This window comes from Mus caroli, unplaced genomic scaffold (assembly GCF_978045245.1).
Source record: "Mus caroli unplaced genomic scaffold, Mus_caroli_1 scaffold_6, whole genome shotgun sequence".
In the NCBI taxonomy this organism is placed as follows: Eukaryota; Metazoa; Chordata; class Mammalia; order Rodentia; family Muridae; genus Mus; species Mus caroli.
In genome coordinates, this window is record NW_028227261.1 from 129,559,024 (window position 1) to 129,631,112 (window position 72,089).

General features: G+C 40.3%; 1 protein-coding gene across 1 annotated transcript; it reads right to left on the reverse strand.

Moving 5' to 3' along the window:
* Positions 1-6,222: 6,222 nt before the first annotated feature.
* Positions 6,223-53,979, reverse strand: Gpr63 (G protein-coupled receptor 63). Its single transcript, XM_029476826.2, has 2 exons — positions 53,791-53,979; positions 6,223-12,039 (listed from the first exon to the last, which is right to left on the reverse strand). Exon 2 carries the CDS (start codon positions 11,889-11,891, stop codon positions 10,614-10,616), a length of 1,278 nt encoding a protein of 425 aa, XP_029332686.1. The 5' UTR covers positions 11,892-12,039; positions 53,791-53,979; the 3' UTR covers positions 6,223-10,613.
* Positions 53,980-72,089: the final 18,110 nt, after the last annotated feature.

The window sequence follows — 72,089 nt, forward strand, 5'->3', positions numbered from 1 at the left end:
AATAGAAGCACTCATTAATATTCTCCCAACCAAAAAAAAGCCCAGGACCAGATGGGTTTAGTGCAGAATTCTACCAGACCTTCAAAGAAGACCTAATTCCAATTCTCTTCAAACTATTCCACAAAATAGAAACAGAAGGTACTCTACCCAATCCATTCTATGAAGCCACAATTACTCTGATACCTAAACCACATAAAGACCCAAGAAAGAAAGAAAGAGAACTTCATACCAATTTCTCTTATAAATATCAATGCAAAAATACTCAATAAAATTCTCAATAACTGAATCCAAGAACACATCAAAACGAACATCCATCATGATCAAGTAGGCTTCATCGCAGGAATGCAGAGATGCTTTAATATACAGAAATCCATCAAAGTAATCCACTATATAAACAAAATCAAAGACAAAAAAACCCCACAGGATCATCTCATTAGATGCTGAGAAAGCATTTGACATAATCTGACACCCATTCATAGTAAAAGTCTTGGAAAGTACAGGATTCAAGGCCCATACCTAACCATGATAAATGCAATATACAGCAAACCACTAGCCAACATCAAACTAAATGGAGAGAAACTTGAAGCAATCCCACTAATACCAGGGACTAGACAAGGCTGCCCATTTTCTTCCTACGTATTCAATATAGTACTTGAAGTCCTAGCAAGAGCAATTCGACAACAAAAGGAGATCAAGGGGATACAAATTGGAAAGGAAGAAGTCAAAATATCACTATTTGCAGATGATATGATAGTATATATATATATATATATATATATATATATATATATATATAACCCTAAAAATTCTACCAGAGAACTCCTAAACCTGATAAACAGCTTCAGTGCAGTAGCTGGATGTAAAATCAACTCAAACAAATCAGTGGCCTTTTTCTACACAAAGGATAAACAGGCTGAGAAAGAAATTAGCAAAACAACACCCTTCACAATAGCCACAAATAATATAAAATACCTTGGTGTGACTCTAACTAAGGAAGTAAAAGATCTGTATGATAAGAATTTCAAGTCTCTGAAGAAAGAAATCGAAGAAGATCTCAGAAGATGGAAAGATCTCCCATGCTCGTGGATTGGCAGGATTAATATAGCAAACATGGCTATCTTGCCCAAAGCAATCTACAAGATTCAATGCAATCCCCATCAAATTCCAACTCAATTCTTCACTGAGTTAGAAAGGGCAATTTGCAAATTCATCTGGAATAACAAAAAACCTAGGATAGCAAAAACTATTCTCAACAATAAAAGAAGCTTTGGTGGAATCACCATGCCTGACCTAAAGCTGTATTACAGAGCAATTGTGATAAAAACTGCATGGTACTGGTACAGCCAGCAACAGACAGGTAGATCAATGGAATAGAATTGAAGACCCAGAAATGAACCCACATACCTATGGTACTTGATCTTTGACAAGGGAGCTAAAACCATCCAGTGGAAAAAAGACAGCATTTTCAACAAATGGTGCTGGCACAACTGGAGGTTATCATGTAGAAGAATGCGAATTGATCCATTCTTATCTCCTTGTACAAAACTCAAGTCTAAGTGGATCAAGGAACTCCATATGTAACCAGAGACACGGAAATGTATAGAGGAGAAAGTGGGGAAATGCCTCGAAGATATGGGCACAGGGGAAAAATTCCTGAACAAAACAGCAATGGCTTGTGCTGTGCTGTAACATCAAGAATTGTCAAGTGGGACCTTATAAAATCGCAAAGCTTCTGTAAGGCAGAGGACACTGTCGATAAGACAAAAAGGGCACGAACAGATTGGGAAAAATTCTTTACCATTCCTAAACCTGATAGGGGACTAATATCCAATATATACAAAGAACCAAGAAGCTATAATCCAGAAAACCAAATAACCCTATTAAAAATGGGGTAGAGAACTAAACAAAGAATTCTCAACAGAGGAATACCAAATGGCTGAGAAGCACCTGAAACAATGTTCAATATCCTTAATCATCAGGGAAATGCAAATCAAAACAACCCTGAGATTCTACCTCACACCAGTCAGAATGGCTAAGATCAAAAATTCAGGTGACAGAAGATGCTGGTGAGGATGTGGAGAAAAAGGAACACTCCTCCATTGCTGGTGGGATTACAAGCTCATACAACCACTCTGGAAATCAGTTTGGCGGTTCCTCAGACAAAGTACTTATGGAAGATCCAGCAATACCTCTCTGCACATATACCCAGAAGATGTTGCAACTTGTAATAAGGACACATGTTCCACTATGTTCATAGCAGTCTTATTTATAATAGCCAGAAGCAGGAACCTAGATGTCCCTCACCAGAAACATGGATACAGAATATGTAACTATTCAGCTATTAAAAACAATGAATTTATGAAATTCTTAGGCAAATGGATGAATCTGGAGAATATCATCCTGAGTGAGGTAACCCAATGCCAAAAGAATACCCATGATATGTACTTACTGATAAGTAGATATTAGTCCAGAAACTTAAACTACCCAAGATACAATTTGCAAAACACATAAAACTCAAAAAGAAGGAAGACCAAAATGTGGATACTTTGTTCCTTCTTAGAATGGGGAACAAAATACCTATGGAAGGAGTTACAGGGACAAAGTTTGGAGATGAGACAGAGGGAAGGACCATCCAGAGACTGTCCTACATGGGGATCCATCCCATAAACCACCACCAAACCCAGACACCAATGCAGATGCCAACAAGAATTTGCTGACAGGACCCTGATATAGCTATCTATTATGAGGCTATGCCAGCACCTGGCAAATACAGAAGTGGATGCTCAGAGTCATCTATTGGATGGAACACAGGGCCCCCAATGAAGGAGCTAGAGAAAGTACCCAAGGAGCTGAAGGGGTCTGCAACCCTATAGAAGGATCAACCAGTACTCCCAGAGCTTGTGTCTCTAGCTGCATATGTAGCAGAGGATGCCTAGTAGGCCATCAATGGGAGAAGAGCCCTTGGTCTTGGGAAGATCATATGCTCCAGTACAGGGTAATGCCAGGGCCAGGAATTGGGAGTGAGTGGGTTGGGGAGCAGGGCAGGGGGAGGATATAGGGAACTTTTGGAGAGGAAGCTAGGAAAGGGGATAGCATTTGAAATGCAAATGAAGAAAATATCTAATTAAAAACATGAAAGATTCATTTTTTTTAAAATGTAGTATAGTATCTGCCTCACCTATCAGACATCAAAATAATGATGGCTGCCTTGATGTGACTTGATGTGGATGTTTTATGTTTTTAAAGTGCAGTAACAGCCTTAGCCAGGAGTTGACAAATCTAACTACTACTTATAACCTTTACTTCGCTTTAGCCAGTACTACTTCTTTATTTAGTATTTAAATCCTTGAGTATTTGCTTATTCATGGAACAGAGACAGTAGTCACCTTGGCCAAACAGATTTTTGAGCTTATTTCAAAAAGTACAGCATGAGCCCTGTGTCCACCCCATGTGTTTTCTCCACTCTGCTCTTAAGGGACCAGCCACCTTTGTTTTACAGATTGGTTGGGGTGTGTAAGTTCTCTGGACATCTGCAAGACTCAGGTCTGATTTGGCTGTCTTCTTTTCTTTTTCTATACTTTTTTTTTTTAAAGAAAAAAACTAAGGCAGCCTATTGTTCTGATGGGATGCGAATGTACCTCTGTGTCTATTCATCCATGTGTCACATCTTGGATTGACTCTTTATTCCCAGTGTCTTCCTGGCAAAGACAATGAGCACAGTGAGCATATTAATAAATGTTACATAATAACAACTATTAAATGTTCCTTTGAAATCTCAAGCAGCTTTTTATCTTTAGCTCCTACTTTGAGATAATTATACACTTCCCTAAAGCTATTAATAGCTTCAATCAGGAAGAACAGCTGAAAAGAAATGTGTAGAGTCCTGCCAAATCTGGGGTGCCAGTGATTTCAAATCCACAGAGCTGTGGGAAGTGTTTTTAAAAAATGGTATTTGACATATAGATATCAAAAAACATCAATAGAAAGCTTTCCCAGGCACATTTTTAAGATACCATAGCTTCCTAGCTGTAGTACACAGTTGCCCATATCGCCAGCATCATTCTTTTGCAAAGACACTTAGATCACACAGAAGAGTTGCAGCACAGCTTTCAGGCTGGCACACAGTCCCTGGCACACGGTTCCTCAGAATGAGCATCACAAATCATGTACTCCCTCTGTCTTTTGAAAAGTAGAGGTCCTACACATTTAATCAAGACCACAAGACAAAGTCACAGACTAGCCTTAAAGGAATGTGGCAGATGGATTCCTCCATATTGTGCACTAGAAATCACAAACACTTATAGACCATTCTTCAGGTTTTTAAGTCCACAAAATAAAGTTACCAACCATCTCTCTTGGGCACACTCATTCCTCATCTTACTTGACACATCAGAGAGAAAAATCAAAATAAAACCAGTGACCAGGATTACTTCCTCCCATTAAGGAAATGATTAGTGGAGTAAGTATGTCATTGGACTGCAAGACTCAAGACCTGGGCCCTGACTCAGCTCTTGTGGCTTACAGTCTATGATTTTGCCAAGACTCTGTTATCAGGTTCATTTTCTGTACTTTTGGGAACACTACTCATGTGAGCAGGCATGATAAAAGGCAGAAACAGTGAACAAGCACAGCACTTCTGCCCCCAGGAATGGTAGCTTCCAGGAAGCTGTGAACCTGGGGGAAGGAATGGAGAGAAATGGCTGAGAGGCCACTCATTTGTTGCTATCACTATACCTCTGAGATGTTCTTCCGTATTTCATTTTTCTGCCTCCATTTGGTTTTATGGTGTTTTTTTGTTTTGTTTTGTTTTGTTTTTTTGTTTTTGTTTTTTTGTCTCTAGATTACCTAGAACTGTTTATGGCTCAGCAATAGTTGTCTTCACACAGAGTAACCTAAAATATTGTGGTTTCTTACAATCTAAAATAGTCACAGCTTTTGAGACTATAGGTAAAGTTGCACAAGAAAAGTCCACCTTTCTCTCTGTCATGGAAAAAAATGTTTTCTATATGATTCATAGATGCTATGGTAATAAGAACAGCCCAAGAGATATCAAAGCAGAAAGAAATGTCTGCCAACAACCAACTTCCCAAAGAGGTTTCAATCAAGGGAACAAAGGTAATAGCAATGAATTCCAGAACAGGTGGAGGGTAGTGTCAGCTCCAGGATCTCAGGACACCCAGGCTCAGATCATATTGCAAGTCCAACCACTGAAAGGTAGCAATTCTCTACCTCACCACATTGGCCTATTGGTTCTCTATAAAGTACATGCTTTTTCTTACTGGTTAGGCTTGTGTGATAAAAATATTAAAATCATAAGTAACTAAACATTCCACTACTCTCCACTATACTAACAAAAATGAATTTATTAGGGCTACAGAAATAGGTCAAGTTGGTAAAGCCTTGCAAGAATAAGGACCTGAGTTTGATTCCCAGAACTCACATGGAGGAGGAAGAGGAAGAGGAGGAGGAGGAGGAAAGGAAGGAAGGAAGGAAGGAAGGAAGGAAGGAAGGAAGGAAGGAAGGAAGGAAGGGGAGTATTAGGAGGAGGAGAAAGGAAGGAAGAAGAGAAAGGAGAAGGAGGAATGGGAGGAGGAAGTGGAGGACCCAAGCTTAATGGCACATATTCTTGTCATCCTAGCAATGGGGGTGAGGAGCAGGTAGATCACTTTGAGTTAAATAAAATCTTTAAACAACAGAGCTAAGTTTTCTCCAAAGAAGAAATTCCAGCCATGGGCACCTCCCATTTGAATCTGCCTGTCTGTCCATTCATCCATGTGGTTCTGCATAGCTAACTCTACAACTGCGCTAACTTTTTCAATAAATGTCATAATTTCCTACCACAGTTCTCTTTCTGGTTAGATATGATTCCACACAGCCATGGAAGTTGTTTTCATTCTACAGCAAAGCCAACTGCTTACATTTTTATGTTTTAAGTTAGATGCTGCTGTGCTCTGGCCCTAATATAGATGGATCCATTCTTTTCACAGGTATGAGTATCGTCAAATGCAGCATGGTATTCTATTTTGCTAAATTGCTCTTACCTTTTGTTTCAGAAGAAAACAATGACTATATATATTAAGTGTAACATTTCTTTATAAGTTTAATGAAGAAATACATTCAGCTGCACATGAAAGACAGGAAATCAGGTCCTCACATCTAATGGGCACAGAGCCACAACTCTTGTATTCAGATAAATACTCCCTGTATTTATCTAAAGGGGCTCTGGAATTGGAGTTGCAGCATGAATCCGATCATCTACCTAACAGCAGCCTCTGCCTCACAAATGCTAATAATTTTAAGTGACTCAGCAGTACATTTTCAAAACTCTCCTAGACAGAATTTCCTCACTGTTTCTTAACACCCATCATCTTCTGTCAAATTTCATTTCAGCCAGAGCTACTCCAAGAACTTCTAAAACTAGAACACGGTCACATGCAAACAGATTGGACAGCTAATTTAAAACCAAGAACCCAAAGCGAGCAGAACTTGAAATGAAACTCGGATTTCCATTATTTGTAACACAATTTTCTAGGATGAAATGAAGTCTTAAAAAAATACAAAACAATAACAACTCTACTTTAGAAATAGTAAACATTTATTCATTTTTTAATTGGTAGCTCTTTTCTTGGTTGTAATAAGAATATTAACAAATAAACATACTTTTGATATTTAAATGTTACAGCCCCAAATTAAAAGCTTTTCATTCATTTAAAGGCTCGGTGCCATCTTAAAATAAATTAATTTTAATTACAAATGACAAGTACCTATAGATAGCTAAGAAATGTACTAACATTTATTTGCAAGAACAAACATGTGCTTTTATATTTTTATTATTATAAAAGTTGTATCTTCAATGAAGTTGAAGTTCAGTTCATCAAAATTATGGTTATGGAAATAAATTTGAATCTAATAGTAATTAAAAGTCAAATAAAAATCATGACAGGAGAAACTAGCAAGCATGTGGAAATGTTTGTGGTCTATACCGACACATTCTCATGTAAACAAAGCAAAGATCAAAGAAACCAACTCTCTTTGTCACCAACAAGAGTATGAAGACTGAAAGGTTATTTTATTTTACTCCATGCTCTAGCTGAACACCCGGTCTGAGCAGAGAACTAGGAGTTAGATGAACCTTTACATTTTCCTCACTCTCTCCAGGAAATTACATATAATGAAGAGATGCCCTACAGAGACATCTGCAGGAAAAAAAAAATACTATACTAATTAGCCTTGTGGAAGTCATGACTTACAATTAGTGAGTCATTTGTTGACCCCTACTGTGAAACCACATGGTTCATCAGACTTCGCCAGTGCAAAGAAAGGAAAGCTGGTGCTGGCCAAATCTGTGCCAGCACATGTGGCAACCGGACAGGCACACACCATGTAGACTGCCTTTCACTGAGTATCCCCACTGGCTCCCAACACACAACTACTCTAAGATAAAAGAGACAGTATTTCAATGAAATTCTTATTTTCTACAGGAGCGTTTCTTGTAATTGTGCTCTGGGGACCATCTGAACCAGAATCAGGCAAAATATTCAACAGAAAGAAAATAAACATTCCTGCATCCAACCTTTGACCCAGAGGCCCAGGAATTTATATTGTTAGCCTTCCTATGGATATTCAAACCTGTATTAAATTTAAATATCACTACTGCAAACTATTTGAAATGTCTCTTTACTCTTTTTGTTCTTTAACAACAAATATTTTCTTATTTCTTTCATGCATATTAACTAGGAGGAAAAATAAGTAATTTCTGCTTATGTCAGTCAGCAGTGGTTTGTAGTGGTATTTTCCCCATCAAGAAAACATGGAATAATAGGCAACATGCAATTTTATACCTAAATTCCTTAACGGTACACCACAGTATTTTTTCCTAAAACTTTCAAAATGTATATATAATTAAAATATCTAAAGTGATCTGTAAACTGTAGTCTGACCAGATTATCCAGTGTAGGAAAGCTACTGTTGTATGTCTGCTTCCCCATGGTTGCTCCTGTTAGCTCTGCAGTCTCCCCAGAGCACTTACCTATAAAGCAGAAGAGAGTACCTTCAACTGCACATAAGCAAGAATATAGAATGAGAAACCCAGTTCAACTACGGTCACAAAAGAAGTCTCAGAAGCTACCGAGCTATCAATATTCACAGCGCTGTCTTTCCTGACAGTTGAACTTTTAACATCTGTATTAATATCTGCCTAAAATCTGGTTTAGATTGGCAATGGAAAACATATTGCTAATATCTACTACTGTCCTATGTGATGTCAATGGACAAAGACATATTTACCTTTGATAAATATAAATTAGAAATTAAAGAGGTAGGTGGCTATCATACGCAGTGACCTCAACATGATGTGGCAAATAGTGTCCCTAGAGCTATTTAGGCAGACGTGAATTACAACATCATTGCAATTGCCTCAAATCGCCTCAAGAGCAGAATTTCCCAGGTGGTTGGTGTTGTAAACAAATTTCCAACATCCCAATTTCTGATTATGATGCCAGAGATCTTCAGACGCCCATTTTAAGAAAGAGCTAGCAAAGCAGATGTAAAGTAACCCTGGAGACCAGACGATAGTTATACCATTGGCTGGGCTCTTATAACTACACTGCATATGGGGGCAGTGGAGGGGGCCAACAAAAAGCCCTCAGGGTTGGGTAAAATGTGAGCAACTCTTGCATCTAACTTGGGTTTTTGTAACTGAAGAAATGCAGCGCTGTTTTTCCCAATGGCTCAGAAAGCAGTAAAATTCTGAAAAGGTGCTCTACATTTGAGTTAGCCTAGGACACAGCCAGAAAGTCATGCATTTAGCCCTTTTGGCTTCAGTCTGCAGTTCCACTCCGGCTGGCTGTTCTATCTGTACCACTGGTAACAAAGAGAAGCTGACCAAGGTTCTGGGTGCACCAGAACAGGCAGACTACTAAAATAAATAAATAAATAAATAAAGAGAAACCCAAAGCCCGACCTATTAAAGTTGATCTAAGCTCTGACCAGGGTTTAGCTTCCCTTCTCTGTGGAAGACTTACCTGAGTTTGTTTACAACTTCAGCTCTGCTAAGGCAAGCACTGAGACAAAAGGCCCTACTATAGCTAGATTGCTGGAAACTTCCAAAGCTGCCAGGGTAAGACCTACACACAGGTGAGCTGAGCACTCGGTAACTGTCAGTCACTTGCTTTATAGATTTAAGTTTTTATTCATCATCAGATCTTTGAAAGGATCTGATTTCCTCTTCCGTTTGAAAGGCTGGGTCTGCTGTGTCTTTTAGAAAGTCTAAGTCTTTCCCAGACACATAGCAACTTCAAGGCGTACTTGAGCTTCCTGCAATGCTGTCTCAGAAAGGAGAAGACAGGAGAGGAGGGAGGGAAGGAGGGAGGGAGGGAGGGACGGAGGGACGGAGGGACGGAGGGGCAGAGAGAGAGAGAGAGACAGACAGAGAGAGACAGAGAGAGAGACAGAATGTGAAGTTCCCCTTGACTATGGCAGGTTTACCATGAGTGAGGAGCCTAGGTGGTACAATGGAAGAGCTGTGTCTGCATCTCAGATGTCTGTCTGGAGCCCAGCTCATCCAAAGTCCCTGGGCAGGATTGTTGTCCCTCTGAAATTTGGCTTTCTTCACCCTTAAAAAGGAAATAAAGGAAGCCTACCTCACAAAAAAAAAGCCACAAGGACACAATTGCACAACGCCTTGCATACTGCACCACTGCAGAGTGGGACACAGTTGCACAACGCCTTGCATACCGCACCACTGCAGAGCGGTGCTTCCTCAGCTCTAAACTGGTGACGATTTTTGAATCAGCAGGACGGCCTCAGGCTGGACCAGACACCCTCTCCTGCTCCTCCCTGAAGTTCACAACAGTGCTGCGTCGCCTCAGTGTTTCCCAGGTACTCTGAAAACTCACCATTGTGCTTAGAAACATCCCTACGTGTTTATGTTCCTTTTTGAAATTGTACATGCAGCTAAAACATTTTTTAGTAAAAGCCATCTATCTAGACATCATCAGCGCATATCTCCCATGACACAACATGTCATGTATTAAAAACGATTCTAAGAAATACAACTGAATGAATCTGTACATTGTCTCTTAAAGTGCTCCAAAGTAAACTGTAATAACCTTTACAACGCCACTAACTTCCCTGGGGTTTGTTTTTAAATAAAACTTAATATCTACCAACTGAGAGGCAGAGGGATTTGACTCTGATAAGATAGCAATGAGCAGCAGTGGCTTGTGGGAGAGGAAAAGGAACTGATCAACTCAACTAAGCTTACCTCACTCAGCAGCATAAAAACCACCTACAATTCAAGTTAGCTGCAGGTTCAATGAAGCGCAATCCCGATTCATGCTACAAAAATAAAACCAGTCAACTGAACTAACAAAATCCACTCCCGATACACACTTGAAAATTTTCTTAACCTAGAGGTAAACATATGTGACCACTTTCTTACAATATATCCTTGGTTTCAAAGTATTTACCATTCCTTTTACACACACACCCACACCCCCACACACGCACACACACTATAAAAACCAATAAAACTTTAGAAGCCATATGAAAAAAAAAAAAACTCAGTCAATCAAAAACCATAATCGCTCTATATGTTTCAAGAGTTCGGGTATTCACAACACCGTCCGATGTTCCCCACACACGTAGACGGCACTAGGGCGAATCCGTCGCCTTGTGTGACCAGGGAGCCGTGGCAAGAACTTGAAAGACTTGGGCATCATATCCAAGCAGGCATCGTGGAACTTCTTAATCCTCCAGTAGTATATCAGTGGGTTCAATGCAGACTTGAGGTAGCAGAGCCAGAGTAGCCAGGTGCTAATCTCAAAGAAGTTGTGCTGATAGTAGAAGTGCTTACTGAAGGTAGCCACAAGGCTGTAGGTGGTGAATGGGGCCCAGCAGACAATGAAAACGGCAAAGAGGATCAGAATGGTGGTAAAGGCACGTGTTTTAAAGCCCATGTCTATGCTCATTTGGAAGGGTCTCTGTAGACTCATGAGACCGAGTTTGCTGGCCTGGCTGAGGCATATCCCTTCAGGGTAGCTATGAATCCTCAAGGCATTGTGCCGAAGGGTATTGAGGATGCCCATAAATGAATATAATATCACCAGGAAAGGTATAAAGAAGGAAATGAGTGAAATCAAAATCACATAAGCCTGGTATCCAGAATTGGTTGTGTACCCAAACACGCACTGTGGGGCTCTGGAAGGTATCTGCAGATCAGGGTTTCCAACGGCCAAAGGAAAAGCTACAGAAAAAGCAGTTGCCCAGGAGACTGCAATGAGGACCTTAGCCCTGTAGGGATTTAGCTTATCTTGCCTCTGAACTATAATCAGAAACCTATCGATACTAATAATGAGCAGGATGGCTACTCCCTCTATCACAAACAGCCAGAAGAACATAGCAGACAACCGGCAGAAGAATTTCCCAAATATCCATCTGGTAGTAAGAATGGTAACCAGAGCAAAGGGCATGTTCAGTACTGCAAGCAGCATGTCTGCAAACGCCAGGCTGGCAAGGAGGATGTTAATTGCAGAACGCATGGCAGCTTTTTGGTACACCATGAGGCAAACAACCAAGTTCCCAAGGAAAGATACAAAGAGAATAAATATCATTATAGCTGAAAGGATAATCTGAACCGCTAAGTTTAGGCTCTTAGAAACTGCTGGTGCTGGGGTCACAGCTGTGCTGTTCACTGCCAAGGAGCTAAATCCAGGGCTAGTCATGGTTTCAAGGCTGTATCTAAGCAGCGGACCAGTGCTAGGATGCTGAAATGGTAGCGGAGCCGTAATATTCACATGGGAGTTTTCAAAGACTACAAACGTCGTGTTGGATGTCCCAGTATGGGGTGCAGTCAACACTGCCGGAGCAGTCAACACTCCTGAGACAACCATGTTTTTAGGAGGATGGCAGGTTGAGGCAGAAACGTGGCTCCTCTTCGGGCATTTCCATACAGCACTGTCAGGTCAGGTTCCACTGATGGGCTCGGATACACATTCTGGAAAATGGACACAGCTCCATCTTCCACAAGAATCCTTTTGCCTGAAAATAAGCCCAGACAAAGACCATGAGATCAGATTAGTAAATATCCTTTATTTTGTTGCATTGCTCATCCAAATACTAGCAAGGGCTATGCATCCCCATTTAGTTCCTGAGATAAGACAAGACTGTCTTCAGGATAGTGTGGCTGTAGATACATTTAACTTGATCTTTTATCATGTAGGATCATTCTTTTTCTTTCCAATCCTCTAAAACTCTGTTCCGTAACCTAGTCATCACTAAAATATCACTGCTATAATGTTTTAACTAAACATGACGGATCTTGAAATCCATTAATGAAGCAAGGATGGAAATCAAAACCTTAACGGTTGATGCTTTTCAAAAGATTGCAACAGCCCTCTCTAAGGCTCAGACCACTGAGGAAGAAAGAGCAGAAAGACTGTAAGGATTGGGGTTTGGCAAGGGCCTGAGGAAAACTTGTCCTTTTGGATTTGACAAGCCCATTGTACTCATGAACTCATAACAGCCAGGGCTGGCTGCACAAGAGAAAGCCCAGTCAGCGTTCTGATAGGGAAGAGGAGGGGGATCACGGGACCCCATTCCTAACTGAGGTGCCATAGATAACTGGTAGCTTTCACTGGAGGGAGAGGGTTTTCTTTAAAGGTCTAGTTCCTGGTAGGCTGATCATTTTAATACATGGCCCTACATCCAGAAGTGAATGGACAGCACAAATTGGACTCAATGGGTTATTGAATTAAATAAGAAGACACAAAGTTGGGGTATGGGGAAGGGTGGTAGATCGTAGAGGACTGAGGAGTAGAAATGAAGAGAATCAAAACAGATTGTATGAAAATCTCCAAGAATTAATAAAAACATTTTAAAAAACAAACTTCAAAAGTTTATAGTAACATTTCTTTCCAGCAGTCACTACTGATGCACATTTCATTAATTCTCTTAGGAGAACACATTTTAATAGTTCTTCTCAACGGGTTCTTATTCCTTCTTTACATTAGCATAAAGTTGGATGTCAAAAATAATCTAAGCTCAATTTCCAGCTTAACGTGGTGGTACTAATACACTTTAGGTCTGACAGCTCTTAAAGGTAGGAATGGGGATCTTTTCAATTCAGCTCTGAAATTTTCTTGGTCTTTCTTCCTTCTTTTCTCTATTCCTTCTGCCTCTTTCCTATCCCCTCTTCCTCCTACATCCACCTTTCCTCTCTATTTCTTCCTTTCCCCTCCTTAAGAAATTTCCTCATATCCACCCCCCTCCCAGAAGACCATTTAGGGAAAGGAGTCACTTTTTCTAAGCTCTTCCTCTTATTCTCTCTTTTCTTCTAAGCCTGTCCATCATTTTCATCATTTTCTCTGAGCTGCAACCTTCTATTTCTTCTCCCATAGACTGAACTGATACTATTAGCAATATGACAGGAAATGCTACTCAATTCATAAAGACAAGGGTACTTATGAAGATGGGTAGAAAAGTACCTGAATATCCAGCAAATATTCAGAAACTTACAAAGATATTTGACTATCTTTTCTCAAAGAGTTGCTTACCTTTTATTTAGTGTTACTCCCAAGCTCTCACCAATTTATAAAGCCTTCACTCTTACATAAGGGGATTCCTTCCTTAATCTATGATCCTATCAACCCACGTTCTGACATGGTTTCCTCTTTCTGTTGGCCTTATTGGGGTGTAATCTTTTTAGTTACAAAGCACTGGATTTCTGGATCAATTCCTTCAACAAATCCTTAAAAGATTAGAAATAGTAACACACAGATGATTATAACAAAACTACAATTAACACATTATACAGCCTTACACTTAGTCACTGATTTTTAAGGGTAACTGTCAACATTGTCATCCATTTCGGAATAGATGGGATTTTATTTGTGAGATCCAAGACCCAGCATCCATAGCTAGATCATGGTCTTTCTACCAACTTAGCATCTATAATCCACTATATGACATAGGACAGCTTTTATGAATAAGAAAAACACGGGTCTGTTTGCATAAAATACTGATTTTACTATTTCCTCTCATTTTGCAGCTTATTTTGTTATTCCTACTAGATTTTATCTGTCCTCACATATTCACTCTAAAATGCTAGCACATCTTAACAAAATGCTATATTAAATTAGTGACTATCAGAATCTATGATCACAATGAGGCAGTGGGAAAGGAACAAAGATTATTATAGCTTCTCATCATAATGTCAGTCTACTCAGAAAGACCTCACATACACAGTGTTAAGATAGTACATAAACCAGTGTCGCTACATACTACCTCCAGAGAAAACTCTGTGTAGACAAATTGGCATTTTAATCCTAAAGTAACAGCTTAAATCATTTTTGGCCAGCTGTGTTTTAATAAAGTGCTTAAAATTGTGGCAAAGTAGCTCAGGGAGTAAAGATGCTTGCCACCAAGGCTGACAGTGTGAATGTGATCTTTGGAACCCATGTGGTAGAAGGAGAAAATTGATTCCTATAAATTGTCCACTGACCTCCATAGGTCATACGGAATATACATTCTCCTGCGCGTGAGCACACACACAGACAAGAGTGTGTTTGTGTGTGTGTGTGTGTGTGTGTGTGTGTGTGTGTAATATATACATACAAGTAAATTAATAATCAAATGTAAAATAAATTTTAAACTGTATTTCAACAAACATCTATTGAACCTGCAGTAGTAAGTTTGAAATACCTAATGTCCTTGGGGCTAGAGGTATAGAGAGGTAGAGGCCTTGCCTAGCATTCGAAAGGCCCTGGATCTGGATTCAACTCCCTAAAGGGCAAAATTAAAATCAGCTGATTAAAAATAATTAAATTAGATCTAACTTTTTGGTTGTGAGGAGCAACAATTAAAAATGGAAAGAAACAAAAGGAAATTTTTAACCTAAAGTGTGTTTTTTTAACTTTTTATAGCTCCATAGACAACCAAAGTGTCTTTCTCTTTTGTCAAGCCTCTCATTACTACATACACAGACTTCTAACTCAATTTATTCACTTAGTACTCAGCCTTCAGATATTTACTGAAGGCATGCTATGTTCCAGTTACTAAAAGGAAAACTATTAACAAATGGTCCTGGATTTCGGGTTAAAGAGAGCCGAGTGGCCGAGGATACCGTATCTTGAAATTCACTTTGAATAGATTTACTATCAATATAAAAAGGACAGAATTTATAAATTTGAAGTCCATTAGTAAAGAATTTGTTGTTGTTGTTTTTAGGCAAACAAACAAATTAGATGGTGTTATAGTAACTTGCCAGACAAAACAGAAGAGACAGCAGTTCATCTCCAAACTTCCAGAAAATTTTGATTTGAAGACAATAAAATACATACAGACCTCCAGAGAAAGTCTGATTAGCAAGGACCACAGAAAGCTCAGGTGAGACTGAAAAAAATGTGATTGAAAACTAAGACCTTGGAAGGTCCCATCAGGCTGATGTTTCCTCCCAGTGTGCAATCAGAAGCAAGCATACACCTCTACTCAAGTAGCTCCAATCTGGTAAAGGGCAGTATCCAGGGTGCAGACGGGATCAAACAAATGCCAAGCCTGCCTAGGAATGGGAGTTCTTTTCACCTTCTTCCCTAACTGCTGGAATCTAGACCAGGCTACCCACACAGGCAAGTGGCCCCATCCCAGAGCAGCCAACTGTTGTGATTACCAGTTCAGCCGACAAAGTAAGAACTCACATCCACAAGGCAGCACCAATCCATTCCAGGGACAGATCCCCTGAATATGAAAGGCCTATTAAAAGTCCCACCACTTCCCAACAGTGCTATACTGGGGATCAACCCTTAGCGTGAATTTTGGTGGGAGCAATCCACAGTGAGATCATAACATCACCCAAAAACTTTTCATATGGGACAAAGGTAAAAAAAAAAAAAAAACAACTTTGTTTTAGCACAGCTAAGGAAGAATGAGCATCTTCTTATTGTGTTTGGTACTTCTCATCTCCTCTCTTTCATTCTCTCTCATTGTTATCTAAACACAGCTAAGTGTTTCTATGGCCCAAATCAAGTTTCTGAGTTCTAGCCTTATGCGTCTGTGTGTGTATCTATGCGGAGCATGCAGGCAGGAGTGCAGGGCCCACAGAGGGTCCTGATCTCTGCATAAGCCACACCCTTCTTTCATTCCATCACCATGCTGCTCTCTGTACTTCTGAGTGACAGGACTTGGTGAGCAGTCACTGTACTGTTTAGATTTTGTTAACTGGACATAAACCTAGGCTTATCCTGGAAAATGGAGCCTCAACTGAGAAACGGTCTCCATAGGACTGTCCTGTGGGCAGTGCCATTCTGGGCAGGTCACCCTGGATAGTTTAAGCTAGGAGACTGACCAAGCCATGTAAGCAGCATTTTTTCAGGGTTCTGCTTCAGTTCCCACCTCCAGATTCCTGCCTCGGGCACCTGTCCTGGCTTCCTTTCCTGAGAGATGGTAACAGTAAGTTAAAATGAACTCTTTGCTCCTCAGGGAGCTTTTCGGCTATGTTTTATCACAACAGAAAGCAAACTAGGGCAGTCAGGTTACACTTTCTCATGCCGTCCCTACCTTCATGTTCATGCAGGGCACTTAGGAAACTCACTCCTGATGATTCTCCAAGCATTCATAGGGAAATGATTTGGGGTTGGGGGTGAGGAGGAAGACGGGGCAGACACATTTCTCTTAACCCAGTTAAAAATCATTTAGTATTTACTTAGCAAAAATCCATGGAGATAGTAATTTCTGTCCTTACATTGAGTTTTTTTTTTAAACTTCCTATTAGGAAATCCTTAAAAGCAGAGTCGTTTTTATAGTATTGATTTTGGAGAATCTACTTTTCTGATTCCCTGTTGCTTTTCAATAGTTCCTTAATGAAATAGTAGGTGTGCATTAACTGTTTGGAAAGCAAGCTGCTGACAACAGTTCACTAATATTGACTGACTAGATGAAATAAAGTGGAATCTTTCTCCCTAAAAACTGAGCCAAAGAAGTAATTAAAAAAAATGCAATGATATTAAATGAATCTACAACTTATGTTAAATGGAAGAATAAGGTTCATATACACTAGAAACGTGGAGCTAATACAAAATCTGACCAGTAACAAAAAGTAAATAGTAGAATAAAAATCTGGGCATTATAAACTTATAGAAATGGGAAACTAGGAACGAGACTAAGGTTAAAGAAAGTGGGCTACTGCTTTGACACAAGTACCTGCTCCTGTGTTCACAATTCTCTATGTTCCTCTTGGACTCCAAAAATCCTCTGGGGCTGAGATCCTTGCCTGAATATTTCCTTTAGAACCCACAGTGTACCCTTCACTCACTTCTCAACTGTGACTGTCACACCCATTGTAGGGGGCAGGATCACTTTTCACCTCCTGCCCAGAGTGCAGAGTGTCTTCATAATCCAGTCCAGGACTTAAGGGTTAAGCAGCTCTCCACTGGAAAGACACAGGAGCCAAAAATCTTGTGATATCATCCCTTGACTGGCCACCAGGGCCAAGGAATGAATATATATATATATATGTATGTATGTATATATATGTATATATGTATGTATGTATATATGTGTATGTATGTATATATGTATATATATGTATGTATATATATGTATATATGTATGTATGTATATGTATATATATGTATGTATATATATGTATATATATATGTGTGTATATATATGTATGTATATATATATGTATATATTTGTATGTATATATACATACATACATACATACATGTGTGTGTATACATACATACATACATCTATACATACATCTGGAAGGAAACAAATCAGACAATGAACACTCTGGCCAGACAGGAACATGTGCCAGACTTGAACATGTGCCTTTCCCCTGAGCCTCACCTCCCTTTCTTCTCACTCCTGTTCCTCTGGGACTGCAAGCCCTAATATAGTTCTCTGCTTAACTGGTTTTTCCTAGAGAAGTAAGGTTCTGGGAAACTGGGAAAATAGACCCACTTGTCAACTGCACTGCTCACATTCACTTAGCCGACCTGTGACCTAAGAGTTAACGATCATTCATTTGAACAGTTCTTTTCACCCTTTCGACAGTACCCAAGATCAGTAACTGCCCTATCACTTCCCTCTCAGGGATGTCACCAGTCTTCCCCTCTTTACCACTGTGGCCATGTCACCTCCATGGCCTGACATCCTCACCCTTGCCCTCTTCTTTTAAATCCAGCAAACTACAACTACAGGAAAATTTATTTTATTTTATGAGACAGGCTATCGCTATATAGCTCTTGCTGTCCCAGAACTCACCATGTAGAGACCAAACTGTTCTTGAATCATAAGAGATCCCCCACCTCTGCTTCTTGAGTGCTGAGATTAAAGCTCTGCACCACCACACTCAGATGCTTAAAGAACTTTAAGTTATTTCTTTTTTTAAGATTATACAATTTCCCCTTCTATTTCCTCTCTCCAAACCTTCTCATATGGCCTGCTTGCTCTCTATTCATGACATATATATATATGTGTGTGTGTGTATGTACACATATATACACATATATACACATACATACATATACATACACACACACACACACACATATATATAACTTTTACAATCTTGTTACTTGTATCTATGTTTTCAGGAATGAACTTTTAAATTACAATCTTAATCTTTTAAACACTTTATAAATCCCAACCAAGTATAGCAATGTTAGTAAATATCACTTCAATCATAATCTTAAGCAATCCAATAAACTCACAGTTGATAAAGTGTTTTAAGGACTGGAGAACCCAGAAGGAGGGTCATCTACAAATCACTTGTCACAGTACATGAGGGACAAGCATTCAGCTGGGTCCTTCCTTCCTCTTTCTTCTCTCCCAGATTATAGTAAGTTCTGTTGCTTCCTAATATCACCCTTCTTCCAATGTCTGGTCCTTAATCATGTGACTAAGGTCACATGACTGAGAAGCACCCCATCTCCATGAAGCAACTTATCTGATGACAGGCCAATTGACTTTCTGGTCTCTTTCTCCAAAGATCTCCATTTTTCCTTAGATAAGTCCTATTATTTCACTTCCTGTAGAACATCACTCTCTCCAGACATCTTTCTCAAGGGTGCAACCTGGAGCTCCACACTTTCTGCTCCAAGACCACTACAGATGCAACTGCAGCTCTGTGCTGTGCTTCAGTGACAGAGATTCCCCAGAGACAATGTGCCAGCTAGGAATTTTCCTTAAGACTGCAGCTAAGACCATGAAATGACTGGGTTTGTTTTGCTTTTTTTTTTTTTTAAACTCAGCAATTTGGATTTCCTTAAATATATTCTGTAAATATAACTACCCATCACTAAAATACTATTTCAGTATGAAGCTCTTTAAATATCAGAAATCGTTCACACATTTTCAAGATTTAGATGTAACCATAAACTTAACAAGAAATACTTCCAAATAGAAAGAATATTTTCTTTTCCTGATCAACTACTTCTGCTTCCCACTTAGCTATATATATTGTAACTAAAGAACCATGTTTAGGTACCATATTAACTCAATAAGACACAGTTAAGTAGCTTGAAGCCACAGACCTGCAATATATAGAGGAATGCTTATATTGTAATGCTCTTTGAATAGGCAGTAACACCACATGTATACCACAAGTAGTTCAGTTGAGAGAGAGAGAAAGAGAGAGAGAGAGAGAGAGAGAGAGAAATAATTACCCAGATGTCAAACTTGAATGTTAATGGTGGGTATATATATTATGGGCTTTTCTGTTTCCTATTTCATGAATTATATTATGCTTTGATTACTCTTAAAAGAGAAATAATTGTGCTCAATCTCCATAAATATGTTCAATGCATTTAAAAGAAAGCATTAACACGAGGCCTCAAAACTATAATTTAGCAAAGCCTGAATCTAGGGATCAGGTGGAAAAGTGCCTGCTAAGCCTGAGGACCTGAGTTTGTGGCCCAAGCACTTACTCATACAAAAGTGGAGCTTGGTGGCACACACCTGTAAGCTCACAGTTAGGGAGATGAAGACAGGAGGATACCCAGGGCTTGCTGGCTAGTCAGTCTAGCTAAATTAGTGAGATCCAGGTTCAAAAAAGAGATCATTCTCAAATCTAAAGTTGAGGATGATAGAAAGACACCTGATATCAACTTACAGCCTCTTCATGCATTCACTTGTATGTGCACTTGGACACATACCCAAACAAACACATGCACATGTATACACACACACATATATATATGTTCACTGGGGAAAAAAAAAAGAGCCCTAAGTCTAAAACTGAAAGTGGAAACTCAGACTTAAAATCTTAGCACGCACCTTTGGAAGAACAACATAGGCTGGCCTGACAACCCAGTTCTCCCAGAGACTAGACCACCAAATAAATAGTGTACCTGGAATATCCATGGCTCTAGATACATATGTAGCAGAGGATGGCCTTGCCTGACAGGAATGGGAGGGAAGTCCCTTAGTCCTGGGGAGGTTTCATGCCCCAGCAGAGGAGGATGCTGGATTGGTGGGTGGGTGGGTGGGGGAGGGAGCACCTTCATACAGGCAAAGGGGAAGGGGAGGGCAGGTGTGGGATGGGGGTTGAGGAGTAACCAGAAAGTAGGATATCATTTGGGATGTAAGTGAATGCAATGATTAATTTAAAAAAAAATCCTAGCACTCTGGAGCATGAGGCAGAAGTATTGACTTGAGTATGAGGCCGACCTGGGATACCTAATAAGTTCCATGGCAACCTGGGCTACCCAGGAAGACTATCGCAATACAAACATGCAAAAGACCTAAGTCTATGAGAACCGCTCACATAGCGGAGTGATCCAGCTGACACTGAGGTTAGTACAGGAACATAGTCACCTCTCTAACAAACAAATTCTGTCGAGTATGGTTCTCTCCCATCATGCTGCTATGCCACTAAAGACAGAGATCAGATATGAGGTGGGGAAGAATGAGCTGGCTTCATGACACTTCTGCTGAACATCTTCAGAGACTACAGAAACAGGTTCTAAATGTTCTGCTTCGCTCAGTGGTGAAGGTGTGTCTGGGAAGAGGAGCATCATAGGAAGCCAAGGCAGAGCATGGACCCCCCAGGAGGTTCCTAATCCTGGTGCTTTCAGGGGGAGGCTGTTGGGAGGGCTGGGGTTTGGTGAAGGGAGTGTACCAGAAACAAGCTTTCAATGGCTCCTCTGGCTCTCAGTAACTTCAGCACATTCCCCACCCTCTATATCCTGCAATATAGGTTGCTGATTCTCATGGAAGGACTTCATGGCCATCAAGAGCTGTCTCCTCTCCTTGAATGTTTTTCTGTCTCTTATAATTGCACCCACCTCTTTTTTTAATGTTGAAATTTTTGTTTATTAAAATATGCTACAGCCGGGCATGGTGGCGCACGCCTTTAATCCCAGCACTCGGGAGGCAGAGGCAGGCGGATTTCTGAGTTCGAGGCTAGCCTGGTCTACAAAGTGAGCTCCAGGACAGCCAGAGCTATAAAGAGAAACCCTGTCTCGAAAAACCAAAAAAAAAAAAAAAAAAAAAAAAAAGTAAAATATGCTACTTATTGCTTAGGATATAATTTTTTATTTGTCTATTTTTTATTAATTATTTTACTTATTTAAATCCGAAATGTTGCCCCCCTCGGGGCATCAGAGGGCATAAAATTTTAAGAGATAATTACTTTTACTCTAGAATATGAATTATTCTTTTTGGACAATTGTTCTTCCTTGAGATACTAAACTCTTTATTCCAAAGGATAACTTATACCTGAGCTTCTTGATATATTATATAATAATATATCAAGAACACACACACACACATATATATATGTATATATGTATATGTATATGTATATATGTATATATTAAACAATCAGGAAGCTCAGATATGTTATCCTTTGGAATAAAGAGTTTAGTATCTCAAGGAGGAACAATTGTATATATTACATATGTGTGTGTATATATATATAGAAATATACATATACAAACATTTTAATGATTTTAGGCATATTTTGGCTACTAATGTCTCTTTAAAAGCAAACAAATAAGGTTTTCAAACTCTGTATCTTAGCCAGGCCTACATGAGAAAACACTCTAATTTTTTTTAACTGTCAATTTTAAAAGCTACTTTGAGGCTTATAGACATCTTAGAGTTTACATATCTTAATATACTAAACTGTAATGATAGATATTTTTAATTTTATTTTGTGATTATAATACAGTTACAACATTTCTGCCTTCCAAATTTCCCCATTTACCCCTCCATGTTCTCCTTCAAATCCATGACCTATTTTTCACTATTATTGTATATATAAGTATATGTATTGGGGAGAGTTCTTTAATGTGAAGCCAGAAGGTATCTTTGTTTCTTCTCCATATTACTTCTCCTTTACAAAAATACGCATAAGAAAGAGCAAGCCTGCAGAAATTTGCAATTAAAGGGCATTTCAACAGACAGACAGCAACCACCTGCATGGAGGCTCACCAGAAACAAATACCACGATCCATCACTACCGAACTGGAATTGCCTTTTTCAGGACACTGACGTGATGTCTATGCACACTAAACAGAACAGATCCAAGGGGTTTTTGGCTAAATTGTTTCAGTCACCAAGCCTTTTTAGCACCACTTATAAAACTAAAACTGTTCTTTCAGGAATGGCGACAGACTACCCATTCCACCTTCACTTTGCCAGTAGAGCAGGGAGGACATCCTTGTTGGTGTCTTGAGGTGGAAAAACAGCATCCATGAAAATGGGCAGCTGCCCATATCTATACTTCAAAACTGAGTTTAATCTTTATTTTTTTTAATATTTTTATTACATATTTTCCTCAATTACATTTCCAATGCTATCCCAAAAGTCCCCCATAGCGCCCCCCACTTCCCTACCCACCCATTCCCATTCTTTTGGCCCTGGCATTCCCCTATATTGGGGCATATAAAGTTTGCAAGTCCAATGGGCCTCTCTTTCCATTGATGGCCGACTAGGTCATCTTTCGATACATATGCAGCTAGAGACAAGAGCTCCAGGGTTCTGGTTAGTACATCATGGGGTTTAATCTTTAAAAACACTACTGCAAAAAAAAAAAAAAAAAGAGAGAGAGAGAGAGAGAGAGAGAAATTTACACAAAACACAGTTGGAGGAAGAGGACCCAAACCCCCTCTTTTTACTGTCTTTCACATTAGTTTTTAGCAAATACAAACACTAAAGAAATGCACACAAAACACAAATAACTCTAGCCCATGCTTTCATATGAATTGATTCCTGACAAATTCATAGATGAACACAGTAACTTAACTTTAAACCAATTGCTAAATCCTTTAGCTCCAACTTAACCATCTTCTCCAGGTTTTAAAATAGTATCTGGGTGTTGGAATCGCAACTACACACCAAGTGAAGAAATGAGCACTCTTTCCAGTGGAAATTTTGTTTTCAGATAAGCTCACATGCAGTTAAAAGAAATAAGGCAGAGATCCCACTTGCCCTGCTTCCCCAGGGCTTTGTGACACTAGGCAGTTTTACAACCCAGATTTTAACAGTGATACAGTCCAGATCACAACGGTTTTCTCACCAACACTGCCTTCCAAGCACACATCCCTATCAGTCTTACACTTCTACTACACCTGGATGGAGACAAACATTACTCTACCCTTAGTCTATATTGTTATTCTAAGAGTGCTATACTACTGAGGGACTTAAAGTTAGACAGATCATGACAGACAGGAAGGAAAGCCATAGACAGAGAGCAATAATGGCAAACTTCTGGCTTCTTCTCATCTTCCTTACTTGAACCAAATTCAGCTTAAAATACTGTTCTAGTAGACTTTTCTCCCACCGACAGGAAAGAGAGCAATGTACTGAAAGGCAAATGGGAGCTAGCTCATGTTACTTCTCTCTAGAAGCATTAAGGATCTGTTCTTCACAGAGATTAATCTGATTCGAAAGCTGTCTCAACCCATTTTCTAGTTTCTCATAATTCTTTAAACCAAAGAGCCATTATGGAAACCTCTCCAGCATAATAAAAGCTTCCATTATATATGTGACTTTTCTAGTTTCCTGTCTGTTGCTGTGATAAAACACAGGCTAAAAACCAGGTTTGGAAAAGAAAGGGTTTATTTGGCTTATAGGACACGACGGAAGCCAGGGCAGGAACTAAGACTCCAAAGAGGAAAGCTGCTTCCTGCTTGCTCTCCAGACGCACATCCAGCTCTTTCTTACATCTCCCCGGACCGCCTGCCCACGGGATAACAACACCCATAGTGCAGCAGACTCTCCCACCCCAATCGACGGTCAAGAAAACACTGCACAGCCCTGCTTACCAGCAGTCGGATGGAGGCAATTCCTCAGTGGAGGTTCCTTCCTCCATGAGGACTCTAGTTTGTATCGTTGACAAAAATTAAAAAAAAAAAAAAAACCTGCACAGTGACGTTCTGATTCTTTATCTTTTTATGTCTTTAATAGTTTCAAGTATTTCAATATCAGGCCAACTTGATTGAAGAGAAACTTGGCACTTTTTCTGATTTTCTTTTCCATTCTATGTTCTGAGGATTTCTCTCTCTCTTTTTTTCCCCCCTCCTCATTCCTCCCCCTTCAAATTGGACTTTTTTAATTCACTATTTAAAATGTGAATTATCACAAGATTTTTTTTTTAGATAGTGGTTCATAATCTGTCTTAGTTCCTGTTCTCTCGCTGTGTAGAGATACCACAAACAAGGCAACTTATAAAAGAAATCATTTAGTTGGGGTTGGCTTACAGTTTCAGAAGTTAGTCCACTATCATCGTGGCAGGCAGGTGTGCTGCTAGAGCAGTAGCTAAGAGCTCCTATTTGATCTACACGCAGGAGGCAGAGAAGAGTGGGACTTGGCCTGGCATGGGTTTCTGAAGCTTTAACACCCATCCTCAGAGACATACCACCTTCAACAAGGCTACCCCTCCTAGTTCTTCTTAACCAGTCCCACCAATTGGAAATCAAGCATTCAAAAACTCCAAAATGAAATGAAAAGAGCATGGTGAGGAAATACTGGACTAAAGTAAGACCAAAACCCAGCAGGGCAAACTCCAAATCCTATAACCCCATGCCCAATGTCAAAGGACGCTTCAGATCTTCTACTCCTTCCAGCTTTGTTACCTATAACAACATACTTCTCTCTCTCGGTCTGTTTCCATTCCTGTATGCAGGTCTCCAACATGCCAGGACTCTGGCATCTCCTACATCTTGATGTTTCCAATGCAACCCAGGCTTCACCCGGGCAGCATCATGCAATGGCTTCTCTGAGCTTCCATGCAAGGACTCTACCGCCAACTGCCTAGTCTCAGCTACTTTCCTCAATTGCAGAGGACAATTCCATAACCCTTTACACCTATACCCCTCTTGATAAAGTAGGAACCAGGTACTCAAAGCTGCCAAGTTCTGCTGTCTACTGTGGGTAGAACCTGGCCCATCTTGGAATTACATAAGCTTTGACTTCTTGTTGTATTTTAGGTGGAGGAAATCTCTTGGGCCTTTTCCTTTTACAGGTTGCAAAATTAGCTGGCTGGGGTGGGGGTGAGGTATCTCCCTAAGGCACCACTACACCTTATATTCCATTTAGCATCAGCCCTTCCTTAAACTTCTCATTTCCTTGAGCACAGGTCTTAGCTCCAACATTAAATTTCCTGGTGCTCTGTTTTTCCTCAGACTTTACATTTTCTATTTCTTTTTGCCCAATTTGTTCTTTTTATTGTGGATTTGCATAAGAGTGATTATTAACATCCACACAACAGTGAAAATTAAGTTGTCTTGAAATCTCTTCTACTAATGAGTCTCAAACTTCAATTTAGCCTCAGGCAGATTCAAAGAAAAAGCACTCAGGTTGTTTGTCAAAATATCCTAAGAATGCTCTCTAGCCCAGCTAACCTCTTGCTCTCAGCAGTACTGTCTCCCAGACTCCTTCTAGATTCACCCATTAAGACCTACTTAAAGCACACAACCACTTTCCTAATACAAAAACCACATTGTCAGGCCTGTCAGCCATAACCAGGGCTGGGTACCAACTTCTTTCTTGCTGATGTATTGCTGTGAAGAGACGTCACAAAGGCTAGTTATAGAAGAAATCATTTAATTGGGGCTTGCTTACAGCTTCAGAGGGTGAGACAATTATCACCATGTCTAGAGAATAATAGCAAGCAGGCAGGCATGGTGCTAAAGCAACGAGTAAGAGTTTATATTTGAACTATAAGCTGGAACAGAAAGAGTGATACTGAGCCTGCGAGGGACTTCAAAGCCCAGTGACACACTTCCTTCAACAATGCCACACCCCCTAATCCTTCCTAAACACTCCCAGGAACTGTTAACCAAATATTCAAATATACAAGCCTATAGGGAACCAGTCCCATTCAAATCACCAAAATATCCATTCACCGAAATATCAACTTATTCAACGTTAGCACTTTATTTCATCACCAGTAGCTCTTCCAGAACTATTGCCTGCACCACAGAGTTCTAAGAGCTCTTCCATTTCAAATATAAGTTTGCTTACCATTTTTATTATGCTAACACATTTTGAAGAAGATAAAAGAAATGGCAGGTTCTTTTTATGTCTTTCCCAATGCTGTCTGGAATCACCTTATCATCTACTCCTATCACATCCCCCCGGGGTATCCCCCCATCCCACCCTGGCTCATCAAGTCTCTGCAGGGAGTGCACCCTCTTCCACTGAGGCCAGGCAAGGTGGTCTGGTTAGGGGAACAGGCTCCACAGACAGGCAACAGATTTAGGGACAACCCCTACTCCAGTTGTTGGGGGGACCCACATCTGCTACATATGTATGGGGGAATAGGGGGCTAGATTCAGGCCATGTATGCTCTTTTATTGGTGTTTCAGTTTCTGAGAACCCCAAGGGTCCAGGTTAGTGGGTCTTTCTGTGGAGTTCCTATCCCCTCTCTGGGGTCCTTGATCTTTTCCCTAATTCTTCCATTAGAGTCCCTGAGCTCAGTCCACTGTTTGGCTGTGGGTCTCTGAATCTGTTTTAGTCAGCTGCTGGATGGAGCCTCTCAGAGGACAATTAGGCTAGGCTCCTGTCTGCAAGCAAAGCATAGTACCATTTATAGTGTCAGGGATTAGTCCTTGGGATGCCACATGACGCTTAAAGACATCAAATGCAATTTTGGCTTCTTGACTCCTTGTAACTCTTGTTTCTAATACTGAACATAGCTTATGCTTTCACATTGTACCAATCTTTCTTAGAAAATGGATCATCTGCTTTCTTCTTGGCTACTACCTTCTTGCCACTTTTTCTGAGGTGCTTGTTCCTGCTGACCACCAATGGTTGCTGCTCAGAGCCAGATAGGATTTGGATATTTCTACAGTCACTGTGATTTGAATGTAAAATACTCCTCACAGCCTCATGCATTGGAACAATTGATCCCCAGATCATAGTACTCTTAGGGAAGGTTGGGGAACCTTTAACAGGTGACGTTTTGTAGACCAGCTTCTCTTCCCGTCCCTCTCTCCTTTTAGGCTGCTGATGCAGTGTGAAAAGTCAGCTCATGCTTGGCCTTCCACATCTTCCTTGCTGGGATGCACTGTATCCCTTCTGAAGCCCTTTCTCCTCTGAATTACTTTTAACAGGATATAACAGAAACAGAAGTAAGCAAGTCATCTTTCTGGTTCCCAGAGAAGCTGTTTTGCTTTCATGGGGTGTCTTTCTCACCCTCTGATTGTTCCCATTTTATGAATGTCTCATCTTTCATATGCTACTTTATTGAAACTCCCCAGATTTCATTTATAGTCCTCCTGTCCTTGACTAGTCTCTCTTCCCTTCCAAGTACTAACCAGATTGAACCTACTTAGCTTCTGAAATCAGACATGAGTGTAAGCCTACTCATGGTGGTGCAGATGTAGACAACTTCTTCTTTTTCCAAGCATATTAATTTTGTTTACTTTTCCCATTTTTCACGGCACCTTTTTTTTTCTATTATAGCTGTGTCTATTTATGAACAGTAAATACAGATTTTTTTCTTTGCTTGAGGCTGTGGCTTTTCTCTGCCAACTGATACACAGCCGTGGCTTTCTGTGGGTTTCTTGTGAACAGCTGGCAGGAACAGTGTGTGCAGAGACATTAGAACTGCCAGAAGACAGGCTTCACTTTGGGGTGAGCGGAAATTCTTGGGGAGCACAGGCACATCTTTGCCTGCCCTAATATCCCCCATACACTTTTTGTGTCTTCTTGGGAAAGCAGAGCCTTAAATTTTTAACTTGGGAATAACATGCTGGGCTTCCCAATTCTATCCATTACATCACAGGAAGAAGGAACACAGTGCTTACAGGGCAAGCATATTCACCGGACACATCCACTACTGAAATTACTAATGAGAATCTTCCTCTAGACCTAAAATACTTCCTAGAACCACTAGAAGTCTGGCAGGGGTTGGGGTGCAGAGGAGGTTGTAGTAAACATTTTTAAAAAGATTATCAGTTTTAGAAGTATTCTCAAAATTAATGCTAAGAAATTGTTGGCAATTCTGCCAGGATCCACCCAGCAGCCACCTAGCAACGACTTGCATAGCCACCTGCCAGGTGTGAGTCAATCTGGCATGCAAGGACTGCTTGGCACCTCTCTCTCTCTCTCTCTCTCTCTCTCTCTCTCTCTCTCTCTCTCTCTCTCTCTCTCTCTCTCTCTCTGGCAAGTTTATTCTTCCACTGGCATTAGAATATCTTCTTTGGAATTTTGTCATATACTGAAGACCAGCTAAGACATTCAGCCTCACAGACTGAACAACTACTGAATTTTCTGACCTACTGTTGGTACACAGCTATTATCAGACTAGCTGGACTACAGCCTGTAAGCAACCCCTACATATATGTAGGATTACACACACACACACACACACACACGTCTATACACATGTGTGTATGTGTGTGTATGTGTGTATATATGTGTATATATGTATACATATATATGTATATATATATATATATATATGAAATTGTGAAAGTGAAGCCTAGATTGTACTGGATACCCCAAGATGTCTGAGATGCCAAAATTGTTAGGTGTGTGCCAAGGAGAGTTGCTCACAGAGAGTCGGATCAGCACAAGAGAAAGAACTGTCTGCAGTGAGCAAAGCTGAAAGGATGGAGCTATCTAAGCTCTTCAACACTAGATATAGAGCTACAAAATTTAGAGTTTGCTTTGCTGGGTTTTGGTCTTGGCTTTGCTCCAATATTTCCTCACTATGCCCCATTCCTCCCTTTTAGAATGGAAATATATTTTATGCTTTTCTTGTGTTAGAAGTGAATTTTGCTTTTACATGAGGTTACAATTAAGAGGTTGCTTTGAGTCTCAGAGGAGACTGTGAACTTTTTAAACAACTTGAGACTTTGAAAGACTTTGGAAACTTCTGAAGTTGGATTAAGTAAATTTTATATTATGACATGACCACAACTCTAAGGTGGACAGGGAGTAGCATGTGGTAGTTTCAATGAGAAGGGCTCCCATAGTCTTATATATTTGGATGCTTGATCTCCAGTCAGTGGAACTGTTTGAGAAGGATAAGGAGGTCTGGCCTTGTTGGAGGAGGTATGTCACTGGATGAAGGATTTGAGGTTTCTCTGTCTTTACTTGCAGAAGAAGATCCGAGTTCTCAACTACTGCTCTAGTGCCATGCCTGCATGCCTGCTGCCATTCCTCATGCCACAATGTTTATGTGAAAACTCTGCTAACTAAAGCTGAAGTCCACCATGACTGAATAGCCTTTGGGCTCAGGGCAATATGGGAGACTCCATTAGCAGAGCTTCTCCTTATCTGATCTTGTCTGGAGAAATCTCAGCACCCACATATGCCTCTACCTGAGGATTATCTTGCAGCCTCAATTTGATTACAGTATCAATTTCCTCTCTCCTAATAAAAACCTGTTCAGCCAGGCCTTAAGATTGCTCAAATGCTTCTGTTGAGGTTTGGTCTTTTGCTATATATTGTAATGTGAAATGATGGCCCCCATAGCCTGGTTACTCCCAGGAATGAGAGAATCTGCATGGACAGTGTGACCTTGTTCCTTAATTTAAAACTATTGGTTAAATATAGATGTCTATAGCCCAGAGCCACACTGAACTAAGATAGGCAGAGTTTGGTGTCCCCAAGCTTGCAGTAGGAGAAAAACCATGAAGAGATAAGGTAGAAAGAGGAGGAAGCCACAATGGGGTAGGTGAGTCATAAAAATATGGTCATTAGGGCTAGCCAATTAAACATGTGTGTTTCATTTAGGTAGTTCATTTAGTTCATATAGTTTGATTTGGGTAGAAAATTAGAAAATAGGGTTATCAATGGGGAAAATAGATTCTAATAGCATATGTAAATACCTAGTGCTGATCTAGTGCTGATTAAGGCCTAATGTAAACATAAAAATTGTGTATATTTTTATCTGGGAACTGAATGATCAAAGTCAGGATAAAAGGCAGCAGCTACTGTCCCATTTTGAAGATAAGTAGACAGTTTTGAAGATAAGTAGACAGAAACTCAGCAAGAGGTATGTCTGTAACCACAGCACTGGTGAGAGGGTTGGAAAGAAACTCAGGGTTGCCTGGCTCAACATTCCATTCCCTTTCAAAACTTGCTGCCTCTCTCATCGTCTAAGGAGCAAGTGGGTTCTATGTCATCACCATAGCAATCTGCAATGTCAAAAATGCTGTCCCTACACCTGCCCTACATCTCTGGTCCAGCACCTTGAGGTTTTATTTTTAGATAGGACTTCCCTAGAGACTTCGCTTTTCTTCAGAACATTATCCTCTGAGGGTTTAGGGCAGCATGAGAGCAGACAGTGTTTTGTGCAGTTAATGAAATGACCAGAAAGACAAAAAGTAGAACAATAGATAAGCAAGGACATCTCTGTGAATATGGATGCACTTCAAATTTAAAATACCTCCATCATACTCATGCCAAAACTGCACCCATGGAAATATCTTGCCAGGCATTTTTTTTTAAGCTCACAAGGTGCTCATTGCTAGGTAAGACAGTTGAAAAATTTCTTTCCCCTAGAAGCCTGCATAGCACCTTTCAACTATGAACGCTAACCAGAAGGTAGGCAGTTTCCTGGTCAGCACCAACTTGATTCCTCTGTGACCTAAGACCAAAGTGTGTAGTGTCTTCAGCAATAGGGTCATACCATCCAGTTATGATGAACAACTAAGAAAAGTGACCAGAACCTGTGTTTGATGGTGTCTGGACAACACCTGATCAACAACTCAAGAGGAAGTATGTGACACCTGACATTTTGGCTTTTTATTTGGTAACCTATGGCTTCTGAGAGAAACTAACATTATGTCCTGTATATAGGTTAACTCCCATTAAACTTGTGTGTGTGTGTGTGTGTGTGTTTCTGCATCTGCATAAAAACTAAGCTGTAAAACAACAGGTATGGAGGTCTGGGAAGATGACTTAGCAGTTAAGAACACAGACTGATCTTTCAGAGGACCCGGGTTCAGTCCCAGCACCCACATGAAAGCTTACTAACATATGTAATTCTAGTCCCAGGACATCTGACACCCTTTTCTAGCCTCCACAGATATCAGATATCTATGTTACACAAATATACATCCAGGCAAAATACTCACATATATAAACATTATTTTTTAAATGGGTTTTCATATGGCTTTTTTTCTTATGTACTAATATCCTTAGTATTAGTTATTCCTTCATGAACCCTTCCCCCACCCTACCCTTTCTCTTTCTGATCGAATGTAAGGCCTTCTCCACCAAAGGAAATACATGGCTAGCTAATATAAACCCAACCAAGAAAGAACTCATGGTCAGAAAGTTCCCAGGCCCCAGCAGTGAACTTACTACTAGTCTTTTGTTAAATGGACATGGTATCTATATTCATACCACAGATGAGTGCCGCTCTCAGAGCCCATCAGAGAAGTTTCTTTGTGCAGTAGAAGGTGGTTAGCACACAAACCTACAACTGGGAATGCCAGTAAAGAGCTCAGCCCCAGTATCTCTATTATACACTCCTGCCTGCTGAGGCTCAAGAGCCATCTCTCATACAAAGTTATGGGAAGACCATAGGAACCAGAAGTTAGGAACACTCAGAAAGAAACAGTATCTTCTGGTGACAGGACTAATAAACTCGTAGAAGCTGTGGCTGCCTGTGCAAGACTACAGAGATCAAAGCAGCCATGTTCCAGCTAGGCCAACGGAGGGACTCAGGAGCCCCAACCCACAGTTGAGGAGCTATTGACAGTAGATGGTTTTTGGGAGAATGAGTAATTTTCTCTTATGAATGTGGCCTCTGATAGGTTGATCATGTTCCAGTTGTGGTCCCAGACCCATGATTACAAGGGAAGCACAAACTGGACTTGCTGGGTCATTTTTAAAAGAAAAAGAAAGTGAAGTTGGGACAGGGTTGTGGGGTGGGGTTGTAGGGTGGATCTGGGAGTTTTTGGGGGGAAAATAGGGGATGAATATAATCAAAACATACTACATGCATATATGAAAAATCTCAGAGAGTTAATAAAATATATACTTTATAAAGTTAAATCAAAGTATGCCTAACCTTAGGAAAAATCATGTTATACTTCATCAAATACAGTATTTTCATAAAGTTAACTAAAACTAAATTGTCTAAATGAGTTCTTGAAATCCAAACACAAGGTTGGAGTTAGATAAACTTTGTGACTGAAGAATGTTTTAACCTCCTCAACATTTTATATATACCCTTTAGAATTGTGAACTCAGTCTAAAACTGTCTTATTTATAACCACCTTGAAACTTCAACTGGTAGGGTTACCACTCAATGTTAATATTATCCTTCTGGTAATGAGACAAGCTTCACTTCATATAAGGAAATAAAGCATAATAATTTGCTTTTCACATTGGAAATAAGGCACTCATCTTAGTGAACATAATATATGACAAAGAAGAATTTGACCTTAAATTAGTAACTTCTGTAGGTGTGAGAAATAAGGGATGCCGAAATTGGGAAGCCTCCGATCCAATCATAGTAGCACCTAAAATAGTTGCACTTGTAGAAAAGAGAACAGAATGTGGGTTTCTAGGGGTTGAGTGAGGCTCTGAAAATCAGCAATCATTTCTCTATGGATATAAAGTTTGATGTGCAAGTTAAAATATTCACAACTCTTGCCACCCATTCTTAAAATTGTATAAGGATGAATGGGAAAACCAATTATTTTGAAGTTCGTTCATTTGTTTATTTGATATTTTTTAGAGACAGGGTTTCTCTGTGTAGCCCTGCCTTGGAACTCACTTTGTAGACCAGGCTGGCCTTGAATTCAAAAATCCCCCAGATTGCTGAGATTAAAGGCATGTGTCAACATGCCTGGCTAGTTTGAAGTTATTACTGTAGTAACTCATCACTCTTAATAATTAAAACAAAGTTACACATTTAAAGTTCTTGAAAAATACTGTTATAAGTAAAAAAAATCATAAACAGAAAATGAAAAATAATAATTTCAAAGAGCATTCGGCCCCACTAGAATAAAAATTTTAACGAAAGCAAATGTGAATTTCTGTTCAGCAAATATTCAAAGTTTTTTTTTTTTTTTTTGCTTTAAGTCAAGATAACAGAAATTAAAATAGATAGTCCACCAATGGAATTTCACGTAAGCAGTAATTCAGAAAGCTGCATCAACTGCCTTGTCTGACAAAGACAAACCAACACTCCAGCAAACACAGGGCCATACACAATGGATAACTGCTGAGAACCTCCTTGAAGATATCTAAGAACTACCAGAGCAAGGGAACTTGAGGAATTCAGATCTCAGAGATTAAAATATGGGAGACAGCGAAGTGGTGATTCTGTAGTCAATCCCACTTCTTCACTATGCATAAGCCAATTCCAAAATGCCAGCTCAGACATATAAGACAGCTGAGAAGCTGAAATCTTGAGAGTGGCAGCTGAAAGGCTTACAAGCGGCTGTGAAACTGTGAAGTTGAGTAAAAGAGGCAGCTGGGTGGCTGGGAAGCAGCAGGGCAGGTCTGACTGGAAGAATTCAGGCTCCTGAGAGCACGTGGGAGAGGACCTGGGAAGACCATGCTATTCTAGGAGCACAGAGACACCAAAGCGTCCAAAGAATGGCCACACACTAGCCTCGGTTGAGTGCTTTCCCTTAATTACATTTCCTAATCAAAGCTATTTTTAAGACTCAAGCCAAATGTCAAAACACTCAGTATACTATGATGAGGTTGACCAGTAGTCCGAAGGCACAGAGCATGAGGCTACTGAAGGCGAGTCTACTACAGATTTGTTAGCATCTGGATCTTGATTGACTCCCAAGGGTCCAAGTGTTGAAGGTTGCATCTCCACAGTCTGTGGCTCAGTTGGGAAGCAGCAGAACTGTTAGAGGAGGCAGGGCCTGGTCAACAGAAGGTATGGTACTATGTATGCCCTTGAATAGGCTACTGGGATCCCAGCACCTTCTTTTCCTTTGTCTCATTTTCTGGCTACTGTGAAGTGAACAGTGTTGCTCTACCATGAGCTCTTGCCCTACATGTCATATCACAGACTCCAAAACAACAGAGCCTAAACCATGGACCAGAATAAAACTTTCCTACCATATAGACTGGATGGCATGCATCTTTTGTCATAGTGACAGAAAGCTAACATGTGACTCATAATTTGAAATATGTGTGTGTGTGTGTGTGTGTGTGTGTGTGTGTGTGTGTGTGTGTTAACAAGAAAAACACAGGAAACCAAGTTGAAAGATAAGCAAAAGAGCATACACTAAAACATCCAAATAAGGCAAAACAAAAATCCATTGCATCAATAATGATGTTGTCTCTCACCAATCAGCAGTGAAATACAAACACATATCACACAAACCTAAGATGTCTAAAGCTTAAAAAGAAACAGCAAAAGAAAATAGTTTTCAGGATAGCATTGAGATAGGACTTGGACGAATTGCTGTTGGGAGTAGAAATTGCTGTGTTTTGCTACCTACTCAAACATGCCATCCTCTCACCTCTGTCACACAGCAACTCCACAAAGTACTGACTGAACAGAAATGTTCTCATCCTTCTCTTCAGTGGCACACATGTTTTATTAGCAGTACTGTTTGAGATAACCAGGTATCAGAATAACAAGTATCCATAAGCAGCAGAATTAATAATAAAAAAAATCTATTCATATAATAAAGTGTACCACAAAAAAATGAGCAAACTACTCAAAACAACACCTAGATGAACAAGAATAAGACTGAGCATAAGGCACAGACACAAAAACATAGCATAGCATCCATGCAAATCAGGGTCAACATGATGCTAGTCATTGTTGGATGGTTCCTCTATGAGAGGGGTGACTCAAAGACAAAGAAGGGACTTTGGGGATATTGGGACCCCTGAAATGATGTAACATGTCCTTAATCTCTGGAATGGTTGTACTTATGGACTCCTCTTTCAGCTTTTAGTAAATTATCCTTTATGATTTTTATATCTTTCTGCCTATATGTGAAACTTATATTTAGAAAAGTCATTAAAGCACTGGAGTGTTAGGGCATAGCAGTAATCTAAGTCCTCAGGAGGCAGAGGCAGCAGGTGGGCTTGAGGTCAGTCTGAACTATATAATGAAACTGTCACGAAAACACCAGGGCTTGGGCATGCAGCTCAGTGGCAAAGTGATTGCCTTGAACATGCAAGGACCTGGGTGCCAGCCTCAGCAATGAAAATAAATGAATGTATTAAAAATTCAGATATTCAGCATCTCAGAAGTTACCTTAAAAGTTAATATAATTAAAATATCTATAAAACAGCTTGAGAACTTAAGTCGAAGAATTCATAACTGACACGAAAACAACTGTTCATTAAAGAAAAAATTGATCTCATTTAAATTCTTGTGTTTTTAGAAGACATTAAGATAATGAAAATTCAAGTAACAGACTGAACATATTTTCAAATCATGCATCTAACAGACTTGTGCCCAAATCTTACAAAGAACACTGTGTCTTACTTAAGGTTTCTACTGCTGTAACAAAATACCATGAGCTAAAAGTTGAGGAGAAAGGGTCTATTTGGCTTACATTTCCACAGAGTAGCTCATCACTGATGGAAGCCAGAACAGGAACTCAAAACAGGGCAGGAACCTGGAGCCAGGATGAAGAGGCTATGGAGGGGTACTGCTTAGTTGCTTGCTCTCATGGCTTGCTCAGTCTGCTTTCTTATACAACCCAGGATCACCAGGGATGACACCACCCACAGTAGGCTTCACCCTCCCCCACCAACCACTAATTAAGAAGATGCCTTACAAACAGACCTTTAGAAGGCATTTTCTTAAGATTCCTGGCTTTCAGAAACTCTAGCTTGTGTCAAGTTGGCATAGTCAGCACAGTTGACCCCTTGTCAACTTGACATACAAAGATATCACTGTTAAGCCATAATCAGTTGACCCCTTGTCAACTTGACATACAAAGATATCACTGTTAAGCCATAATCTCTTTGCTCATCTCCAAGATTACACATTAATAAAGACATCATACTACAAAACATTTTACAAACTTAAAATGTCTATGACCTTACAAATTCAAACACTTTTTAAAAGTTGTCTCTTTAAAAAATATCCAGTCTCTTAAAATCCAAATTTTCTGTAAACCTCCAAATCACCGCCCCCGCCCCCAAATTCAAAATCTCTCAACTGTGGGCTCATATAAAATCTGAAGTAGGTTAAGTACTTACTTCTTAATTTAAGAGGAAAGAACCCTGGTGCATTTACAAATTTGAACAGAGGAAAATCAAACTTCAGGGTGTTAAATAACTCAATATCAAATGTCTGTGATTCACACACAATCTTATGGGCTCCTCCAAAAAGCTTGGGTCACTTCTCCAGCCCCATCCTCTGCAGCACATATCGATGCAGAGGGTGCATCTTCTAGGCTCTAGCTGGGTCCATTCCACTGCTGCTGATGTTCTTGGTGGTCATCCTATAGCATTGATATCTCCAAACTGCTAGAGTCCCTTGCCTTAAGTAGGCTGCACTTTCACCAATAGCCTCTCATAGGCTCTCTTCATGGTGCCAAGCGCCAACTTCTCCCTGTGACCCCTGCAGTCCTGGGCCTTCATCTGTCACTGAGACTGTACTTTCACCAATGGCCTCTCACAGTGCCAAGCTTCACTGCTTTTCATGACCTCTTCATGGCTTCAAAACCAGTACCACCTGGGTGACTCAAACTACCAAGTTCAGCTTCCAGTATGACGTACAACCTTGACTACCTCTGGATCATAACGTCTGTGTGTTGACTCTCAGGAAAACACTTGCCAGGAGATTTCACCTCAGTGAGACTGGTCTCTTCTTAATCACCAGTTATTTCTCAGCTCTAGCCACCAGCAATGAGTATTTCAGAAAGGCAATGGTTTCAATTTAGTAGTTTTAGTATCCTATAAATGATATCTGATTCTTCAGCCCAGAACCACATTTTCCAGCTAACCAGAATCTTCCCTCTGAAACTTTGCAAGTCAAACCTCCATCTTCTACAATGCACTCAGCATTCCCATCTCACAAGCTCCAAAGTCCTTCCATAATCCTCCCCCAAAACAACACAGTCAGGTCTTTTACAGCAATACCTAACAATCCAGGTACCAACTTGTTTTAGTTAAGTTTTCTATTGCTATGACAAAACACCATGGCCAAAAGCAAGTTTGGGAGGAAAGACTACTTGGTTTATACTTCCATATTTCAGCTCATCACTGAAGGAAGCCAGAACAGGAACTCAATCAGGGCAGGAACCTGGAGGCAAGAGCTGATGCAAAGCCCACGAAGGGGGTGCTGCTTACTGGCTTGTTCTATGTGAGCTGCTCAATCTTCTTCCTTATGAGAACCCAGGATCACCAGCCCAGGGATAGCACTACCCACAATGAGCTGTGCCCTCCCCCATCAATCATTGATTAAGAAAATACCTTACAACCAGATCTTATGGGCCATCAACTGATGAATGGATAAACAACAGGCATTGCAGTTACAGCTATACAGTGGAAAGCTGTTAACAACAAAAAGAAATTAAGTGCCTGTGTGCTGCGCTATACACAAACCTCAAGCATACTCAAAACTACTATAAGCAAAGACACTCGGCCACAAGAAATCACGTTCTGTTTATTTGAATGCTCACATGGGCTTCCATACTGCACTGTGATTGTGACACTTTTCATTTCCTAACCTCCTATATGCCATAAATAGAAACTCTGAGTAATTCCTTTCCAAATATAAAGTCAGGTAGACTCCCTATCCTTTCATCCCTCCTCACCACCATTGAAAGGTGCATCACTTGCACGGTGTAATAGAAACTATGCAGCACATTCTCCAGCAATCTTCACACCACTGTAATACAGGGAGCTCTTTGTCTTTTAATTGCTTCAAAATAAGCCTCTCTGGGCCCTACCAGGTTTTCTAGAAACATCCTACAACAAAGGTACCTAGTTTGTTCTAGATCCCCACATGAGACTACAAAATAACTTACTTGTTTTTTATAACATCGCATTCTGTTTCTGACTGGCTGTTCCCGAGAGCTCCAATCAAGCCAACAAATATGTCCCAGGCATCAATCGGGTTGAGGCACTGTACCAGGAGATTGACAACTGACACCAATATATACGGCATGCTATATGCTAAAGTCAAATAGGGCTGAGGAGGTAGTCCAGTTTGTAAGGTACTTGCTGTACAAGCAATAGGAAGGACCTGAGTTAGACCTGCAGCAACCATATCAAAAGCCAATAAAGGAGGTGCATTCTGTAGCCCCAGTGCTGGAGGTGAGAGTGAAAAAAAGCACACTCCTGGAGTTCATGGCTCAGCCACAAATACACACGTGCACCTGCACACATATCTACACAAACATACACACAGAGAAAGAGAAAGGCAAAACAAGAAGATCCGGAAATATTGCACACACCATGGTGTCTCTTTCCTACCGCAAACCCAGACAATACCTCTAAGACAGTTCAAGCACAGCCTCCTGATAAAGCAGATAGTTAGGTAGAGCCCTCCATGTACAGCTTCACCACCCCACCTCACCCTAATCAGTCAGGCACAGCTTCTCACGTTGTATAATAGGAACTTCATGGCAGGCACGCTGAAGACCTTCACATCATCAGAGACCTCAAATAACCTCAAATCTTATATATAACAGTTGGTCATTTAAAAAAAATGGATCCCTTTCCCTGAGATGGACTACCTGGTCTGGTCAGCCTCAGAGGAAGAGGATGTGCTTAGACTTGACATCCCAGGGCGAGGTGGGTAACCAAGAGGGACTTCCCCTTCTTCTCTAAGGAGAAGGGGAGGGGTAATGCAAGGAAAGATTTGTGAGAGTAGGACTCAGAAGGGAAGGGGGGAGCTTTGATAGGGATGTAAAGTGAATAAAATAATGAGAAAAAACCCACTGAAGCCAAAGGTAATTCAATTAAATGTATGCAGATCATAGGAAAAAAGGAGGAAAAAAGTATATGCCATTAGCTCCTGGTCCGACACTGTGTAAATATAATTCAGTATCATGGTAATTTTCATGATGGACACAGAGAGAAATATGGAATTAACAGTTTTGTTTTCCTGCACAGGAAGCTAGAAAAGTCATGCAGAAAGAGAAGCACAGAACCAAAGATCACAGGGCTCGCAGTGTGTCACTGCAGCACAGGGCTGGAGCCCAGCAGTGGCTCATCACAGAACGGGAGGCTCTGATCTGATCTCCAGTCACTGCCACTCCTCAAAACAACTCCAGCAAGCTCAGGAAGATTTGAACAGTCTAAGGTCATATTTGAAATACTCAAAGCTCAAACTTTATGAAAGATGACTTTGGCTTTAGGATTTGAAGTAGTTATGAGATAAAACCACAAATGCCCACAATGTTACTATATACCAATTAAAATTACCTTTACTCACTTACTAGGCCCCAATACCCAATCTTATGACTAAGACACAGCCGTTCCACACACACTTCTCAATTTACTTACTTCCCTAAGAGCCCTTCCCCCTGCTTGCTCCCTCTCTTCCTTCCTTCTCTCTACATCAAAAGGATAGGTTATCATCTATCCAAAATGCTTAGGATCAAAAGGTTCCTTCCACATTTGGCAACATTTTAGAATTTGGACTACTTTGAAATATGAAATTAGAAATGTTCTTCAGTCTAAAACTTTTGAGCATGAGAGAGCTTGAAAATATTAGACTTTGAAGCATCCGGGACTTGAGAGTTTCAGACTATGACATCCAATTTGTGCACAGTGTCTGTTCTGAGTTTAAGAAGAAACCAAACAAGAATCTCCTGAGCTTACGGAACTGAAAGTCTTGTAAGGAAACTCACAAGAAACACCCAATAATCTCTGGGCTCCACCAGGCTTCACAAACTACTAACACCAGGCTGTTCCAAGACTGCAAAGTGAGGAAACATAATTCATCATTTACTCTGTCATGATACTTGGTAAATCTCATACTTCCAGGAAAAATTCACATACTGAACATGAGTATATTTTTGTTTCAAAGGTATAGATTATATATTCCTTTTGGTAGAGAAGGAATAGAAAAAGAGGGGGGTTGCAAATAATAAAGAAAAAAAATAAAAACCACACTACACTTAAATAAAATGTTTAAAAAAATGAATATATGTCCGAACAAAAGTTCTTTTTTATGTTTTCCTTTTTAAAAATGAATATGAGTATTCTATCTGCATGGTCACTTGTATGCCAGAAGAGGGCAACAGATCCCATTATAGATGGTTGTAAGCCACTATGTGGATGCTGGAAATTGAACTCACTACCTCTTCTTAACCGCTGAGCCATCTCTCCAGCCTCCCCTTTTTATGTTTTCTAAAACTGAATTGTTAGCAAATAATTTTAAATACAAGAATATTTTGTGTTTCTTAGAATTTCACTAGCTGAAAGATTCTCTACACTAACTTCTGTCACAAGGTCAAATTCATTTATAAAATTATCTCCTCTAAGAACACAGTTCTACTATTTCTAAATTCTGCCATGTAATAAGGATTACTGTCCATAAAGTAACCCAGTAGGGCTGGTCCAATAAGGGTCACCATGACTTACAGGGTCACTGTAAACTCAAAGTATTCCATATGCTTTCTAACATAGTCCATAATCCATGAACCCTGCTCAGTGCCAAGAAAAAGACCTTAGCAGAGAAGAAACCTGTTTAAAAAAATCTGCAATAGCTATTTTCAACTTTAAAAAAAAAAAAATATCAAGCAGGACAGTGACATGCTTCAGCAGGTGGCAGGGGACACCAAACACCTAGGGCTGTCATCTCACCTCCACACGTGCAGGCAGGACAAAATAATTTTAAAACATTAAAGACATTTCAAATCTATTTCAAAATAAAAAGACTTAAAAGCTAAATTCTAAACACCGAGGAAATATATCTCAAGTCACAAAACTCTCAAGAGAATAAAGTCTAAGGGGGCCCAGTACTTGCCTGTCACTGAGGTCCCCACCTGGAATGGGCATCAGGGATGTTGTCATTCGGTAAGGCCCCTGCTGCTCTCAGACAAAAGAACCAGCAGAGGCTGGGCAAGTTCACAGAGTGCTGATGCAACTGGAGAGACTGAAGACCCAGTGCCCAGAGGGAATTCACTGGCCTTGTGTCAAGTGCACACAAATGGCCAGAACTGTGATGTCTTCTTAACTAAAGAAGAAGGAAAGGGCACAAAATAGCACTATAAACACCACTCTGCTTGTGTGCAGTTTGTGAGGCCTTATTATATCTTACTCATGCCCCTTTTCAAATGGTTCTTCCAGCAGAACAGCCTATAAGAGGAATTGATGCTAAGAAGTGCTGTATATGGGTTCATGCCCCCAGGATATATTCAATACTGGCAAAATCCTTTGCAGCAGTGTGGCCCAAATGTTAGAATTTGACTAACAGTTAATAAAATAAGCCTGAAAATTCTCTTTACATTCATGGTTTCTATTTGCAGGAAATTGGATAGAAAAAAGAAAAAAGAAATTGAATGGAGTTTTAGAAAAAGATATCATTTACTGAATGACCACATCTCCATTTAAATTAGATACAAAGGAGACTGACCCTTCCTTTGAGCTAAACTGATATAGAGTGCAGCCCTGGAGACAAGCACATTCCATTACCTGCCAGAGAGACCCATTTTCCTGGAACCCCAGTATAAGCCGAGTGAAATTATAATTTAAGATTAAATCTTAAACTAGAATCCAGTTTAACTAAACTAGTTTGAGATTAGAGAAGAATTTTTTGTGTGTAATGTAAAGAGAATTAAGATAAGAAAAATATTTTAACGCTAAGAATGCAGGAACAAATTATTTCCTAAAGAGCACAGCAGAATCTATGAGAGTAACCCTAGCAAAGACTCCTAGTAATAGAGAACACATTGCCTGAATCTGCCATCTTTTGTGTCCTTGCAAGGGCTCAGTGGAGGAATTGGGACACCAACCCAGCCACAAAACCTTCGACCTATAGTTTGTCCTGCCTGCAAAACCATCAAAGACACCAGAGAGACTTCATCCAGGAGCTGATAGGAGCAGATGCTGAGTGCCACAGTCAAGCACAAGGGGGGAGCTAGGGGAGTCCTTGGGAGGAGAGGGAGGAAGGATCAGAAACCAGGAATCAGAGACAAACCAAGAGGACACGGTTCAGAGTCAACTGACTGGGACTAACGCAAGCTTGCATAGACCAGGGAGTCTGTAGGAGCCTGCACAGATGTTATGGCTGAGTAGCTCGGTGATCTTGTGGAAATCCTAACAGTGGGAGCAGGTGCCCTCTCTGACTCTTTTGCCTACTTGTGGGACCCTGTTCCTGCTACTGGACAAGGGTCCAGGACTTGAGGGTAGTGCCTGGTCTTAAGGAAGCTTGTTATGGCTTGTTTGGTTGATGTCCCTGGGAGGCCTGCTCTTTTCTGAGGGGAGCTGGAAGGGGTGTGGATGTGGGAGAGAGGGGAGTTTGTGGGGAGAGACAGAGGGGAGGGGAGGAAGGAGAAACTGTGGTTGGGATGTACTAAATGAGAGAATAAAAGTAATAAAAAGGAAAAGGGAAAAAAAATAGAGCACATCAAAGGAAAAGTTCAACTCTCCTTACCCAGTGGTGGGCAGCCATTCTAATCACTGATGAATGGAACAGTGACCGAAAGGGAGCCAAGCCAATAGCCCATTTCGTATTACCTTAAACGAGTCACTGACATTATTTTCAAGTTATGTATCCTTGTAGAGGGATATGTGCACACTGATGCGGCTACCAGAGGCATTGGACACCCCAGAGTTAGAATAATAGGTGGCTGTGAGCCTCCTGACATGTGTGCTGAAAGCTGGGTCCTCTGCAAAAAGCAGTACATGGCCTTAGCTGCTGAGCCATCTCTCCAGCTCTAATTAACCATCTCTCTCTCACCACTGTGCTTGCTTTTATTGCTATTTTATAGTAAACGTGTATTGGGTGACACAAAGGCTGAGGTCTTCAGCCTCTTTCTGTTTGTCTCTTCATAATAAAAGTGGTACCCACATTGCTGTATTGTAAAAGGAAAAAGTAAATATGGTTGCCTTAGTCCATTTTGGTTTGATAGGATAGGATAGAATACCTGAGATTAATAATTTATGAAGAGAATGTATGTGGGTCACAGGGATTAAAAGACTCTGGCATGTCAAATGACCCTCGTGTGCAGCAGCACTTGGTACAGGAAAGAAAAGCATGATAGTCATGCCTGAGAGACAGACAGAGCATGGACATTTAAACCAGCTCCAGACGGCCAAAGAAACCAGGGAGGTGACCCAGCAGTGAGGAGCACTGGCCGTTCTGCCCAAGGACTCCTAACACACGATGCCTTACAATTGTCTGTAACCCCAGTCCTACAGGATTCAATGCCCTCTTCTGACCTCCAAAGGCACAGGACAGACATGGTACACAGGTTCAGGTAAAACACCTTTACATGTAAAATACAACATTTTTTTTTAAAAAAAAGAAACTCTGAGAGAGCCCAACTCACACTTATGAAAAAACAGATGTTTCATTTATTTTGCATTTATATGTGCATCTTTATATGTGAGTATTCTCATGGGTTAGGTGCCCATGTGTGCAGGAGCACATGCATGTGTGTGTGTTCACATGGAGACCCAAGCTGACCTCAGATGTCATCATCAACCAAAGCAATGAACTCAGTTAAGAGCAAACGCAAAGAAGGGACATGTCGTCCTGATTAACTTTATCTGTCAACTTGATAGAGCCTAGAGTCATCTGAGAGGACATTGTATCATATTGTCTTACGGAACTGTCTGCAGGAGATGCTGGTCTTGATTACTAATTGATGTGGGATGTTATAGCCTATGGTGGGCATCTCCTTCCCTTGACAGGTGGTGCTGGACTACATAAAAGCCATCTGAGCATGGACATAAAACATACACAAGCATGACTCCACCTGAGTGCTGTTCAATCCCAACTTGAGCCCCTTCCTTGACTCCTTCAGAGATGGGCTGTGACCGGGAAGCTAAGCAAATGAATTCCTTCCTTCCTGCCTGCCATTGACTGCTGTTGGAACAAGTGCTCTATCACAGAAACAGAAAGGAAGCTAAACCACAAACCATGAAGACCTCAGGAACAGAAGCTATTCGACAAGGAATACATTAAACACTAAGGGATTGTATTAAGCAACTTTGGGAAAGTACCAAACACTCATGTAGAAATGAAATATGTCTGATATTAACGCTAAGTTAACAAAATGGCTTGTTACTGAAGTGAATTAAAATAAACTCTACCTGGGAATGGACAGTTCCCTTAATGTCATGAAAAGCTGTATAGGAGTAAGAAGTGAATGAGAAATGGTAGAAGAGATGAGACAATGAAATATATAAAAGGACTAATGAACTTGCAACCAGAGGATAAGATGATCATAAAATAATGATTACAGGATAATCAATGGAAGGTTTCAGAAATACCAAAAATGCTAGTGTTCAGATAGAGTCAATCTGATGCCTAACAGGATGAGTGTTTAATTCCCACGCAGAAACAACAGGCTGAAATATGAAACATACATGTGCACACACACACAGACACACAAGTACCCACACAAGGAACTATCTTTGTGGAGAGACTATCATTAACAGATCTTAGAAGAACTATTTCCCTGACGAAGGGGGTAAACAAACTTGAGTGCTCAATTCTCCATGGCAATAATAAAATGTAGAGGATAACAGAACCATATTTTGTGATATGCTATAAGTAATTATCTATCAAAAAGGAATTCGATACCCAGAGGATCTCTCTTCAAGGAAGAAGGTAATTAAAATCATTATGATAAACAAACTCTCCCCACACACTTGTTCAGCAAAGGACAAGTAAGGATATTTGTCAGACAAAGAAAATTCCCCAGATGGAAGACCTGCTACACAAGGCAGGTGAGAAAGTACAGACATCATACACAATTCCAGATGAGTGCTGGATAAAACACCCAAAAGATTGTTTTAGAAGAAAAAAAAACTTACTAAAAGGCATTAGCAAGTAATAAACTGGAGGTAGGGTTATATGCCTTGCTCTTAGGTATTAATCACTTTAATAAGGAATGTTAAGGCCTCATTAAAAATACAGCGTTAGTGGCTTAAACAATAGGAAATATTCTCACATGTCTTCACTCTGGAAGCTAAAGTCCAAGGTGAAAGTAACATCAGGATCATTTCCTTCCTAACTTGTTCAACTTTCATGTGGCCTTTCCTCTCAACATGCAGAGAGGAAGGAAAAGCTCTGTGTCTGGTGTTACCAGGTCAGGGCTACCAATACCGTTTATTTAGCCTGTATTAACCCATTATAGACACAATCTCCAGATACTGGGACTTAGGCCTTCCATATATACATTTGGAAGGATACAATTCAATTCTACAATAGAGAGCAAAGATACTAATAACCACAGATGTGTAAAGATGAATATTTATAATAAAATTATCTGGGTCATCACTAAAAGGATACAGAGCATCCAGCCAGTACCTTAAGCTCATTTAGTAAACAGAATACTACAAATATCCAAAAGCAGGTTAAGACAGGAAAGAAGATGCAGAAAAAGCAGAGGAAAAAATACATGACTATAGATCATAATTAAATCTGAATTTAACAATCTTCACTCCAAATACCAAGGACTAAATTCTCCAGTGAAAAGCAGATTTGGCTATACCATATTAACTAGAGACACATCCAAAACTATAATGGCACACATCAAGTTTCAACTGCAGAAAGAAGAATAGGGCATAAAAGCAAACACGATCTATATGGAACAATGTAGTTTCATTACTATCAAAGGAAAAGATTTTTAAGTTAAATAACAGTATCAGAGATAAAGTCATCATATATACCAAATGGATTAACTTACCACAAATAAATTTTTAAAATTTAAATTTACATCTAGTAATAGTCTTCAAAAAGCAAAACAACAATTATCCACATGAAAATTATAAATCCACAATTAAAATCTCAGCAGTTGAATTTTTAAGCAGACAAAAACATTACTAAAGAGTTAAACAATGTGACTGGGAACCATGGAATACATACTGTTTCCAACTGACACGTGAAACCTTTATTAAAACAGAATTCCTGCTATAGCCCACAACACTAACAAGCATCAAAGATCTGGTATGATACAGAACAACTTGTCTCAGCATATCAAACAGAATTCAAGGAAAATAGCAATACATAACCAGAACCTCCAGTCTTAAAAACTAGAATCAAAATATAATACACAGGGCTGAGAAGATGGCTCAGCAGTTAAGAGCACTGGTTGATCACTCAGGGGACCCAGGTTCGATTCCCAGTACCCACATGGCAGCTCACAACCATCTGTAACTCTAGTCCATAAAAGCTGATGGCCCTTCTGGTTTCCACAGGCACTGCACACACATGGTACACAGACACATGCAAGCAAAACACCCACACACATGACTAACTGATTAAGAAAATAAAAAGAAATCAGAGAAAATACTTAGAGATGAACAATTTTTAAAAATTATTCTGACAAAGAGCTAAAATGGTGAAATGAGGGGAATCTCTATATAGTCCTCGAATAAGCAAGAGTGAGGCATGCAAGCTAAACGATCAGAATAGGGTGAAAGAAACCTGAAAACCATCAAAGAGAATATACACATAAGTTAGAAATAAGCACATAACAGAAGTGGAAAACAGAAAGTTCAGAGAAATTATATACTACAATATTTAAGAGGGAAAGGGGTGAAGGAGAAGGACAGAGTAGCCGCAATGAGAGGGAAATGACCAGACGTACCACAGCAGCCAGGAAGTCATTTTATGATATGATGGAACACTTTTAAAACACAGCAATCGTGACAAAAGTCTCTTCATAAAAGTATAATTAAATTGTGAAATTCATAGAAAAACACACACACACACACAAGAATAAACTTTAGCCCAAATGACTCTGATAAATTCCAAAATCTTAAAAGTGAGACCTAATATGTAGTTAAATTGGCAGAAAGCCCCCAAGTAGACAAAAATAAGAAATCAGCTACTTTAGGACAAGGCAGGAGTAACATTGTTCCAAGAATATAGTCTGCACTTTCCCATAAGGGCTCAGCCTCCTCATAAAAAGAAATCTACCTGTTCATCAGGTGCATGTCTACTCCATCCATGCCAACATACAGAGACATCGTTCCCAACATCCATTCATTACAGGTTTGTCACCAGCGAGTGGATCACTCCAAGACTAGTGGATCTTAGTGATCTCGAGAGCTAGCATGGAACCGGTGGGGAAGGCCACTGATGCAGTCATACCTTTATGACTTTCCTGAGGGTACTGGAAACTCTGTGGGTGAGACCTAGTTAGGAGAAGTAGGTCGCTGGCTGGGACACTGTCCTTGGAGACTATAGCTTTCTGACTGTCACAAGGTGAATCACACCTCTTCCTCCACAGGCTCATTACACCATGAGATAACCTCACCTTAGTCCCAGAGACATAGAGGCAGCTGACCTTAGACTACAACTCCTGAGACGAGGAGCAAAATAAAGCTTTCTAGCATGAGGCCATTTTTAGGAGGCCTTTGTCCCAGCAACAAAATACAGACTAATACAATATGGGGGTTTTTGCAATATTAAAGAAAGAGAGAAGTGATATTCAGTTAAGCAAACCACTTGATTTCAAGTATAAAGTCAGAGTAAAACACCAGCTTGGAAGAAAACAGTGAACTAAGCTTAATCTAGACAAAGAAATAAGCTTCCATTCTGAGGGGGGGGGGGCTGGTCCCGAAAATGGGAGAGACAGAGACAGACAGACAGACAGAGGCAGTGCTCTGCAAGGCTGATGCTAAATTCTACAAATAAAGAATGGGCATGGAAACTGCAGCCATGATGCACTTGAGAGTCATGTTTGATGGTTAAAGATAACTTCAGTTCTGAGCATGAGGAGCCTCACACACATGTTCTTTTCCTCTCGATGCCCATCCTGCATCTCTTGTTCTGTTACTGAAATAACCACATTTTAAAGATACTCGGCATGACACGTATCTGGTTTCAAAGATAACGTCTGGCTAATAAATCATTTTATACTATGGGCAGAGGGAAAAAAAGACCAATACAAGTATATGGATAAAATATGGACCCACATGTGCAGATGCAACTCAAAGTGAGGTTCTGTGCATTTAAACCTTACAAATTTATTATCAAGGTTAAGGGTATGACAGCTGGTATCACAGGTAAGAAAAACATCTTTAAGTTTTAAACATGAGTACATAATAAGCAATATTCATTAAATCCCATCATGTACATACAATGTACATATATGTACATACAGTGATGTATGCCTCAAAGTGTGTGGGCCAGAGGAGAAGCATGAATAAAGGAGACTGAAATTGCAGAGAGAATAATACTCTCCCCACACCCTGTCATCTGCTGTATTTCCTTAAATGCAAATAGCATTTACAGCTGTGACTGAACACTAATGGACAGCCTGGGATTAAGGCTAAATCTTTGTGAACATCTGGGATTGTTTCATTTAGAGAAAATGAGAACAGTCTTGAAATTCTGACTTAGGGCTTCTCTGTGAAGAAAAGCAAGACCTATAGAGGAAAAAGGAGATGCTAATGGGTGACTAGATTTTTCCATTAGGAACAGTAAAGGACCTTCAGGTCAATGCCCTTATTTCTCTCACAAAACTCTGCAGTTGTGATGTTACTCAGTGTAAACAGCCTCAGATGAGTATAAAAAATGGGTTATAAAAAGATTCTCCCTGACCTACAGTAGCAGAGGAAGAGGAAAGTGAGGAGGAAGAGGAGGACAGAAAGGAGGAGGAGGAAGAATAAGGAAAAGGAGGTAGAAGCTGGAGCAGCAACAACCGTGACAGCAGCCTGTCCTTTATTATCACATATATGCACTAAATCATAGTGTATCCGTAGAAAACATTATTCAACACATCAATGTTGCATGTCATTTCATGACCTGGCAAGTGGCCACAGAGCAGTCTACATACATATGAAGTATACAATAAAATGCTAACAGTAATCACCTCAGGGTAGTTCCTTTCTTTTTGCTTATCTGGATAGATTTCCTATACTAAACACATGTCATTTCTATGATGAGAAAAACTATTGCTATATGAGAATGAAGACTAAGGAACCAAAGCCTTAAACGCAAATATATATGAAATAAAGAAACAGAGGGAAGACATCATCAACGGCATTTCAGCTTTAAGTGGGGGCAAAGTTACCCAACTCATAGAAAATGGGCAATCCTTGAATTGAAAATCGGTAATAAATATACCATGGAAGAAGTAGACAATGCAAAGAAAATAAGCAAGTACTGAGAGACAATGAACTGAGAAAAACCGGAAATGAACTCTTGCTAGTGTTTGACACTGAAACTTTAGATGGTCTGGGTTTATGTGGATTTAACCAAAATGGAGCAAGTAGGACCCACACCTTGCCACCTGGATGAAAAGCGAACGAGTAACAACAGTGTTAAGATGGTACTGAATAGGGAATGGACTGAAACACTTCCCTCTGGAAGGCAGGGGATTGATCACAGGCCCTTTCCTGTCTCATTCCCCTTTGTACCCAGTATCCTTCATCCACCAGCAGAGAACAAAAAACTTGCAGCAGACACCTTCAGCCTAGAACCAAAAATCCAGCAAACAAGTTATTTGATTCTTAGGTAATTTCCAGTCAAAACGCTAATTCTCATCCAAACTTGGGCATTTTAAAATCCCTACTAATGTTCTTTCTCTAAAAAAAAAAATCTCCTAGGCTTTTTTTTTTTCTCTTTAAGAAAGTAGGACAAGACAAGGTGTCTCCCTTTGGTAGGTAAGCACTACAATGCAGAATGATGTCCGTCTTTTCTGCACCAACCTCCTCAAGGATTCCTCCCAGTTCTTCCTACAGACTGAGCTCATCTGGTCAAATGAAGAAAGTTAACCAAGAAGCTTTGGCCAAAACTTTGCAAAAGGTATGTAAAATACATTAGTAAATTATGAGGGTTTCACCTAGAAATTACCTAAGAATCAGTGAGCATGGAGGTCAGGATCTGACTGGGTACTTTCTTAATCTTAGCTGGGCCGAGGCGGGCATAATTTCTTTTGCATTATTTATGAAATGAATGCTGAAAACAATAATGTCACTATTAATTTCAATATGTGATCAATAGTGAACCCTCTTTTTTTTTTAAAGATTTATTTATTTGTTATATGTAAGTACACTGTAGCTGTCTTCAGACACTCCAGAAGAGGGCGCAAGATCTCGTTACGGATGGTTGTGAGCCACCATGTGGTTGCTGGGATTTGAACTCTGGACCTTCGGAAGAGCAGTCGGGTGCTCTTACCCACTGAGCCATCTCACCAGCCCCAATAGTGAACCCTCTTAACTGCAAATACACACATTTTTCTCCAAAACCTTTGAGCTGAATTAAAATCCCACCTAGATGCTCCTTCCACTTACAGCGATCAGGAATGAACTTTCCAGGACACTAGAATTTCGTTTGTTAAGTAACAAAACCTTCTGTCATACAAACAGAAATGCACACAAATTATACTTGCCAGTTTTGTCCATATCTATTGGTGTAGGGGCAAAAGGCATTGGATCCTATGTGCCAAGCTCAAAGACAGAAACAGCTTGTCGTCAACTTGAGAATCCATTTTTAACAAGCAGGGCCTGCTGCCTCAAGCCAGCTAAACACCAAAGCATGCTGGGCTGCCCACACTGCAAATTATGTGGAATGTTCTCCATGTTTTGTGGTTGCGAGAGTACTGATTTTGTTCATCATCCAGTTCAGACTAAAAGATCATGTCTGACCTTACACAGAAACCTCCCAAGTAATTCAAACTAACTGACAAAAACCCCATCAGCTTCAAAAAGAAAAAAAAAAAAAAAAAGACTATTGCCTAGTTCAACATTTCAAATGTGATTTTTCTTTTTAAGTTAAGAGACATAATGTAAATTTTAAGAAACTCCCTAATGTATTTCAAGAGAACAGTAAGAACTCACCCTAATCCTGGCTGTCAAAAGCAGAGGGCGGGATGTTATGAGGAAGACCACTTGCAACAATGTAAAGAGCATTTATAGTAAAAGCAAATTGCGAACATATTTCCCCAATAGCTAGCAAATTAAAGCAAAAATAAAAAACCACTCTAAGAGTTGCTAATTCCATCTGTAATGTTCATGTAGATGCTGAAATCCCTCAGCATCAGCTATGGAAAGCGACTGCTCCAAAGGAAGAGCATGTAAACCTTAATAGCCCTGGCAGCAATGTATTCTGGGTACTGTTTACTGAACCATCAGTGGGCCACTCTCAAATCAGACAACAAAAGAGTTTTCACAGAGGGGAACATAGAACTTCCTCTAGGTTTGCTACTGAGGTCAACTTTCTAAGTTGTAAACTGGAGACGAATCACCCGAGGCCATTTTTGATGTGCTGAAAATCTAAGTTTTACCTAGAGAATCATCTTCTAATGGTAAAATTGTTTTGAGCCAGAGAAAAATGCCTGATTCAATCAACCCCAGTGGTGAGGTTGCTTTGATAGATAAATGTGTGTTTAAGATCTTTGGTAATGGCATGCTAGTCCAAGCTTTATAAGAGTTGAAGTGTTTGTTAGAAAGCAGTATTCTTTAACTAAAATGTTCAAAGATAACCAACCCTAGCAAGAACAGTTTTTAGCTTCTAACCATGTAGATCTGCTATTCTTAGAAAGCATGCGTCATTGTGTCCCTCAATGATTTCCCTGTGACAGGTGACAGAGATACATGACAGACAGATACACGCTTGTATGACATCATTATATCTACATAAATCCATATACATGCACGTGAGTACAGAGAAAAAGGTCTCAAAAAGAATCCTCATACAATATACGTCCCAAGTCAAGTATATCGATATAATCTCAAAGAAGTCACTGATCAGAACTCAGTCACAACCACCTTTAGAACATCAAACCCTTACCAACTTGCCCAAAGTACAACCAACATAAGGGACAATTGCACCGAGAGTTAGGGTTTTAATTAGGAGACTTCTGAGCAAATAGTTCTCCAAGAATGTTGATAGAAAATTACACACACACACATCAGAACTGATGACTAAAACAACTCTGTAAGCATTTTCTGGTAGTACATACACACACACACACACATACACACACATACACACACACATACACACACATATAAAGATGCATGTACACATATATACATATATGTATATACATATATACATATATGTAATAAAGTGACAAAATTATATTCCAAGACAAAAATCAATGTCCCAATTTTTTTTTACAGTATTCATGGCTATTTCTGTTATTGCAAAACTTCCATGGTACAGATAAGGCATTTCCTTAGCTATCCTTATTATTTTAGTAGCAAGTATCTTTCTTCCACATATATGAAACATATGCATAACTTACTCTGAAAAGTTCAGGATTTAAGGGCGAGAGTTTGATTATAATTGTTCCAAGTGAACTGGATGATACAATCAATTGTGTCACTAAAATGTGGGCTATGTGATACTGTGTAATACTGCACAGAACTCTTTATCAGCACTTTTGACTTCCAGCTGACATCAGATGACCACACTAACAGGAGAACGCAGAATGCAGGAACTAAAGCCCGAAAGATAAGCATGTGGGGCTTCCTTCCCATGTGGGACCCATGGAGAAAGACCGTCCGCAGTAGATGAACTTTCTATTAATTAGCCTTTATCAAATAAATGATTGCTTACCTTCTTCCTGGGTAAAAGTGTCTGAAGTAAAGTCATATTATACAATAAACCAAGTATTGTTTACCATTCCTAGAAATATTACTTCTAAAATCCTTAAGAAGTTAGAGCATTCTTAATCTAAGACATGATGAAAAGCAAACTTGTCGATAAACAAAGAAAATCCTTTTTTAATGCCACTAAACCTCACCCCTGCCTCACTGGGGTGGCGAAGGCGGGGGTGGGGGGTGGGAGTGCATTCTAACGCAAAAGCCTGTATTTCCTAAGTATTCCAGACAATCCAAATATTTCATCAAAGACTAAATGATCACTTTTGAAAACTGGATCAGCCCCGAGGGTTAATTTCTCATAAAGCTACGTTGCTACGTTTTTGGTTTTTTTTGGTTTTTTTTTGTTTTTTTTAAATACCCGGGCGAACATGCTGAGTCTCAGCCCAGAGTGGAGAGCCCAGGGCGGGAAAGTTCCCCCGAGGGTCCCAGTCCTCCGCGAGGTCTGCTCGGCAGAGCCCCGGCTGAAGCACCGGGGATCAAGGAGGCCCGAAGCAGCGCAGGGCGTCGGGTGGCCCCGGGAAGCCGCGGCCTCGCCGGGAGCCTCTCCCGGTCGCCCGCTGCCGAGTCAGCCGCTTCCTGTCGCGGGTCCGGAGAGAGCCGCGCTCCGCGCCACCAGCCAGCCCGTCCGACCGCCCGCCCGCCCGCCCAGGATGCGCTCGCCTGCCAGGGAAGCGCTCACACCTCGCACAAAAGGCGCCGGGGCGGGACGGCGAGGAGTAGGCGACCGCTGCCTCCCGGAACTTTGCGGACATCGCACCGCAGCTCCACAGCTCCGATCCCCCGGCGCAGGAGGAGGCCGAGGCGGCGGCGGAGAGTCGGGGCATCGCCCGGCAGTGCCTCCGCCTTGCCGGCTGCCGGCGGCTCCCGCCCCCGGTTAACCAGCGCTCGCTCTTAAAGGCGCCCGCTGCTGGTTAGGCCGCGAGGTAAGGAAGAGAGGAGTGGGGTGGAGGCAAGGAAAGGGGGAGGGGGCAGCGCAGACAGGATCCCGGGAGTCTTCTGCTGTCTAAACTCAGACTCCTCTCGCTCCAGGTCCCCAGGTCACCCCACCCCCCAAAACGGGAGTTAAGTACTCAGCCCCTACACCAAGGATGTGTAGCCACTGCTGGCTAGCTCAGGAAACCTCACATTTGCTTGAACTGCCCACACCTCTGTTAAGATCTTTATCTTAACACCCCATCCCTGGGCCACACTTACCATAGAGCTAAAATCGGCGCCCAATGGGACCGTGCTTCCCTCCGCTGATTGTGCAGCCTCCCGGGTGTTTCTTCATTTCCAACACTATGAGGAGGGTCTCATCTGGAACACTTCAAATTGAAGACCAGCTTGGACCCTTACCTGGACCGCTGAAGGAGTCGTGAACTGTAGTGGCAGACATGCCTTGCTTTGACCCATGCTCACTTGCCCGGTGGCTTCCACCTCGATTGCTAGAACCACTGGCATTCATGATCACCAAACTGGACTCAGGAAGACCCTGAAGGAAAGATACCATCATCAAATCTCAGTAATGGTACTTTTGAAATGTTGCTTCCAAGTGATAAATGACACATACTGTTTTCCTAACCATCATCCACATTTGTGGCAGAGTGGAGGGCCCAGGAGGCTCAGAGCACTAACAGTTTTCCTGACTCCACAGCAGACCAGCACGAGGGACCATCCATCCAAAGCTGCTCTTGTATCTGCTGGTTTCAATCCTCGCTTCTCAGTCCTGTGGGACCACTCTAACAGATATGGAAAGGAAGATGTTAGGCAATTAGGGGTTATGATCTAGCCTGGGCTTCAAACATCAATCCCAGCCAAGGACTCTGAAGGTATGAGTGACATTTTCTACTTCAAAGGAGCTTGCACCTTTTAGCCCTGGCTTCAACCAACTTGGTTCTTACCCTTAGGCCACTGTGGAGTACACGGCTGCTTGCAAGAGGTAGAAGCAATTTTTGTTACCAGATGGAGAGAAACTAAACTCCAGGCTTTGGAGAAAAGAAATTGCGAGGGAGGAGAAGGGAGGAGAGAAGAGGGGAGGAGGAAAAGAAACAAGGAAGGCTCAGCAGTAGTGAAGAGAATTCATCATAAAGCAGTCAGGATGGTTGGATCTAATAACCGGGACCTAATCCAAAGGGACTTAAGAAAATCTGTTGTGAAGGCTGTGTAATTTATTGGCTCATATTTATAAAGACTAGTAATGATGTAGTCACACCCACCCCCCAAAAAAAATCTTTAAATTTCCTTTTTAAATTTTTTTCTGCTGGACTTTAAGACTCAGTTTCTCTCCACATTTGCCTGTGTTTCCCTTGTACTGATTCTGTTTTCTCTAAGCAGGAGCTAGAACTGTAACTGCGAGTGTACTTCCATCCTCCTTAACATGTGATGTCTTCAGCAAGTGAGCAGGCCAAGGGGCATTGAGCCAATGGAACCCTGTGCTTGACATTTTATTTAACTTTTCCCTTAACCTATGGCACCTTTGCCAGCATATACACCAACCTGTACTCATTGTTGGGCCTTCTATTTGTAGGTCATCAATTCTCCTGCATAACAGTCTATAGGGATTCTTTCCAAGTGTGTAGTCATTAACTGGGGAAAATGGGGTTCACAAATAGTCACAATTTCAGTGTCCCAAGGACACAGGGCCTAACTTCTTTTTTATAACTTAATAACTATTCTGTCTTTTCAGAGCTAGAATGGAGAAGTTGATGTTTTCCTACCCAAAGTACCAGCTTTCCCACTGGGAAGATAGCTCTGTGGGTAAAGCTGATTGCCACCCAAGTCCAATGACCTGAGTTTGAGTCCGCAGGATGATGGACAAACTAACTCCCTCAAATGGCTCTTTGACCACCACACAGCAGCCTCAACATGAATGAACCCCCCTACACACACACATGGAGAAAGTAATAAAATTAAAATATGTTAACTTCCACTTGTTTCTTCCCACATAGGAAACTTTCTAATTGTCACAGATCTAAACCATTTCATATTTTTCTTTTCACTTGTAAGTGTTATAGGATTCCTTACATATCATATCTATAACTCTAGAAGAGACTTTAGAACAACCTAAAACTTCCCTTTCATTTAAGGAATAAAGAAATGAAATGTCAACATCTGACTTGCTGGGGCCACACAGCTGTTCTCAGCTTCAGTTGGTGCCTGCTTCTAAATGTACAGAAGCAGTGATGGAGAATGTGGCCACAGTCCCCATGAAAGTAAATTGAGCTGAGGAGAGATGACCCTCCAGTACAAAAAAAAAAAAAAAAAAAAAAACTCAAGGCATCAGTGAGTCATATAATTTGGTGTAAAAACAAATGATGAGGGGAGATGGTTCTATCAGTAAAACACCTGCCATGCGTACATGAATTCCGATTCTTAGCCAGTCATGGCAGGACCAACCCAGAACTCAGCAATGGAGAGCAGAAATAGGAGGACCCCTGGAGCTTGTCAGTGAGACAGTCTAAAGGAATCGGTGAGCTCCAGGTTCAATAGGATAACCTGTCTAAAAAGTATGGTGGGGAATGATTAAGAGTCCTGATGTGACCTCTGGTCTCCTCATGCACACATGTGCACACACTCAGACATGCTCACACACATATGATAAGAATAGGCCTGAAAGTAAGTGCTAGAGATGGAAATCATCTTGAAAGTGGTTTTGGTTTTGGGTTTGTTTGTTTGTTTGTTTGTTTGTTTGTTTGTTTGTTTTTAAAGAAAGTAAAGACATACAACGGCAAGAAACACCGAAGTACATACATAAATGGGAAAGCCTTGGTGGGGAAAAGGTATTGCCTTTTGTTGGAATAGAAAAGAGCCCTGGATTTTCATGGCTTAGAAAAAAGTCTCTAATAGCCCCAATATCATTTTGCTACATATAAATCTGTATCATTTTCTCTGTTTGTGTTAGAGGCAAAGTACAGATTAGGAGTCTCACCTCGTATATGCACTAAACAAGTGCTCTACCACACAGCTAAATGCCTAGACTCTATCATTATTGTTTTCATTAGACAAAGTAAAAACCTGTGTACTCCTTTAAAACATTTATTCATTTTTAGATATCACTTGTCAGTACTTCCCATCATGTATGTTCGGAGTGATGTAATTGCTGTCTTACTTTCAGTCATGTTCAAAGTAAGTTCAAAAAGCCTTGTTTCCGAACCCAAATAGACTAGATAGGAAACTACTTTTCTGGCAAGATATTAAGCAAAGAGTGTCTTTCCAAAAATCAGTTTCTCGCTAGGTAAGTCGGCACATTGCTTTTGTCCTGGCACTCAGGGGGCTAATGGAGGAGAATCGTGAGTTCTAGGACAGCTGGAGCAACATGCCAAGTCCCTGTCTCAAAGGAAGGAAAAGAAACCAGTTTCCACGTGTACCCAAGGTTTACAGCATAGCGAGGTACACATGGTAAGGCCTACAAATGGTTGTTCTAATTTGTAGATAAATTGAAATTTCTCAGCTCTGACTACTCATTAGAATCACCAGAAAGCTTGCTAAAAGTAGCACCTGGGACCCACCCTCAGTGAAGCCGGACAGAAATGAAACAGAATGTCCTCGGTGATTCTGATCGCCATGGCTGGGAGCCCCGGGATGTCCACACAGACCTGGGGAGCATGATGGTATGTGTGCTCTTTCTTCCATATGCACAGTGATCCTGACTGATCTTTCTGGATTTGCAGTGGTGCTACAGAGCATGGCAGGCAGGTGATAGACTTCTAACTGCTTTCTGCTCTGCATTGCCCCTGAAACATTCTCAATGGTGGTGCAGACTGCATGTGGTTTATCTCAGTGGGCAGCACAGCCTGAATCCTAAGCCATAATCTCTTCTGTGCCTTTCTGCATGTACAATTTATAGGCAGTTATCAGCACACAGGAGTCTCTGGACAAGTTAGAGGGGAAGAAAACACCACCAAAGAGTTCCTCAAGAAGAGGTCTAGAAGCAAGAAGCAAGTGGTTTTGGATCCTTGGATAATTAAAAAAAAATCATTCATTAAATTTTAGCTATTTGGATTCTGACATTAACATGATGTGTGTGTGTGTGTGTGTGTGTACTCATATTGCCCCTTCTAAATATAATAGTGATGTGCTTATTGGAAATTGTATTAATATTAATTCCTCTTAAATGTGCATAACTGTATTAGTTACTTTTCTGTTGCTGTGCTAAAACACCTTAACCAGAAATAACTTAAGCAATTTTCGGTGGTGAAGAGGGGGCTATGGATTCAGAGCAAGAGTCCATGTTGCAGCAGAAAGCTGAAAGTCCACAGTCCACTTCAGAACAAGAACAGATAGGGCAAACTGGAAGTGGGCTAACGCTGTAAACTCTCAAATTCCACCCCTAGCGATGTACTTCCTCCAGGAAGGCTGCACCTCCTAAAATCCTATAACCCTCCCAAACGGTACTACTAACTGGAGATACATATTCAAATATATGAGCCTATGAGGGACTGTGGACTTGCCCCAGCCAGGTAGGCTCAGTCTCCACAGATCAAAGGGAAGGGCAAATATCTGAGTGAGGTAACCAGAGGACTCAAGATTTTTGTGCACAAGACTCGCACAAAGCAGCCACTTCTTACTTTCATTATTACAGCAAGCAAAACATGAGGTGACGCTTATAGTGTAAGCAACTACAAGTATAGTTTGCAATACACCTAGTGTTACATCTTATCATCTCGGCCTTGTGAAGTCTTGCCCACAGAGATAATGAGGACGTGCCAGGAAATTCCCTTTATGCCCTTGCTTTCAAGTGAATTTGTTTATCATAGTTTATGCATTTCTTTCTAAAAGGCCACCGTGCGAGAAGAACATCCTGTCCTTGGCCCATACATAGTTCACAGTAAGTTCACAGCTTTTTGATACAACTTCTCACAAGAAATATTTCTCATTCAAACCACCACAATAACTAACCCACTCTTCCCTATACAGCCAATCTTTGCATTCAATTAGGAGAAATTCTATCAAATGCAGCTTATCTAAAAGGCCATAATCTAGAACCACTAGTATTTTGCCTAGTAAATTTGTCAGTGTAAATCTAGACTGAGCTGATCTTTGGTTCAGGAGAAATAGTAACAACATAACTTTGAATATTTTTAAAGCGATATAATGATGAAAATGAGGGACTAAAAAATGTAAGTCCAATATGTTACAGTCTGCTAAATAATTTGTCTACATTTTGATCATACCTAGAGAGTTTGAATGAAGCTAAATTAAAAAGCAAGAGGTTCAGTTGATGAACTGAAGAGGTCAGCTCAGGAAATTTAGAAAATTCCACTGAACCCCTCTTCTCCTGGAAGAGAAAGGTCATAAAGATCACAGGTATCCCCTCCTCTCTGGAAAGGAGGGGCTAATTACATTCCTCAGACCATAGGGAGGAGGGACTGACCACCGACCAACCACCTTTGGGTAGGGGCGACCCAGAGCAACAACAGTTGGCCACCTACCTCATTCCCTATCGACCAATCAGTTTAAAAGTCACACTGTTCTGCCAATCACATTGTGCCTAATGGCTGCTGCTTTGAGAACTGTATAAAGGCTCACCAGACAGGCTGTGAGTAGTTGTTCTTTCTCCATGTGCAGGGCAACCCAACATGTTGGAACAATGAATTCCTCTTGCTTTTTGCATTGATTCCTGCTCTGTATCGTTCACTCAGGGAGTCCCCAGTAAGCTAAGGCTCACCAGAGTTTTACAGAACCAGCCTGTGTCCATCTTAGGCTTGAAAACCGTTTTACAAAAAGACAAACTAGATTCATTCCTCTTTATGATTAGATGTCTGGTTTTCAAGGATTGGGCTACTATCTGTAACCTTAATTACAAATGTTTCTGTACTGCCTGTTCCAGGAAACAGCAACAATGTCCTTGTTTCAGGAACTTGTTATGACCATTTTGCAACTGTGACCATCTTACAACCAACCCTACCTTTGTTTCAAAGGGTTATTAGGGCTACCTTATAATGACTACCTTGTTATGTCCTGTTTCTGTAACACCACCCATTTGTGTGCCAAATTCTCTATTTGGAAACTCCCCACCCCTGAGCTATAAAAGCCTTTATCTTCCCCATGCCTGATTCTGAATTTTGAACCCCACCTTAGCGGGAGATGGTCATGTAAATAAATAAAAAAGCTTGCTTTAAATAATTGCTTTCTTTAATTTGGCTATGATGATTTGGGTCAGTGTTCTTTCTCCTCAAACTTTTGCAATTAATATAATAACAAGTTTTATGTATGTTGTAACTGACAAAATCAAAAGTCCATGTGGGGGGGGGGTCTTACCAATTGAATCTGCATCTAATCAAGAAGTATAAGGGAGGGAGGGAGGGTCAAGTTCAAACAACATCTACAAGGCAGTCAGTCAAGTGCAGAATGAAACAAAGAAAATTATTCTCCCACCAAGTCAATGACATAAATAAAATAAATCAGACTGTAAAAGAATCAAAAGACATTTAAGAGTTATAATTAAATGCAACATTTAAAACCCAGTGTTCTCTTATGAGCAACCGGAGGGATTGGAAGTTAGACAGATTCCCTGGTAGTCAGACAGACAGGAAAAGAGGACAATTTGGGTAGTTTCTTCTTCCAGTAGGCCCCGTGGTGATGAAGTGACTCAGCAAGTCTGAGGCTAGGCCAGGATGTGTTTGCAGGTGTGAGCCAATTGGCCATCCTATCTTTCTTCAAAGTGTAGAAATTAGAGGAAGAAGACTCTTCTGAGGCAAAACAAATGAAACACCCAAAACCAAAGCCAAACAAGTAAACAAAAGCAGTCGTGGATAGATGAGGTTTCAGCACAGGGCCCTTTTCTCTGTGCATAGCATGCATGCCTGGGTTTCCTCAATCAATGCTTCAGCGCTTCTTAGCAGGGGAAACTAAATTCTCACAGGAGGAAGTATGGAGAGAACTGAAGGAAAAGCCATCCAGAGACTGCATCCCACATACAGTCACCAAACCTGGACACTATTGTGGATGCGGGGAAGTGCTTGCTGACAGGAGCCTGATATTGCTGCCTCCTGAGAGGCTCTGTCAGAGCCTGACAAATACAGAGGTGAATGCTCGAAGCCAACCATTGGACTGAGCACGGGGTACCCCATGGAGGAGTTGGAGATGGGACTGGAGGAGCTGAGGGGGTTTGCAGTCTTGTGGGGGGAGCAACAGTGTCAACTGGCCAGATCCCCCAGAGCTCCGGGGACAGACCACCAACCAAAGAGTACACATGCAGGGACCCACGGCTCCGGCCGCATATGTGGGAGGAGAGGCCCTTGTGCCTAAGGAGGTCCGTTGCCCCAGTGTAGAAGAATGCCAGGGTGGGAAGAAGGGAGTGGGAGAGGGAGCACCCTCATAGAGGCAGGGGGAGGGAGGATGGGATAGGGGTCCTGGAGGGGAGACCTGGAAAGGGATAACATTTGAAATGTAAATGAAGAAAATATGCAATAAAAGAAAAACAAAAGCCTTTCTTTTAAAGGTAACCTCCCTTCATCTAACACAAAGGTCAACTGCCTTGGGCAAGGGTATCTAGTGCCCTGTCAATCTTACCAGACTGTACCATCTCAAAGACCCCCACCCTGCTGAGTGTCATATAAGATTCACTTACTTTTTGTAATTTCTTTCTCTCTGTCTCCTAGAAAGATAGGTTTGAAAGTTTGATCTCCAGTAACCTTCTTTTCTACTCACGGCATGCTCTGGTTTGCTGGTTCCACTGTGCCCTCACTTACAGAAACCACCTGTGAAAGGAGTCTTTGAAACAATCAAAAAAACTTACACCAAGGACAATGTATTAGATATGATAAATGGATTATTGTGTTAGATATAATAATTTCATGTCAGTTATATCCTAAGCAAAAATGTCATCATAAGAGCATACTGGAGAATGTATATTTCTGAAAAATAGTGGAAAGAAAATAGATGAGAAAATAATTTTTAAGTTTTGAAGCTGGCATGCATGAGGGGGAGGGGGTAAATAAATGGAAGGTTCTCATTCTGTACAGTTTACACACAACCATTTTTAAAATCTCCATTTCAGGGGTTAGTTGTGTAGTACAGTAATAAGAGTACTTGCTCCTGCAGAGAACCAGAGTTGGGATCTCAGCACCCACAGATAGGCATTCAGTTTTTCCAGAACTATTTGTTAAAGGTAATATCCACAAGAAGAAAGTGGGTAGCTCATAACCACCTTGCCTCCATCTCAAGGGAGTCCATCACCCTCGTCTGGCCTCTTGAAGTGAAGCACTTTCACATACATGCACAGATACACATATGCAGATAAATAAATGATAAAAATAACTTTTAATAATATCTATTTCATGTTGGCATAACCTTTTGTCAACCTTTTTGTATGTGTTAATAGGACTGTGATAAACACATATTAGGCTAAGACTGGTTGTATAATACCTTTATAAGAAATTTTGAGGCTGTCTTAGGGTTTCTATTGCTATGAAGAAACACTAAGACCGCAGCAACTCTTATAAAGAAAAGTATTTACTCGGGACTTGCTTTCAGTTACAGAGAGTAGTTGCCTTAGTTAGGATTTCATTACTGTGAAGAGATACCATAACCAAGACAACTCTTATTTAAAAAAAAAAAAAAACCATTTCATTGGGGCTGGCTTACAGTTTGAGGTTTCATCCATTATCATCATGGTGGGAAGCATGGCAGCATCCAGGCAGACATGGTGCTAGAGAAGAAGATGAGAGTTCTACATCTTGATCTTCAGGCAGTGGAAGGTGATTATGTGCCACACTGGGTATAGCTTGAGCATATATGACCTCACACAATGATATACTTCCTCCAACAATGCCATGCCTACCGAACAAGGCCATACCTCCTAATAATGCCACTCCCTATGGCCAAGCACTCAAATACATCAGTCTATGGGAGCCGTTTCCATCAAACCACCACAGTAGTTCATTATTATCATGGCTAGAAGCATGGTAGCACACAAAGCAGGCATGGTCTCAGAAAAGAGCTGAGAGCTATATCCTGATCCACAGGTAAGCAAACAAAGCAAAACTTGACCTCCTGAAAGAGTTATTAAAACCTCAAGGTGGCATATATTCTAACCTTTCTAATCCTATCAAAAATTCTATTCCATGGTGACTAAGCATTCAAATATATGAGCCTAATCAAACCACCATATTCCACTCCCTGTCCATTATAGCATTAAGTCCAACTACAAAAGCCCCTATTGTCTATCACAGTCATAACACTGTTTAAAAGTCCAAAGTGTTCTGAGACTGAAGGCAATCTCTTAACTATAATCCCCTGTAAAATCAAAAATCAAAAAGCAGATCATACACTTCTAACATACAATGGTGCAGAATATATATTACCATTTCAAAAGGGAGGAAAGAAACATAGCAAGGAAGTATTGACCAATGAAAGACCAAAACTGAGCAAGGCAAATTCCAAATTCTGTATCTCTGTGTCTGATGTCACAGCACTCTTCAGATTTTCAATTCCTTTCAAATATGTTGACTGCAACCCATCTCTCTCTTTTGGACTGGTTCTACTCCCTGTTAGTAGGACTCCTTAACATGTATCCCACAACTCTGGTATCTCCTCCATCTTGGAGTCTTCAAAGCAAACCAGGTTCCCTCTTCCCAACTTCACACAATGACCTCTCTGGGCTTTTATGCTGGGACACCCCTGTCACACTCCTAGCTTCACTGGCATTCTTCAACCACAGAGAAAGTTTCCATAACCCCTCTCCTGTATCTTTCTTGATGGTAAAGCCAAAACCATGTGACTGAAGCTGCCACTTTCTTCTGTTTGCTGGGGCTGGAACCTGGACCCCTTCTTGATTTGATTTGTGTTTCCGTGAGCTTTTTATTGTTGATGGTTTCCTTTGAGCCTTCAATTCCTTGTCATAAGTTGGGAGCATATTTTTACCTTGAAGGTACCACTCCATTATTCTCTTTAGGTTTAGCTTTCTTTAAGCCTTTTATCTCCTGGAGCACTAAAATTGACTCAAACATTACATTTCCTAGTGCTCCTTTTCTCCTTAAACTGTACATTTTTGTATTTCTTTTTGTGTGCTAACTCCTTTTCATTGTAGATCTGCATAAGACTAATTACTAATAACTTCACTGCAGCGTTAATATTAGGCTGTCTTAAAACTTCCTCTGCCAAAGAAATTATCCCCCAAAGTCTTCAGTTTAGCCACGGCCAAAAGCCAGTCACATTCTTTGCCAAAGTGTAACAAGATATTTGGTTTCTATACAAGCTGCTTGTGTTCTTCTTCTCTCAAACCTCTTGATCTGGGCTCCCATAGCACACATTGGCCTCTGCACTGCTATCCACGCGCCTATTACTATGGTCTGCGAAGGCCTGCCTAAAGTGTTCAAACACTTTTTCTAATGCAAACTCTCAGAATCTTCCATATTCCTCTGACAAGCAGTATGGTCAGACCCATCATAGCAATAACCTACTTCCTGGTACCAACTCCTATTTCTGTCAGTGTCTATTATTGTAAAGAGACAACATGACCATGGCAACTCTTATAAGAAGACGCATTAAACTGGATACTTGCTTATGGTTTCAGAGGGTAGACCATTATCATCATGGCTGGAAGCAGGTTGGCATGAGTAACAGGCATGGTGCTAGAGAAGTAGCTGAGAGCTATAGCCTAATCTCCAGGCTGTCAAGTAGAGAGACAGAAACAGACAGAAAAAGAGACTGAGCCTAGCTTGGGATTTTGAAACCTCAAAGCTCACCAATAGTGAAAAACCTCTTTCAACAAGGCCACACCTCCTAATCCATTCTAATCCTCAAATAGGTCTACTCCTTAATGACTAAGCATTCAAGCATATGAGCCTATGAGGACCATTTTTATTCAAATTACCTGAAAGTTTTAGAAGTCTTTTATATGCACATTCAAAGCCTATTATTATCTAAAGACAAAGCTATATTATCAGTATTTGTGATTAGTGGTTTAGGATTGGCTAAAAACATCCTCAGTCTTTGTCTTGTAGCCTGGAAGTGTTGCTTTTATTTCCTTACATTATGGGATGAGATTCTGCCCAAGCTGTGTTTTACATGGTTTCAGGTGAACCCAGACTATTTCTTTCTCTGTTCTAACTATCCCTAGGCCTAGGCCAAGAAGCTTATAGCCTCCATACAATCTAATCTTCCAAGCTGAGTGATTCCATCTAGCTTCTTTTGACCTCTGTCTGCATTGCTCTGTTGGGCATCATACTAACTTTAGCAATATATTCTAATCCTCTGGCTCCTTCTTATTCTCTGGCTCATTCTGTCTTCACCTGTATCTAGCTCGTTCTCTCTGCAACCTGTATTTATACAACTGTCTTGGTAAAAGACATACTACACCACCACCACCACCACCACCACCATCTGTGTCTAGCTTATTCTCTCTCCCTGCATTGTTCTCTTAAGTTGCCTCTCTTTCCTGTCTGTTCTCATGAGAGTTGGACATATCCTATCTCACACTCATCCTGTCAAATCTCTTTCTGATTCACCACTTTGACTGCCCCTCACTTAGATGTCACTTTGAAACATGGTTGCTTTCTTCTAACCTTACCTTCATTGTTAGGAATTAAAGTTGTGTACAAAGAGCATGCCTGCATTCCAGCCAGATCATTCTGTAATGATCAAGATGTGTTTGCATTCTTGCTGGATCAAATCTTAGGATGTGATTCCTGCAGAACAGCCATGTTGCTGGATTAAAATTCCTCTACTGCAGCCATTTCAGTGTTTCAGGTTAAGTTGGACCATCTAATCTGTTGGATAATGTTTTGTTCAGGGTAAGAAAACAGGATCTAGTTTCATTCTCTTACATGGACACATCTTGTTTTCCATAACTATTTGTTAAGGTTCTCTTCACAGGCATAGATCTATGTCTATTACTGTAAACCTGATAAAAATTCCATTCAAAGACATTATAAGCCCTAAAGAGTAACTGAATACTGTTACTTAGATAAATTAGCATGATGTCAAAAATTCCTTTGTAAGCAAGTACTACACCCAACTTTAATCAGTGAGACTTTCTTTTCATTGAACAAAATGGTGAATGCATAGACTCATGGCTGTATAAGGTTCTCAAAGTACTCAGCCCTAAGTAAGACATTTGTACCACCCCCTCTAAGGCTCAGAATACATTGTAAAATATGGAGCAAAAGGAATATATAAGGACTGGAGGATAGGATGAAGGTCAGGGAAGGGTCATTTTTTGAGTATGACCCAGCCAATGCATTCATGATCTCAAAGCTGCTGAGTGCCTTCAGCTTTCAATGGGCCTGCATAAGACTGGTCATCTTAGCTACTGGATTATATTACAGTAGGGACAGACTTTTTTTTCCAGCTATGCTCCAAACCCATGTTCACACAAATAGCCCTGGTTAAATTTAGCAAGTCATAATACAAAGAAGAAGGCATTAATGATGTTAACTATTATTATTCAATAAGACGTCCCACAGGCTAAGCTGATGGCTGCATACCCTCAGATGAAATTTCCTCTTCCGAAATGATGTTAGCTTGTTTCAAGTTGACATAAAACTAGCCAGTACATTTGAACTTTTATCTTCTTGACACATAAAGACATCACTATTAAATCATAACTTTTTCTTGCTTATTATCTTTAAGCTGTTATATCAATATCACAATATAAATCATATTCCAAAGTTTAAAATCCCCAGTAGTTAAAAATTTACTCTCTTTAATACATCTAAAATTTCTCAACTATGGACTCTAGTAAAATAAAAAAAAAGTTAGTTTTTTTTTTTTTTTAATGCAAGAAGAATTAGGACACAGTCACAAGCAAGACCAAATTCCATCATTATAAATAACTCAGTATCAAATGTTTGGGATTCACTCACCATCTTCTGGGTGCCACAGGGCCTTTGAACAACTCCAAGTGGAGCTTTACCATCTGAAATACACACAGTTTATCTCACAGAGTCAGGCCAGCTCCACTCTACAGCTACTTCTCTCCTTGGTGGTCATTTCATGGTGCTAGCATCTACAAAATGCCCAGATCTTCATAGCAACTGGGGTGCACCTTCACTAACAGTCTCTTCTGGGCCCTCTTTATGGTCTCTATCCCTGCCAAATAGCACCAAGCCTCAGCTAGTCTTCTGATTCATTTATGCCTTCAAAACAAGTTCCACCTGGGTGTCTCTTACACATTACCAAGTTCAGCTGCCAGTATGTGATGTACCTTTGATCCACTCGACCATAGATAGCTTCTCTGTGCTGACCCTGAGGAAATATTCCAGAAAGAATTCAAGTCATTGATACTGGTCTCTTCTTAATCACTGCTGATTTCTCAGCCCTGGTTGGCCAGCCCTAATTGCCCTAATTGTTCTTCATGGAAATGGAAAAAAATGGGGATAATAAATAATAATGAATTTTGTGAGAAGATTTTAAAAAGAGAGTATTGGTGATTGGATGAACTAAATTCTCTATCAAGTTTATAAGTGTAGCATATAGTTTTAAGCTCTTCCTGCCTTTACTTCAGGAGGTGACTGAGCTACCAACCCCATCTCAGCTTCCCTGGAATTCTCATACAAAAGATACATACACTTAGTTTGTTCCTCTTCTACTTGCCTTCTTGGAACAATTGCTGGGTACTACTATCTCTCATCTGGAAAAGCCTGCCCTTATCAGTTTCTTATCTCAAGTCTCTTTCACCTGCCCTAAACTTCAGGTGTTAAACTACCTTGAGCACCTATCTGTATGAGCAGCCTATGTGGCACTCTTCATTTTGAGATCTCACATGGTTGCCCAGTTCTCCTCTCTCCAAAGCATGGTGAACTCTTACATTTCCTTTTCCTCTAGGGACCTGGAAGTCCTGCCTGAATCTTCCACCCAGCAATTAGCCCATGGCTCTCTTTACTGACAGATCAAGAGCCAATTAGAGAACAGGACCTTAGCATCAGAACCACCCCCTATACATAAGTAAAATGTAAAATCAAAAATCAAGAAATAAGTATATCCGTATTTTATTTTGCAATAAAGATCAAAAGAAACAAAAGAAAGCACGCAAAAAGCTGGTGTGACTGAGTTTGCGGAGTGTGGCAGGGGCAGGAAAAACCTGGACTGAGACCTGATGTTTTGCTTCCTGTAGATCCATAGCCTTTTGTTTGTTTCTTTCTTTCTTTCAATAATGTTGTGTATAACACCTTAATAAAATATTTTAATTACATAAAATTTTTTAAATATGTAACTAAAAGAAACACTTGTGATCAAAGCTTAGAGACAAGATCTTGGGTTGGTAGGAATTATTAGAGAGCAAGAAGATTACAGAAGAGAAGACTCTGATGCTAATCTAATCTTGGCTCTGCCTTCAATGAACTGGGATGGTTTGACTAATTAAACTGCTGCACCAGACTCCAACATTTGGAGTTTGAATAGAATACCAGAAAGGGCATTCCAGTGTTAATGTTTTTCTTTAAGTATCCTAGTGTAATATTTATGCTTTCATCATAATTATCCTCTTTTCATTAGCATACTCTTATGCCCAGGAGCCCTTTGCCATTATTTCTGTAATACCTACCTGCCCCAGTGGATTGGATATTTGCTGGGGAAAGTGCCCTTTCCATTGAGATCTCCCCCAAATCAGGGGGAATTGCTCCACTTGTTTCCTGTTCTACCTCTCAAGAAAGAGTTTGCTTCTGAGAGTGAAGCCATCTGGTGAGACAGAACCTACCTGAACAGGCCCTACCTTATCCCTGACTCAAGGTAAGAAGTCTTTCATCATCTTGGCAGAACAAGGCCTCCTGATTCCAGACACCTTCTGCTTCCTGCTGAAGCTGTGCACTTTGAACTTCAAAGCTTAAAAATAGCACATCCTACATAAAGGTGTCCTTCTTTTTTGGCTTCCAAGTTTCAGAGGCTCTTCTTGCTCTGAAATCATTTTCCAAGGGTACAGGCCTCAGGGTGTGGATTCTGACAGCACTGATGAGTGACTACAACCATATACTCGGAGACTCCTTGTTAAACCAATGGAATCAGAAAACAAGTTATTCTACAACATATTAATCAACACCTACTAATACCATCAATCTCTACTTTTGACTCACCATTTAGAACTACATTCATATAAAGTCTCTTTAAAAACAGTGTATTGGGGCTTTAGATATAGCCCAGTGGGTAGAGCACCTAGCTGGATATGCAAATCCTGAGTAAAGGAGAATATCAACTCAACTCCTCAAAGAAAATCAGGAAGCCTGAGATTTTTAATTGGAGTATGTTCTATCTGTATTCTTGGGCAGTAGTCAGCTGTTTCACATGTCCTAGACAATTTATGGGTTGTGTTTATCTCTTTATTATGTATCCCTCAGGGACCCAGGTACCAATAAAACAAGCTTACTTCACTGAAATTCACTCCTGGTAAATTTAACTCAACGTTCCTGGATGTTTTGTTATTTAGTTATTGTTTTCATATTTTTAATCCTATTAGAAGTTATGATTAAGAGGCCCTGTCTGGCTTATATTTCTCTTTTTTTTATAACTGTGTCACTTAAAGTGCTTTTTCTGATCTATTTCTTCCAGTAAAATTTAATTATATAGGCTCAAGGTTATAGCTTTGAAAAAGCTCATGAATGACAAACTTCAACCAAACTATTATATAAATCTCTACCGTCTATGGAAAAAAAAACAAAACAAAAAACAAAAGCAGAAAAACAAAGTACTTTGGTTATGAGGGGAAATTCATCATGAGTTTTTTTTATTATTATTATTCCTGCAATGGGCAACTTATTTTGTCAGTTATTCCATGCTAGCCATTGCAAGGCAATAGGACTCTATCATCTTTGAAAATTCAATTACAGTGAGTTTCATTTAATACAACAAACTTTCATTGGGCACCTGGTTTGTATAAAGCACTGCCCTGAGTATTACAGGAGAAAAATCAAGGAAGGAAAAAAAGATGACTGCCTTCTAAAGAGGAAAGCTTTCATCTGCAGTCATGGTATCAAGTGCAGAAGATAAGACTAAATGCAGAGTCGATGTGGCAAAGAGACACTTTGTGCCACTTCAAAGACCTTTAAAGGCTTTAAAGAAATGAACACATGACTTTGCTCTTAAGGAATTAACAAGAATGTTACACAAGGACATGAAAATAGAATAAAATATACTTCATACAAGTACCATCTTACATGCCTGAAATTTAAGCTACTTGAGAGGCTGAGGCAAATCTGGGAAAGATACAACTCCATTTCCACAAATATTACACACACACACACACACACACACACACACAAAGACCTACATCCTTAGTTTAGAAATACATATGTATGTATGTATCTTTAATAGAATGGACTAACAGAATATTGATGACAAAGTTATACAGTATGTTAAAGAAACACGAAAACCCCATAAGAAAAGGAAATAAAAGATATTTGTAGAAATGTGTGTCAAAACTTATTAGTATCCAAAGAAATGTAAATTTTAAAACTGGCAATTTAAAAAGTTTTTTTTTATTACTTTAGTTATGCATATGCATATGTCTCAGTGTATGCACATGTGCATGTGAGTTCAGGTGTCCTTGGAGGTCAGAAGAAGGTATCAGATGCCCTGGAGATGGAGTTACAGGCAGTTGTGAACTGTCTGACATGGGTACTGGGACCCAACTCATTCACTAGAACAGCATACACCCTTTACTGATGAACCATCTCTCCAGACTCAGACAATGGCTATATTCAATCTTTGCAAACTACAAAGCATCTTTGAAGACACCACTTAGGAATCCTCATAATAAGAAAATGGACTTTTACCGATGAACTAGAACAAATTTTCTAGAAAAAAAAAAGTTGGAATATATACTAAGAATCACAAAACAGTGTTCACATTTTGTCCTAAGTAATGCTATAGTTATAGATATTTTATAAGAAAAGAAACTATGTACACCTAAGTACAGTGACTATCACCATAAAAATGATGCTCAAAAGAATAAATTAAAGTTGGGGATGGAGCTCAGTAGTTTGCCTAACATAGCCAACACCCTGCATTTAATATGGAATACTGCTAAATAAAAACTGAATTCATTAAATAAATTCTAATATATTTTTCTGATCAGTTATGCAATTATTTTTAAATTTTATTTCTAACCAATTTCTAAAGACATTGGAAAGGCTAAAGATTCACTGTTAAGTGAATAGGCTAAGAAACTGAGTACAGTACACTTCAGCTTTCTGGTTTGATTTCTGTTGCTGTGATAAGGAGTTTACTGAAAGGAACTAGGGGAGGAAAGAGTTTATTTGGCTTATATGTTCTGATCATGGTTTCTCAGGGAAGGTTCAAACTCATACAGCACAAGAACCTGGTTGTAGGAACCAACACAGAGATCAAGGGAGAGTTCAGTGTACTGAATTGCTCCCCATGGCTTTCTCAGCCAGCTTTTGAGACTCAGGACCTCTTTCTTGCCTTGGGATGGTGCCATCCACTGTGGGCTGGACCTTCTCATACCAATGGAATCAAGAAAAGGCCCCACAAACTAGCCTACAGGCTTATCTTATGGAGGCATTTTCTCAATTAAATTTCCTTCTTTCCAAATGATTGTATCTTGAGTCAAAATAACTATGATTAGCACCCTGTAGTATCCAGTGTCTAGTGTCTAGATCTAGTGTACAGATATTTGGACACACACACAGACAAATTTTGATGCATTTTTTTCAATTCAGATGAACCTGTACATCACTTATCATTAGCAAAACAGATTTCTTTTAAATCAGCTTGTTAATTCTGTCTTTTCTCTTTCTATATCTTATCCAATCAATTACAGGAACAGAAACATGTATTTACAGCAGTGCTTGTGTGCCCTGGGATTTGCTCTTGCTTTGCAAAGCATTTAGAATTTTACATCACATGCCCGAATGAAGCCAGAACTGCACTTTCCTGCTTCTGCTTCTGCACAATTTTTTTTCTCTCAAGTCAATACCCCTGGAATATCAGTAAAGACTGAAGTCTTTACCATCAGTAAGTTAGGAAACTTATCTGAGAATTAGCCTAGAAAAATTTTCCATATCTACGGATCTGGTATGAGAAAATATTCACCATATATCTAAAGT

Coding starts and splice junctions, on each gene's coding strand:
- Gpr63 (XM_029476826.2), bottom strand. CDS start 11,891: ATGGTTGTCTCAGGAGTGTTGACTGCTCCGGCAGTGTTGACTGCACCC.